This window comes from Camarhynchus parvulus, chromosome 7 (assembly GCF_901933205.1).
Source record: "Camarhynchus parvulus chromosome 7, STF_HiC, whole genome shotgun sequence".
In the NCBI taxonomy this organism is placed as follows: domain Eukaryota; kingdom Metazoa; phylum Chordata; class Aves; order Passeriformes; family Thraupidae; genus Camarhynchus; species Camarhynchus parvulus.
The window spans coordinates 36,896,688-36,967,773 of NC_044577.1; the positions used below are offsets into that span (position 1 = coordinate 36,896,688).

The following is a 71,086-nucleotide window of genomic DNA, read 5'->3' on the forward strand; positions in this document are numbered from 1 at the left end:
GGGAGTGTCGCTGCGCGGGGCGGTGCGCGGCGCGGTGCGGAGGGTGTCGCTGCGCGGGGCGGTGCGCGGGGCGGTGCGCGGGGCGGTGCGGGGGAGTGTCGTTGCGCGGGGCGGTGCGCGGGGCGGTGCGGAGGGAGTGTCGCGCACGGGGGGGTGGGCGGGGGTTTGGGGGGTCGGGGAGAGTCGCTGCGCGGGGCGGTGCCGCCCTGCCCGGGCCGCTGCCGGCGGCTCCGCGTGGGAGGCGGTGGCGCCTGGCGGAGGCTCCGCGGCCGCGGCGCGGCGGGGCCGGGCGGACTGCGCGGGGGATGCGGAGCTGAGCGGGGCTGCGCAGAGTGTTGGTGGCTGCACGGACTGTGCCGGTTCCGCGGGGCTGACGGGGTGTTGTGGCTGCGTGGATTTTGCCGGTTCTGCGGAGCTGCGCAGGGTGTCGGTGGCTGCGCGGATTTTGCCGGTTCCGCGGGTGTTGTGGCTGCGCGGGTTTTGCCGGCTGTCGGTGGCTGCGCGGGTGTTGTGGCTGCGCGGATTTTGCCGGTGGTCGGTGGCTGTCGGTGGCTGCGCGGGGTGTTGTGGCTGCGCGGGTTTTGCCGGCTGTCGGTGGCTGCGCGGACCGTGCCGGCTGCGCGGCGCTGCGCGGGGCTGCGCGGAGCATGTCGGCGCTGCGGCGCAAGCTGGGCGATGAGTACCAGGTGGTGAGCACCTCGGCCAGCGGCGGCGGCCTCCCGCCCCCGCGCAGCGCCCCGCGCGGGAAGCGCCAGCGCTTCGTGGACAAGAACGGGCGCTGCAACGTGCAGCACGGCAACCTGGGCGGCGAGACCAGCCGCTACCTGTCCGACCTCTTCACCACGCTGGTGGACCTCAAGTGGCGCTGGAACCTGTTCATCTTCATCCTCACCTACACCGTGGCCTGGCTCTTCATGGCCTCCATGTGGTGGGTGATCGCCTACATGCGCGGGGACCTCAACAAGGCGCACGACGACAGCTACACCCCGTGCGTGGCCAACGTGTACAACTTCCCCTCCGCCTTCCTCTTCTTCATCGAGACCGAGGCCACCATCGGCTACGGCTACCGCTACATCACCGACAAGTGCCCCGAGGGCATCATCCTCTTCCTCTTCCAGTCCATCCTGGGCTCCATTGTGGACGCCTTCCTGATCGGCTGCATGTTCATCAAGATGTCTCAGCCCAAGAAGAGGGCGGAGACGCTGATGTTCAGCGAGCACGCCGCCATCTCCATGCGCGACGGAAAGCTCACGCTCATGTTCCGCGTGGGCAACCTCCGCAACAGCCACATGGTGTCGGCCCAGATCCGCTGCAAGCTGCTCAAGGTGGGTGCTCCGGGGGGTGTTGTGAGGAAATTCCCTCCTGGAAAGGTGCCCAGGGCAGTGGGGAGTCCCCATCCCATGTGGAGGTGGTACTTGGGGACGTGGGGGTCTTGGCAGTGCTGGGAATGGTTGGATTCCATCGCCTTGGGGGCTTTTCCAACCCCAGTAATTCCCTGGGGGCCCCAGCAGTGCTGGGAATGGTTGGATTCCATGGCCTTGGTGGGCTTCTCTAACCTCAGTAATTCTGTGAGGGTCTTGGTAGAGCCAGGAATGGTTGGATTCTGTGGTCCTGGGTGGCTTTTCCAACCTTAGTAATTTCATGGGGGCCCTAGCAGTGCTGGGAATTGTTGGGATGGTTGGACTCCATGGTCTTAGGGGGCTTTTCCAACCTCAGTAATTCCATAAAGGCCTTGGCAGTGCTGGGAATTGTTGGGATGATTGGACTCCATGGTCTTGTGGGGCTTTTCCAGCCTCAGTAATTCCATGGGGCCTTGGCAGTGCTGGGAATGGTTGAATTCCATGGTCCTGGGTGGCTTTTCCAACCTCAGTAATTCTTTGAGGGCCCCGTCAGTGCTGGGAATGGTTGGATTCCATGGTCTTGGAGGGCTTTTCTGGCCTCAGTAATTCCCTGGGGACCCAGCAGTGCTGGGAATTGTAATTCCATGGTCTTGAGGGGCTTTTCCAACCTCAGTAATTCCATGAAGGCCCTGGCAGTGCTGGGAATGGTTGGGATGGTTGGACTCCGTGGTCTTGGGGGGCTTTTCCAACCTAAATTCCGTGGTTCTGTGACAGAACCGTGGCCCCACTGCCGCTCCCCTGGGAACACCCCAACCCCTCTCTGTGTCCCTTGGGGGTCCCTCGCTCCTGCCCTTGGCTGTCCCCACATCCCTGGGGCTCGGAGCAGCCCGGTCCATGGAAGGTGGCCCTGCCCGTGGCCAGGGGTCGGACTGGATGATCCCAGATCGTGTTTTGGGTCCTGCTGCTGTCCCAGCATCCCTGCCCTGTTTTCCTGGCGCAGGGAACACATCCCGGAGCCTCGGGCTGCGGGCTCAGCCATCAGCAGCGCATTCCCAACCTCCTTGGAGATAATTCCTACATTCAGCGCAGGATTGGGATGGATATTTATAGATTCCTATAGAATGCTCCATTTCCCTGACAAGGAAATCAAATCCTTTGTAGCTCCGAGCTTTCCGTGAGCCGGGAAGGAGAAAGCTCCGGGCATAATCCAGAGCTTTTTGGGCAGGCTGAACTTTATTGACGTGAGCTCCAAGGAAAGCGGAGTGCCAGGGTTAGAGCTGGAACATCCCTGACCCTGGAACATCCCTGGCCCTGGAACATCCCTGGCCCTGGAACATCCCTGCCCCGGAGGGCTGGGGAGAGCCGGCGCTGCTCTGGGGCTCGCCCGGCGGCCGCGGATCCAGAGGGGATCGGGGATGGGGATGGGGATGGAGCAGGTGGGAGGAAGGAGCCGGCTCGGGGGGCGTTTGCTGCACGCAGAGCATCCCACAGGGACCCCCGGGAATGGGGATACCTGCAGGGGGGTGTGGGCAGGGAATGGGGCGTCCTGTCCTTGGGATGGGTGTCCTGCAGGGAATGGGGTGTCCTGTCCTTGGGATTGGAGTGTCCTGTCCTTGGAGGGAATGTCCTGCAGGGAATGGGGTGTCCTGTCCTTGGGATTGGAGTGCCCTTGGGATGGGGTGTCCTGTCCTTGGGATTTAGGATGTCCTGCAGGGATTTAGGGTATCCTGTAGGGAATGGGGGTGTTCTGCAGTGATTTAGGATGTCCTGCAGGGATTTAGGGTATCCTGTAGGGATTGGGGGTGTCCTGCAGGGATTTAGGATATCCTACAAGGACTAGGGGTGTCCTGGTGGGATTGAGGGCGTCCTGCAGGAATTGGTGGTGTCCTGGTGGCATTTGCGGTATCCTGTAGGGAATGGGGATGTCCTGTCCTTGGGATGGGTGTCCTGGTGGGATTGGTGGCATCCTGCAGGGATTGGGGATGCTGTTTCCATTGGAAGGCTGTCCTGCAGGGATTTAGGATATCCTGCAGGGATTTAGGATATCCTGCAGGGCCCGGGGGTGCCCTTCCCTCAGGATGTGGGCACTGTGCCGGGCAGGGTCCCTATTCCCAGGACAATCCCCTTGGGATTCTCCCCAGTTTTCCTCCCTGCTCCCCCACAGCCCCAGGGATGGAACTCAGCCCATGGGAGGCTTCTGAGGTTGTCCTGTGCTCCCAAATCCCTGTGTCCTGCTCTCCCAAATCCCTGTGTCCTGTGCTCCCAAATCCCTGTGTCCTGCTCTCCCAAATCCCTGTGTCCTGTGCTCCCAAATCCCTGTGTCCTGTGCTCCCAAATCCCTGTGTCCCACTCTCCCAAATCCCTGTGTCCCACTCTCCCAAATCCCTGTGTCCTGTGCTCCCAGATCCCTGTGTCCTGTGCTCCCAGATCCCTGTGTCCCACTCTCCCAAATCCCTGTGTCCTGCTCTCCCAAATCCCTGTGTCCTGTGCTCCCAGATCCCTGTGTCCCACTCTCCCAAATCCCTGTGTCCTGTGCTCCCAAATCCCTGTGTCCTGCTCTCCCAAATCCCTGTGTCCTGTTCTCCCAAATCCCTGGTTCCCATGGGATTTCAGGATCAGGACCGGCCCAGTGTTGGGGTCCCCTAAACCTTGGGTAGTCTGTGCCTAAAAGGGAAAGAATTCCTAAAAAATCTCCCAAAATAACCCTTTAATAGCTTTAAAATGATGGAATTTAATTTATAAATATTATAACTCTTGTTTAGAAATATTATAACTATTATTTGTAAATATTATGTATAAGGATAAATATATAAAATAGCATTAAAGCATAATACCATGGATTTATGTAATATGCAATCATAAATATTTATATTTAACAATATATAATTTATACAGTTTGTTTTAAAGTATTTAATAACGTGAAAATATATATTTGCATACTTTATCGATATATTTAAATAATTTCATTTATTTCAAGCTATAAAAGATCAAAAATGAGTAATTTCCAGTACAGCATTTGAAAATTGCTCTTTTTTTTTTTTTGGCTCTGGAAGTCCCAGAGGAGGAATTTTAAAAGATGGAGCTTCAAACTTAGTGTGGCTCCAAAAGAATTGCCTGGATCTGAATTGTAGGAAAAGAAAGGTTTGTGCTTGGAAGGAAAGCAGTGCCAGACCAGGCCACCTGGGGAAAAAAGGGAAGGGGGAAAAAAACTGGAAAAAAGGATAATTAGAAGGAAAAAATGGGGGAAGAGCAAAATAAAAGGGAAAAGTAAAATGAAAAAAGCCAGGGAAAGGAAAATGGAAGGGAAAATAAGAGGAAAAATAAAATTAAAAAGGAGAAAAAGGAAAATAAAAGGAAAGGGAAAATAAAAGGGGGAAAGGGTAAAAAAAGACCAAAAAGGAATAAAAGGAAAAGGGAGGAAAAGGAGAAAGGGAAAAAAGAAAGGAGAAAGGAAAATGAAAGAAGGAAAAAAGATAAAAGGAAGGAGGGAAAATACAAAGGACCCACGAGGGGAGGATAAGAGGAAAACTAAAAGAAAATGGGAAGAATGGACAATAAAAGGAAGAAATGAAAAGGAAATAAAAGGAAAAAAGGGGAAAAGAAAACAAAAAAGAGGGGGAAGGGGAGAAAAGGAAAAAGGAGGGAAAGGAAACCAATAAATGGGAAAATGAAGAGGAACAAAGAGGAACCAGGGACTGCAGCAGGGAGAGCTGTCCCTGTTCCCAGGGCCCTGCCAGGCCTGGCTGGTGTTCCCAGCTTTGGGGCCCTGGGATGTGGAGCAGGAATTGGGGAATTCCTCCCCAGAGCTCCTGCCAGGCTGGCTCTCACCTGTGCCAGGTGAGCTGCAGCCCCAGGGGGCTCAGCTTTCCTTCGGGAAGGATTTTTGTTATGGAAAAGGTTCTTTTCCTGCAGAGCTGGGTGCAACTGGCAATCCCAGTCCATGGGGGAAATATTCCTTTGTTTTTCCTGCCGAGCTCAGGCCAGGAGCAAAACCAACCCCAAAGCCTTAAAGTGGGAAATCTGTGCCAAGCCTCTTTGGCTGTAATGGGAATTTTGGGATGGATTTTTGGGATTGGATGGAGCTTGGATGTCACTCAGAATTCCTGAGTTTTTCCCGCCTCATCACTTGGAGCAAAGGAGTCACTCAGGGTTCATTCCTTAGCAAAATGTTCCCCCTGTAATTGCCTGGGGTTGGATTCTTCCCAGGACTTGGGGAGGTGTAAAATCAAATTTATTTTCTCTGGATTTGAACTCTGGAATTCCATCTGAAGTCCCTGGGAGCAGCTGGGAGTGTGTGACATCCCAGCTGGATCTGGGAACACCTGGATCCCTGCAGGTGTCCCACAGCAGGGCTGGGAGGGATGTGCTGGATCCCTGGGAATTCCAGGGACAGGGAGGGCAGCGATTGTGCTGTGGGAATTTAACCTGCAGCTGGGAAAGAGATTTTCTAACATTCCTCATATTTCCTGATATTGGACATTAGGAAAGATTTATCCATGGGCAGGGAAAGGGAGGTCAGGCATTGGCACAGCTGCCCAGGGCAGGGGTGGGGTCCCATTCCTGGAGGGATTGCAAATCCTGGGATGGAGCCCCATTCCTGGAGGGATTGTAAATCCTGGGATGGAGCCCCATTCCTGGAGGGATTGCAGAAGCTGGGATGGAGCCCCATTCCTGGAGGGATTTTAAATCCTGGGATGGAGCCCCATTCCTGGAGGGATTGCAGAAGCTGGGATGGAGCCCCATTCCTGGAGGGATTGTAAATCCTGGGATGGAACCCCATTCCTGGAGGGATTGCAAAGCCATGGATGTGGCACTTGAGGACCTGGGGCAGTGCTGGGGATGGTTGGGAATCGATCTTGGAGGGCTTTTCCAACCCAAAATTTCTGGGATTCCATGATTTCCTTCCCTCCTCCTGAAGCTCACCCTGTTTCCCTGGTTTGGCCGTGTCCCCAAACTCCCGGTTCCACCTGGTGAAATCCCAGAATCCTGGAATGTTCGGGCAGGAAGAGCTCTCAATCCCATCCCTTGGGCAGGGATTCTGCTGTCCCAGGCTGCTCCAAGCCCTGTCCAAGCTCCCCTGGGCATTCCCAGGGACCAGGAGCTCCAATGTCCCCTCCTTGTCGCCCGCAGTCCCGGCAGACCCCAGAGGGAGAATTCCTGCCCCTGGACCAGCTGGAGCTGGACGTGGGCTTCAGCACGGGGGCTGACCAGCTCTTCCTGGTGTCCCCCCTGACCATCTGCCACGTCATCGACTCCAAGAGCCCCTTCTACGACCTGTCCCAGCGCAGCATGCACACGGAGCAGTTCGAGATCGTCGTCATCCTCGAGGGCATCGTGGAGACCACGGGTGAGTGGGGCTGGGCTGGTGGAATTCCCTGCTGGACCTGCAGAACTCGGGGTTCCCGTGGCTCTTGGCATGGCTGGAGAGCTGGGGGCAGCCAGAGCTGGGGTTTGCTGCAGAGGGGTTTTGGGGCTGGGCTCTCTCCAGGGCATGGATTTTGGGGCTGGGGCTCTCTCCAGGGGATGGATTTTGGTGTTCTCTCCAAGGAGATGGATTTTGGTGCTCCTTCCAAGGAGATGGATTTTGGCTCTGGTGCTCTCTCCAGAGGGATGGATTTTGGTGCTCTCTCCAAGGAGATGGATTTTTGGGGCTCTCTCCAAGGAGATGGATTTTGAGGCTCTCTCCAGGGGGATGGATTCTGGGGCTCTCCAAGGAGATGGATTTTGGCTCTGGTGCTCTCTCCAGGGGATGGATTTTGGTGCTCTCTCCAAGGGGATGGATTTTGGGGCTCTCCAAGGAGATGGATTTTGGTGCTCCCAGGATATGGGGTTGGGGATGTGGAGCTCCTGGCTGGGATGTGGTGCTGCTGCATATCCCAGCTGCTGCCAGGCACAGGGAATGTCCAGAGTACCTTTGATCCATTCTGGGGCCATGTTGTGGAGTCCCAATATTCCCACCCTGCTTCCCAAGGCAGGAGAGCACAGCCCAGAGAGAGGAAGGTGAATCCTGTGTATACTTCCCTAAAAACTCCTTGATATTCCTCTAAAAACTCCCTGATGTTTCCCTAAAACCCCTCTGATACTTACCTGAAAACGCCTTGATATTCCTCTAAAAACTCCTTGATATTCCTCTAAAAACTCCCTGGGATTTCCATAAAACCCCACAGATACTTCCCTAAAAAAACCTGGATCTTTACCTACCAACCCCCTGATAGTTCCCTAAAATCTCCTTGATATGCCTCTAAAAACTCCTTGGTATTGTCATAAAGACTCCCTGATGTCTCCATGAAAATTCCTGATATTTCTCTAAAAAATTCCTGATTTTTTGGTAAAACTCCCCTGACACTTCCCTAAAAACTCCCTGATATTTCCCCTGAACCTCCCTAATATTTCCCTAAAATTTTCCTGATGCTTCCTTAAAAACCTCCTGGAGTTTCCCTAAAAACTCCTTGATACTTCCCTAAAAAAACCCTGATATTTTCATAAAGACTTCCTGATATTTCCCCAGTACTCCTGGATAGCTTCCTAAAAACTCCCTGATATTTCCCTATAAACTCCCTGACATTTCCCTAAATCCCCCTTGCACTTCCCTAAAATCTCCTTGATATTTCCCTATAAACTCCCTGATATGTCTCTAAAAATTGTGATATTTCCATAAAAAATTCCCTGGAAAAGCTCATGGAAAACTTCCAGGTCTGACCTGCAGATCCGACCTTGCAGTTTTCTTGTTTTTATTCCTCAAAAAATCAATTCCAAACAAAATGAGGGAAGAAAAGCTCTTTTGTAAATAACTCTCGGAGTTTTAAACCCTGGCTTTGTTTTGGGAAATATTATTAACCTGGAAATTATACAGGGAATGGGCAAAAAAAAAAAAAAAAGGAAATTTCTGGGTCTTTAAAGCCTAACTAGGATAAGGTTCCAAATGTTGTGACCTACTTTTGGGAGCTGAGCTGAAAATTGGGCAAAATAGAGCAAAATGTGCTGGATCTGGATAACACAGGAGGGAATGAAGGGGTCGGGAAAATCTTCCAGTGGGAGCAAAGGGAAGAGCAGGAGAGGGCAGGGCTGGATTTAAAGGATGGGAGAGCTCACCCAGGGATGCTGTGGTTTTTAGGGAAGAGGGGACATCTCTGTGGGTTTAAACCCTGAAGAAATTCGAGATTCTCCTCTCAGTTCCAGGCTTTTCCCAGCAAATGTTGCATTTCTCCTCCCATCCTTGCCCTGGCAGCCCAAAGCTCTGGAAAAGCAGAGGTTTTCCTGTGGGAATGAGCAGTGGTCCATGAGCAAACACTGCCATGCCTGGATATAAATGGGCATTAAATATTGGGAATAATGGGATGCATTTCCTATGGAAAAATGGGATTCATTCAGGGGTGTGGAGAGGTTGAGTGTGGTACTGGGAATATGACCCTGGAACTGGGATGAAGGCCTGGAAGGATCAGCCTCAGCTTTGACAGGACCTGTAAAAAGTTAAAAAATTTACAAATCCCAGGTTTTTTTTTTTCTCTTTGTGGAATAATTTGGAGGGAATTGAGCTGCACCACCTTGTCCAGACCCTGCTGTGGGTAGGAAAGGTTGGAGCAGATGATCCATGAGGTCACCCTGGCCTTGGTCACTTCAGGGATGGGATAAGAGAGGAGAATTAAAAGGAATTAAAGGTACTGATGAGATCAGCATTCAGGGATGTGTTTCTCCCTCTCTATTTTTACATTATTTATAATAATCAAGGATTTAGGAATCCAAATATCCATGGTTGGAGTTGGCTTTGCTGTGGATTTGGGGCATCCAGGTGGGCTCCAGCAGGTGCTTGTAAGGAATTTTTTCCTGTTAACTTTCCTTCCTCTAATCATTGAAAGATCCTCTTTCCTTCCCATTTCCCAGGTTATTCCCATTCCATTCCTCCTTTAATCATGGAAGGATCCTGTTTCCTTCCCATTTCCCAGGTTATTCCCATTCCATTCCTCTCCCATCTCCCTGTGCTGCAAATCCCTCCCAGATTACAGCCAGGATCAGAAGTGTTGGGTGTTTCTCCCTGCAATATTTACCACAAACAGGGATTTAGGAATGTGAGTATCCATGGTTTGAAGCACCTCTCTCTCTTCCTGTGGATTTGCAGCCTCCTGGTTGGCTCCACCTTGGGAGGGATTTTCTCCTTTCCCTGTTTTAATCCTTGCCTTTGATCAGCTCCAGCCCTGGGGGGTTTCGCTAATGGGGAAATATTCCCAATAAATCTGGCTGTGCCTGGTGCAGAGGCACTGGAGGAGTTTTGGGAGATTCCTGGTGAGTGAAGTGGGATCTTCCTGCTGCTCAGTCCCACCTGGCTGATGGGAATTCCCATTTCTGACACAGGATCCTGCCTGGATGGAGCTCGTGTGCTGCTCCCCAGTGCAACTGGAATTTTGGGAAACATCCACATCCCTTCCTGCTGTCCTCACCCTCCCCTGTCCCAGGCTTTGGGATGTTTGGAGGAAAAGGTGTGGGAAGTGGATCCAGCCAATTCCTGCAGGGAGAAGGGAAGCTGGGAGCTCCTGATCCTTCCTGGAATTCCCTGAGAGCTCCTGATCCTTCCTGAATTCCCTGAGAGCTCCTGATCCTTCCTGGAATTCCTCCCTGGTTTAGGGAAGTGTCTCCTCTGGGATTTTTTAGGAGTCACAGGAGGGGTCCCGGCCCAGGATGGTGGAGGTGATTCCTTGGGATGGTTTTTAACTAAAGGAGGGAATATCTAGATGGATATTGGGAAGGAATTCCTGGCTGGGAGGGTGGGGAGGGCTGGGCTGGGATTCCCAGAGCAGCTGTGGGATCCAGGGAAAAGGAAAGAAAAAAGGGAAAGGGAAAAGGAAAAAAGGGAAAGGGAAAAGGAAAAAGGGAAAGGGAAAAGGAAAAAAGGGAAAAGGAAAGAAAAAAAAGGAAAGGGAAAAGGAAAAAGGGAAGAGGAAAAAGGGAAAAGGAACTCGCTGGGATTACCCACAGGGAAAGGGAGAAGGGACCCCTGGATCCCTGGAAGTGCCCAGGGCCAGGCTGGAGCAGCCTGGGATGGTGGAAGGTGTTGGGGGTGGGATGGGATTTAAGGGATTTAAGGTCTCTTTCAACCCAAACCATTCCATGGTTCCGTGACATAAACTTCCTGCCTGGGGAGTGCTCTGAGTTCCTCCCTGTCCCAGCCCCCAGGAGCTGGAGGAGCCCCAGTCTGGCACTGGGATTGTTCCCAGTTTTTGGAGCCTTCCCCAGTGGAGATGCTCCAATGGAGCTGGTGGCGATTCCTGAAGGTCAGTGCTGATCATTCCAGGTTTTTTTTTGATCTCTCTTCCACCCTACATTTTGGGTATTTGGATATCTCTTCCACCCCCCATTATTAGGATAACCTGGAATTGGGAAGAACATCCCAAGGGTTTGTTTCCCAAACCTTTTGTCCTCATTTCCCATTGTTGGGATGGAGAATTGGAAGCTCCTTTGTCAGCAGAGCTTCCTGGTGCCGTTCCTGTGCAGGATTTGACTTTCATCCTGGATTTTCCTGCTGGGATTTGCCTCTGGATGTGTTTGGGATTATGTAACTCTTTATAATTTTGTGTTATCCTGCAATTTATTGATAAGCTGCTAAAATTCCTGAAAAAAATGAGCCATTAAGAGGAATCTGAAGCAGACAAAACCCTGCAGGAATGGTTTGTGCATCCATTTTCCAAACTCATTAAATTTATTTTGGAAACCTCTTCCCGTGATTTGCTGATTAAAGAACTCCAGAGCCTGCCAGGCTTTTTAATTAAAGAAATAGGGATGGCATCAAAGGCCTTATCCTCTGGTTTTGCTTTTAAAAACATGAAAAACCTGGAATTCTGGAGCCACAGGAAGGGTTCTCTGAGATCCATGGGGGTGAGCTCGGAATGCAGCAACTTGGGGGAACAAAGAGCTGGGACAGATCTGAAAATTACCAGGATTCTGATGATTCCATTGAAAATGGGATTTTTTTGGACATCTGTTCTGAGGGTCAGTGAGAAACCTCAATACAAATTCAGCTTTAAAGGTGGAACATAAAATATGGGAATTCTGGAATGGTTTGGGTTGGAAGGGACCCGTAAAGGTCAAATTATTTGGGGTTTTTTTTTATGTTTCCATTCAGATTTTGAGATTTTTTTTGTGTGTTGGATGGGAGGGCGACAGGAAAAGAGGACTCAGCACTTCACATATTGGCAGCAGCTTTGAAATTGCATTTTATTTTATTTTAAACATTTTTAAGCACAGCCTGAGCATGGTAAAATATGCCTTTAAAACTCTCAGGGCCGAACATCCTGCAGATCCTTTCCCTGTGCTGCCCTTATAGGAAATCTGTCAGTGGAAAATCCAATATTTTTTGGTCATGTGGACAAACACGTTTGGCCCTGGCAGAGCTGGGATTTTCTGGGACTGGGACCTTCAGCTCCAGCTTCCATCTGCCCCCTGGAGCTGCTGGGCTGGAAAGGGGGAAGAAGGGATTTTTGAAGCTGAGGAAAATGTGGAATGTGCTGGGAAATGCAGGGATGTGTCTGGTGGGAGAGGAGAGTTTGGAACAACAAATCCCTGGAGGTGTCCCGGGCCAGGCTGGAGCCCCGGGACAGTGGGAGGTGTCCTTGCCATGGCAGGGCTGGGATGGGGTGGGATTTAGGGTCTGTCCCAAGCCAGAGCAGCCTGGGAGCCTGGGATCCATCCTTACATAACTTTTATCTTGGATAACGCTCCCTCCTCCTGCCTGAGGCAGCAGTTCCCCAAATCCCCCATTTCCCTGCATCAGGCCTTCCTGCCCCCTCCTCTTCTCCCTGAGGTCTCTTTGGAGGCCCAGGAGAGAAAACTGGGAGTGATTTTCACCTGAAGCCAGGCAGGAGCTTCCTTTTCTCTTTTTTCCCTTTTCTCTTTTTTTCCCTTTTCTCTTTTTTTCCCTTTTCCCTTTTTTTCCCTTTTCCCTTTTCCATTTTCCATTTTCCCTTTTCCCTTTCCCTTTTCCATTCCCTTTTTCCTTTTCCCTTTTTCCCTTTTTCCCTTTTCCCCTTTTCCCTTTTTTCCTTTTCCCATTTTCCCTTTTCCCTTTTTTCCTTTTCCCATTTTCCCATTTTCCCTTTTCCCTTTTCCCTTTTCCCTTTTCCCTTTTCCATTTTTTTCCCTTTTTTTTCCCTTTTTTTTCCCTTTTTTCCCTTTTCCCTTTTTCCCTTTTCCTTTTTTTTTTTTTTTCCCTTTTTTCCCTTTTTTTTCCCCTTTTCCCTTTTCCCTTTTCCTTTTTTTTTTTTTTTTCCCTTTTTCCCTTTCCCTTTTCCTTTCCTTTTCCCTTTTCCCTTTTCCCTTTTCCTTTTCCCTTTTCTTTTTCCCTTTTCCCTTTTTCCCTTTTTTTCTCCCTTTTTCCCTTTTTCCTTTTTCCTTTTCCCTTTTTTCCCCTTTTCCCTTTTTTCCCTTTTTCCCTTTCCTTTTCCCCTTTCCCCTTTTTTTTTTTTTCCCCCTTTCCCTTTTTTCCCCTTTTCCCTTTTCCCCCCTTTCCCTTTTTCCCTTCCCTTTCCCCCTTTCCCTTTTTCCTTTTCCCTTTTTTCCCTCTCCCTCTCCCCGTGGATGATCCCGCGAGCAGGGACTGAGCTGAAATCGCGGCAATCTCTGCCAAAACTCCCTGCTCACGCCTGATCAAGCAGGATTCCTTCTGCTTGAGCAGCCTCGCTGTGCTGAGCTGCTGCTCCCACAGCCTCTGGAGCAGCAGGCTCCCCGTGGAGCCCCGTTTTTCCAGGGATTGCTGTGGGAGGCTGAGCTGGAACGATGATTTTGGGAGCACCAAAACTCCGTCTCTGCAGCGGCTCTGCACCTGCTGCCAGGAGCTGGGGGGCAGAGCAAGGAAAGGGGAAGGAATATTCCAGCTCCTGCTGCAGCTGGAACAGGGGGTTGGGAATGGTGGGGTGGGAAAGGGGGAAGGCAGAGGGCTGGAATTTTTCCTGGAGTGCTGGGATGTGGGGATGCTGCTGGCTAAATATAGCCCCAGACTGCTCGTCCTGGAGAAATTGATGGACAGATAAAACCCTCGCTGCTCGAGTGGTGCTGATTCACAGGATCCTGGAATGGTTTGGGATGGAAGGATCTCAAATCCCATCCCATTCCGTGGGCAGGGACACCTCCCACTATTCCAGATCATCCAGCCTGGCCTTGGGCACTTCCAGGGGCAGCCACAGCTGCTCTGGGAATTCCATCCCAACCCCTCCCCACCCTCCCAGCCAGGAATTCCTTCCCAATCTCCCACCTAAATCAACCTCAATCCTTCCATTTAAAGCCATTCCCTCCTGTCCCTGTCCTTGAATCCTTCATTGTATTGCAATCCAAGCCATTTTTTCTCTGTAGCAACTCCTTCCCACTCCTTATTTACCTCCCGGATCCTCTGGCAGCGCAGCTTTCCCTGGATATTTGCCCTCAGTGAGTTATGGATGCTGCTGCCAGAGGTTTTTGTCAGCAGCCCCCAGATCCCTCCTCAGTGTTGTTTATTTATTGTTTCAATAATCTGCAGCAGGTCCAGGCCTCGGGCAGGTGTGCTGCTCCAGGAAGGCCCAGCTGCCTTTTCCATGGATACCTGTTCCTTGGCCTGGATATTCTGGTGTTTGTTATTCTTTATTTCCAGCTCTGCACAGCGGGGGCGTGTTAAATATTAAATATCCCAGCTCCCTCCCACCTCTTCCTTACAGGCTTGCTCTCCTGAGAGATCCTTGGGAATGGCCTTAAGCTGCCCCAGGGGAGGTTTGGGTTGGATATTTGGGAACATTTATCATGGGTAGGGCTGTCCAGGCCTGGCACACAATCCCCATTCCTGAGGGGGCTTCACAGCTCCCTGGATGCGGCACTGAGGGCACTGGGCAGTGCTGGGGCTGGTTGGACCTGATGCTCTGAGAGGCTTTTCCAGCCTAAACCCTTCTGGAATTCCACAATTCCAGCTGAACTGGCCTTCCCAGGGCAGTGGTTGCAATCCCTGAGCAGCCACGCTCAATGTCTCCTTTTGGAAAGGCACAAACCCCTGAGCTCTCCTCGAGGTTAACTCTGGGTTTCTTCTGCCTTTTGAGGGTTTGGAACCCCTGGAATTCTCTGGGGAGCGGGATGTGCTGCGGGGTGAGGGGCACAGAAAAATCTCTGCAGGGATGGGGGCTCCACCTGAGCACCTTTTTCTGAAAGAATTGCCCCAAAATCCACCCTGAGCTGCCCTGGGCCAGCCTGAGGCCGTTCCCTCTGCTCCTGCCCCTGTTCCATGGGATGATCCCAAATCCCCCTGGCTGTGCCCTCCTGGCAGGGAATTCCAGAGAGGGAAAAGATCCCTGGGGATCCTCCTTTGCTCCAGGTGAGCCCCTGCCCGGTTCCCTCAGGGATTCTCCAGCCCCTGCCTGGCTCCCTCAGGGATTCTCCAGCCCCTTCCCGGCTCCCTCAGGGATTCTCCAGCCCCTTCCCGGCTCCCTCCAGGGATTCTCCATTCCCTGCCCGGCTCCCTCAGGGATTCTCCAGTCCCTTCCCGGCTCCCTCAGGGATTCTCCAGCCCCTGCCCGGCTCCCTCAGGGATTCTCCAGCCCCTTCCCGGCTCCCTCAGGGATTCTCCATTCCCTGCCCGGCTCCCTCAGGGATTCTCCATTCCCTTCCCGGCTCCCTCAGGGATTCTCCATTCCCTGCCCGGCTCCCTCAGGGATTCTCCAGCCCCTGCCCGGCTCCCTCAGGGATTCTCCGGCCTCGTTGTTTTCCCAGTCTGACACTTTGCAGCCGGGTTTATCCCAGCTGGGCACTCCCGGTTTGCAGGTGACATAAACCAGTTGTAGTTCAGGCCTTGCTTTGTGCCTGCTGTTGGTTCTTGGGGTGATTGGAAGGTGAGGTTTGAGAGGAAAGTGCTGGTTTAGCTCCTGGTGTGTTACACAATCCAGGCTGCACCGAGGCTGCTGTGAGCTCAGTGATGATAAAAGTGGTTGGCAGGAGAAGGGGGAGAGGCCTAGCGTGGGTAAAAGGCTGGGACATTCCAGGAGAGTCATCAAAAATGTCAGGAGGGATTGGGAATTCATGGAGGGGAAAGCTGTGCTGGGGCTGGAGAGAGCCTGGAGGGCTGGGGGCTGCTCCTGCCTCCCTTCCCTGTGCTCCAGGCTGGGTTTGGGGGTTCTGGGGGGGTTTTGGTTTTTTTTTGGGTGTTTGTGGGGTTTGGAAAGCAGGGGCAGGAGGAAGGGGTGAGGGGCTGCAGCCCTGCCCACTCCTGGCTGATCCTTCCTGCGGAATGGAGACAGAGCTGGCCTGTCACAGACATCTTTTATGAACAATCCTTTTCCTAGGATTTTTCCTCCTGAGAAGCTGAGAGGCCTCAGGAACAAAATGTAACCAATGGTTATCTGCTGCTGTGGGATGCAACAGGTGCATCTGTGATTGGTCTCATGTGGTTGTTTCTAATTAATGGCTAATCACAGTCAGCTGGCTCGGACAGAAACCGAGCCACAAACCTTTGTTATCATTCTTTTTCTATTCTTAGCCAGCTTTCTGATTAAATCCTTTCTTCTATTCTTTTAGTATAGTTTTAATGTAATATATATCATAAATAATCAATTAGCCTTCTGAAACATGAAGTCAACATTCTTGTCGCTTCGCTCATCCTAAGACCCCTGTGAACATGGTCACAGCTTCCCCTTTTTATACTGAGCACTGAGCTGCCCTTGGAGGCAGCCAGGGGAGATCATCATGTGCAGTGCTCTGAGGTAATCTGGGAGCCCAAACCAAGCCCATTAGTGACCTTAGTGACAGGGCTCAAAGGTTTGGAGCTGTCTGTGTGATTCCAGCAGCGGGAGAGGCTCTGGGGATGCTGGGAACAGCTCTGTCCTCTAATTGCAATATTTATTACAGGCTCCTTGTCCTTGTTTTCCAGCCTTAGTGACTCTCTGCAGCTCCTGAGCAAATCCCAGAGCTCCCAGCAGAGCAGGCTCAGCCCCTGTGCTGGGGATAAATCCCAGGATTTCACACCAAACCTGGGGTGGGGCTCCAGGAGCAGGGCACTGGATCAGGGTGTCCAGGTGCCTCTGCAGTCTGGGAAAGTGTGGGAACTCAAGGACAAGGACAAGAGGGAATGGCTTTTAACTGAAGGATTGGGGGGGGCTTTAGATGGGATATTGGGAAGGAATTCCTGCCTGGGAGGGTGGGGAGGCCCTGGCACACATTCCCAGAGCAGCTGTGGCTGCCCCTGGAAGTGTCCAAGGCCAGGTTGGAGCACCCTGGGACGATGGGAGGTGTCCAGGGGTGGATGGGATGGGATGGGATTTAGGGTTCCTTCCCAAGCCATTCCATGTTCTGGGATTGGTGGCTATGATGACTTTGGGATGCTGAGAGGTCCCACAGCTGCTGTGGGGTGAGTCAGGCACCCCAGTCCCCTCAGGAATCACCTCCTGCTCCATTGGGGAAGATAAGCCCGAGGTGCAGAGATGAATGGAGCCTGAGCCAGGCAGCCTTTAGAGCAGCAGCGTTCCTGCTGAGATTTCCTCTGCTCGTTAAGGTATTGATCTGTGGCTGCAGGCCATCCCCCGGGACACAGCTCCGCGATAAATAACCCGGGCCAGGCAGCACTGATTGTGATTTAGGAGCTGGGCTGGCTCCGTGGCCCGGGGAGGGGGCTCTCCATCCTCCTGCTCTCTGTGCCCCGGGCTTGGCTCCCCAGGGGCTGGAACTGGGCACGTGTGGGGCTGGCTGTGGCTTCTGGGTGGTTTTGGGATGGGTGTAACCAAGAACAGGAGTGTTTAGATTGGTAGAAATAGAATGTATAAATTGAAAATATGTTGTGAGTGCAAGGGCAGTAAAGATCAGGGAATAATGGAATGGGTTGGGTTGAAAGGGACCTTAAATCCCACCCAGTGCCACCCTGCCATGGCAGGGACACCTCCCACTGTCCCAGGCTGCTCCAGCCCCAATGTCCAGCCTGGCCTTGGGCATTCCCAGGGATCCACAAGGGGCAGCCACAGTTGCTCTGGGAATTCCAGCCCAGGATCCCTGTGAATGATCCATCCCTTCTCCCTTTTTATCCCACAGCATTACTCTTCCCATCTTTTCTCCCGTGGTGCTGAGCACATTCCCAGTGTCCCTCTGGAGCCTTTCCTGCTCCTCCCTGTGCTGCAGACACTTTAAATTCCCGGGGCAGGGAGCTGGGGGTGGGATTTCCCCCGGTGGAACATTGCTGACTCCGTGTTCAGGGCTCTGTGTGATGGACGAGCTGGGATTTACATTCAATATTGCCCACGATTTCCCTGCTCGTGGCTGCTGCTCAGCAGCCAGACCCGGGCAGGGCTGGGAAACTCCGAAAAATTCATGGAAAACTCAGAAAAATTCAAGGAGAACTCCGAAAAAATCATAGAGTGCTTTATGCCAAGGACCTCAGCCAGAATAAAAGGGGATTTTCCCTTTTTTTTTTAGCTGGAAGAGGTTAAGAATTTAAAAGCTGCATGAAAAACATGCCTGGAGTTGTGGCCTGGTCCATGATGCCTGTGGAAGCATCCCAGATTTGCACTGTAGATGGGATATTGGGAAGGAATTCCTGGCTCTGAGGATGCTGAAGCCCTGGAATAGAATTCCCAGGGAAGCTGTGGCTGCCCCTGGGTCCTCTGGAAGTGTCCAGGGCTGGGCTGGAGCAGCCTGGGAGGGTGGGAGGTGTCCCTGCCATGGCAGGGGTGGCTTGGGATGGGATTTGGGGTTGATGTTGGTGTGTCCGTGCTCCCACAGGAAGGTGCCTGCAGGAGCAGTGCTTGGGGAATGCCATTCCCTGGCTGCTGGGGCTCTGAGGCAGCAGCTGAGCTCACCTGGTAATTAATTCATCGGCAGAACTGCCTGGAATTAGAGCCCTGCTCCGAGAGAGGCTCCTAATTGGGAGTTAATGGCTCATTAGCGCTGAGCAGATCAGCCTGAGCACCCCGACAACACAAACAAAGCAATTAATGATGTTCAGGGAGTGGGCTCCAGCCTGCCAGCGCTGCTGCTGGCCCTGGGAGCGCCGAGGTGGGGCTGGGCCAGGTGTGCTTGGGGTCTGGGGGTGCTGCTGCCAAGGCAATTCCCTTCGGAATGCCCTTTGGGGGCGTGGAAGGGCTGGGATGGTGCGGTGGCTGTGGCTTCCTGCTCTGGGGCCTCCTCCCTGTTCATCCCAAACTGGGCACCTGGGAACGGTGGGGTTGGAAGAAGATGGTGGAATGAGCAGCAGTGGCTCCTACTCAGAAAGCTTTAAGAGTGTGAATCACAGAATTTCAAGCTGGGTTGGGTGGGAAGGGATCTTAGAGCCCATCCCAGCCCACCCCTGACCCTTTCCCATATCCCAGGGTGCTCCAAGTGCTGTCCAGCCTGGCCTTGGACACTTCCAGAGAGGAAAAGGCGCTCCAGGAGAGCTGGAGAGGGACCTGGGACAAGAAGGGACAGGATACAGGGAATGGCTCCCACTGCCAGAGGGCAGGGATGGATGGGACATTGGGAATTGGGAATTCCTGCCTGGGAGGTGGGGATGCCCTGGCACAGGTGATTCCATGGATGGCCCTGGATCCCTGGCAGTGCCCAAGGCCAGGCTGGAGCAGCCTGGGACAGTGGGAGGTGTCCCTGCCACGGCAGGGCTGGAATTGGATGGGATTTAAGGTCCCTTCCCACCCAAACCAGGCTGGGACCCCGTGAAGGTGTGGCAGCGCCTCTGCAGCCCACCAGGATTTTTCCTGGAAGCAAAGCAGAGCTCTGACATCTGGGATGGGAAAAGGCAAAGAGCCCTAGCCAGAACTGCCAGTGTCATAAACACCAAACGCTTCTGAAACCTGCAGGAAATAAAAGGCATCGTTTTCCCTAAAATGGCAAAAATGCTCCAGACTTGGAGGCTTTTAAGCCAGCCTGGGGAGAGCTAAATCAGCACGATGGGGATGGCAGGCAAGGCTTGGATGTAAAATTAGAAACCCCTGGCAGGCATGTGGGTATTTGTGCAGCTCGGGCTGGGATGTGGCAGATTGATCCTCCTGGGAATAACGATCCTGCTGGATGGTATCACATCCCGGGAATGGGGGCCCTAATTAACTGGGATCAGATTGATCCTCCTGGGAATAATGAGCCTGCTGGATGGTATCACATCCAGGGAATGGGGGCCCTAATTAACTGGGATCAGATTGATCCTCCTGGGAATAATGAGCCTGCTGCATGACATCACATCCAGGGAATGGGGGCCCTAATTAACTGGGATCAGATTGATCCTCCTGGGAATAACGAGCCTGCTGGATGACATCACATCCCGGGATGGGGGCCCTAATTAACCCCCTGACTGCGGGCTGGGGTTGGGATCGCCTCCCTCTCTCCCTCCCTCCTGCAGGAAACGATTTCCCTGTGCCACCCTTGGATCTGAACCACAGGGAGGGAGCAGCATCCAGCCCCTCTGAGCAGGAGGTGTGGGGCCTTTGGGATTTGGGGATGTGGGGATCCTTGTCCCGGGTGTTCTGGGATGTGGGCTCTCCTCGGGGGAGGTGTGAGGATGCTGAGGATGGAGGAGCAGCTGGGAGATGTTGAGCACCTGGATCACCTGGGGGGTCAGGAAAATGTGTCACCAAAGGGGAGAAACCAACATGGAATTGCTGAGGGTGTGGAGGTGCTGTTTGGGATTTTTTTCCTAGGGGAAAAGGTTTTCCAGGTTTTCCAAGTGGGGGAGATCTCAGTGAGATCTCTGCTCACTGCAGGGGAAGGGGGAACTGCCCCATCCCTGGGAGTGCTCCAGGCCAGGCTGGAGCAGCCTGGGATAAAGGGAGGTGTCCTTGCCCATGGCAGGGGGTGGGATGGGATGGGATTTACTGTCCTCCCACCCTGGGAGCCTGTCATTCCATGGTATTTGCATGTATTTGTATATCTATGGCCCAGCAAGCAGTGTGTGGATTCCTGAGGAGCCCCTTGCAGCCCCAAATCCCAGCTGCCAGGACTGACAGCGCAGATCCTCCCTTCCCAGGGAGTCTGTGTGCTCCTGGTGTCAGGCAGGGAATGTTTGCCAGCCCCTCCTGCCAGCTGAGTGCCACAATCCGTGTTTAGCTCACAGATGTGGTGTTCCAGCTGTGCACGGCTCTGAGGTGCAGGACAGGAGCTGTTCCAGCTGTGCACAGTGCTGAGGTGCAGGACAGGAGCTGTTCCAGCTGTGCACAGCGCTGAGGTGCAGGACAGGAGCTGTTCCAGCTGTGCACAGCGCTGAGGTGCAGGACAGGAGCTGTTCCAGCTGTGCACGGCTCTGAGGTGCAGGACAGGAGCAGTTCCAGCTGTGCACAGCGCTGAGGTGCAGGACAGGAGCGGTTCCAGCTGTGCACGGCTCTGAGGTGCAGGACAGGAGCAGTTCCAGCTGTGCACAGCTCTGAGGTGCAGGACAGGAGCAGTTCCAGCTGTGCACAGCGCTGAGGTGCAGGACAGGAGCGGTTCTGTTCCAGCTTGGTGCCGGACAGGTGCTGAGCGTGCAGGACAGGGCCGGCAGGGGTTCCAGCTGTGCACGGCGCTGAGGTGCAGGACAGGAGCTGTTCCAGCTGTGCACAGTGCTGAGGTGCAGGACAGGAGCTGTTCCAGCTGTGATGCCGAGCATTCAGCTGTGCACAGTGCTGAGGTGCAGGACAGGAGCTGTTCCAGCTGTGCACAGCTCTGAGGTGCGGACAGGAGCTGTTCCAGCTGTGCACAGCGCTGAGGTGCAGGACAGGAGCTGTTCCAGCCTGGGAGGTGCTGGGAAGGGTGACTGGGATGTTCCCAGTGCCAGACAGATGGATGGAGGTGAGGAGCTGGGAGAGCTGCTCAGACACAGCCTCAGCAGCTGTGTGGGCACAGAGGAGCAGAGGGATCCCTCAGAACAGGAGTTTGGGATTGGCAGGGCTGCTGATCCCCTTTGGCAGGCTCTGGATGGGGTTATCCCCTGCATCCAGCCCTGGGAACACGGGAGTGCAGCCCGTGTTCTCCAGGAGTTTTGAGTATTGGGGGATATTGATTTATAATTACTGGTTTTAAATAGGAGGGGATGCTGAGTGAGGTTTGCATGGAATTGTGGAGTATCAGAGCTGGGAGGGAGCCACAGGATCATGGATCCAGCCCCTGTCCCTGCACAGACACCCCAAAATCCCACCCTGGCATCCCTGGAGTGCTGTCCAAACCCTCCTGGAGCTGTTGGGAATGTGCCCATTCCCTGGGGAGCCTGGGCAGTGCCAGCACCCTCTGGGGGAAGAGCCTTGCCCTGATCTCCATCCCACCCCCTCTGGCTGTTTTCCCTCTCCCATGATGGATCTGGGGGGGGTCTCCCCTAGAATTCCTTGGCCTAGGTGAGGCTGCAGGAGAAGAGCAGGAATCACAGAGCAGCTGTGTTGGAAGCAGTTCTGGGCATGAATTGATGGCCTCAAAATGCTCAGTGTTTTAAGAGACTCAGCAAATCCATCCCCGTGTTAAACCAGCAGCACTAAATCCTGGGAGGTTATTCCCAAACACAGCTCCATGCTGCCTCCTGTCAATCATGGAATCTCAGACTGGTTTGGGTGGAAAGGGACCCTAAACTCACCCTGCAAGGACACCTTCCCCAGTCCCAGGGTGCTCCAAGCCCCATCAACCTTGGACACTGCCAGGGATGGGGATTCCACACCTTCTCTGGACAATCAGAGGCAGATGATCCCCCTCTGTACCAACCCTGACATTGATACAGATTATTTTCAGCTCAGAAAGTGGCTGCTGGCTTTGTGTTCTATTTCAATCAGTCTCCCAGCCATCCTTTTTCCATGGGGTGGCTGCAGGCAGGGATGCTGGCGTGGAGCAGGCCTCCCTCTGGCAGCATTCAGGGATCATCCCCAGATCCTGGAGCTCAGGAATGCTCTGCCTGTGTGGCCCCGTGTCCACCCCAGTAAACTGTCCCTTTGCACGTGGGGAGAGCTGGATTTTCCATCCAGGAAGGCGTCTCTGGATCCCTCGGGGTGTTTTTGGGGCTGCAGAGGGAAGCTCTATTTTGGTGCTGAGCCCATATGGCCGGGTGGGTGTTTGGAGGAGTGGCTGTGAGAGGGGAGGGCTGGGCTCAGCCTCACAATGAAAATGTTCTCGTCTGGAGAGCACAAATTATTGTAAATATCTTTTATTTTTTTACCCTTCTTTTCTCACTGCTCCCCAGACTTCCCTCAGGTGTTGTTCTGACCTCCACCAGTCTCCTGGGATTTAACAGAACATTCCTTTCTCCCTATGTGGCTCTTTCCCAACATCGAGCTACAAATGAATCCCCTCATTTCCAGCTGCACTTTGGAGTTCAAATTCCATGAAAAGCAGAACCAGCTCTTTTTTTTTCAGGAAAATCCCTGTGAGACCATGGAGTCCAACCATTCCCAGACTGCCCAGGCTACCAGTGCCCCACGTCCCCACATCCACAGGGCTTTGGAATTCCTCCAGGGATGGGGACTGCCAGGCTGGACAGCCCTTTCCATGAAGGAGTTTTTTCCTGGCACAGGTGCCCAGAGAAGCTGTGGCTGCCCTGGATCCCTGGAATTGTGCCAGCCAGGTTGGATGGGGCTTGGAGCAGCCTGAGATATTGGAAGGTGTTCCCTGCTCCTGGCAGGGGTGGATTGGGATGATCCTTATTTTCTTCCAACCCAAAGTGGTCTGGATTCTCTGTTCAGCAGAAGGAATGTTTCCATGCTGTCAGGAAAAATCTGGGAATATTTGGGGCTGATGGGAGCTCAGGAGAGCACCCACTGCGTTTTTCCAGGGCATGGATTGGCAATTCCAGCTTTTATCCAAACCCCACTTTACCCACGTCCCCAGCTGCCTGGGAATATCCCCACCCCAGGAGAGGGGATCCGTTCCCATCCCATTCCCATCCCATTCCCATCCTTTTCCCCTGCCCTTGCTGGCGCTCCCTGGCAGGAGCTGCGTGGGGCAGGCAGTGAAGCGCTGCCCTTCTGGTGCTGCTGAGTCAGTCCCAGGCAGGTGGGAGGCAGTGATGCAGGCCTGGGAGGGTGGCAGATGGCTCTGGGAAAGGAGCCTGCTCCGAGGCAGGAGCTGCAGGGGCTGCGATGGGCCCTGACGCATTCCGGCCGCAGGGAACGGGAGCGGAGCCTGGGGTTGGGATTAAAAAAAATAAAAAATAATATCAGGAGAGGCTAAAAATAGCAGCGCAGATTTCTCAGCCAGGATTAATTATTGCGTGGAATATGTGTTATTGCAGGGAATGTCTGATCCAGATAACTGCTCCTGCCTCTGCTTTTCCAAAGGGATGGACAGCCCTGCTCCAGGCCTGGAAGGGCAGCCGCCAAACTTTCATTTTCCCCTCTTTTTTTGGTACAAAAAACCAGAGGTTCCTGACCTGCCAGCAGCCCGTTGCATCCCTGGATGTGGGAGCAGGAGCAGGACGTGCTTTCCTGTGCTGCTTCCATGGGATTTTGGAAACCTGCCGTGATTTGGGCTAAGGATGGTCCTGGCAAACACCAGGATGAGCTGCTGAGGGTGCCAGGGAAATCTGGGGGTGAGAGGATCAAAAAGTGCCCCCGGAAGAGGCCTGGTTGATAAGGAGAATGCCTTTGGTGTCATGGCTCTGTTTAAATGTCAGGAATGCTCCGTGAGGACAGTGGGAATAACACAGGAGGTATTTATGGAATGGAGATAAACAACGTGGCTGAACCGAGGAGCAGGGCAGGAGCCTGGATTGCTCCCCAGGGTGAGGAGAAATAAAGTGTTCGGGATAAAACCATGTCTGACTGACAGGAGTGTGGTCTGGAGCCACGGGAGCATGGAATGATGGAATGGTTTGGGTTGGAAGGGATCTTCAGGATCATCTTAGCTCCCTTTTGCACACAGACTTTGTGTGTTGAATCTGTGTGTGTTGGAATTCCCAGGGATTCTAATTCCCAGAGCAGCTGGGGCTGCCCCTGGATCCCTGCAAGTGTCCAAGGCCAGGCTGGACAGGGCTTGGGATAATGGAAGGTGTCCCCACCCGTGGGTTGGAATTAGATGGGCTTTAATAATCTTCCAACCCAGATAATCCTGGGGTTCTGTGGTATTTTCATGGATTCATAAAGGGTTTTTGTGATTGGTACCTTTAGGACACATTTTGTGTCTTCCATTTCAGGAAATTCTGGGGTTTTTTTTTCTCTCTAACTAAAATGGGTTTTTATGAAAAAATTACCTCAGCATCCTCCCAGGGAACAATTCCCAGTTCCCAATGTCCCATCCATCCCTGCCCTCTGGCAGTGGGAGCCATTCCCTGGCTCCTGTCCCTCCATCCCTTGTCCCCAGTCCCTCTGCAGCTCTCCTGGAGCCCCTTCAGGCCCTGCCAGGGGCTCTGAGCTCTGCCTGGAGCCTTCCCTTCTCCAGGGGAACATTCCCAGCTCCCTGGCCACGACTGCCAGAACATTCTGGAGCACTCCAAGCCATCACCACTTTAATCAGGGACCAGCCTTGTGCCGGTGCTGGGGAAATGTTAGTGCCAGAAATAGCTGCTGCTGCTGCTGCTGTTCCCAGGGAGCTGGAGGTGCTGGAGCTGCAGCCCCACGCAGTCTGTGCTGCTCTGGAGCCCTCCCAACGGGCTGTGCACTTCCCAGTCTGCCAGCTGAACTGCCATGGAGAGTGTAGGGGGACAGGGAGAGCCTGGGAGCTGAAACCCCCCTGGGTTTGGGGGCTGAGCCCCGTTGGTGTCCCCATTTTCTGGCTGATTGCAGATCTCAGCCATCTGTTGTGGTGTTGTGAGAGGGTCCCCAGGATGAGGTGAGAGATGAGAATTTGACTCCATGTTCTCAGAAGGCTGATATGATATGATATTATATGATATATATAATTTACATTATATATTATATTATATTATATTATATTATATTATATTATATTATATTATATTATATTATATTATATTATATTATATTATATTATATTATATTATATTATATTATATTATATTATATTATATTATATTATATTATATTATATTATATTATATTATATATTACATTATATTATATTATATTACATTATATTACATCATATCATATCATATTATATTATATTACATTATATTATATTACATTATATTACATTATATTACATTACATTACATTGTATTATAATCATATGCTATACTAAAACTATACTAAACTATAGAGAAAGGATACATCAGAAAGCTAGAAAAGAATGAATAATAAAAACCCGTGACTGACCAGAGTCCTGCCACAGCTGGACTGGGATTGGTCATTAATTAATGACAATTCACATGGAACCAATCAAAAATGGACCTGTTGGTGAGCAACCTCCAGATCACGTTCCAAAAGCAATCAGGTAATTATTGTTTGCATTTATTTTTTGAGGCTTCTCAGCTTTCTCAGGAGAAAAATCCTGGGCAAAGAAGATTTTTCAGAAAATATCATGGTAACAATCTGTCACCGTTGCAGATGTGAACATCAGAATATCCCATTTAGCAGTTATCCTATTTATCCCATTTATGCCATTTATCAGTTTCTCTTAGCTAAATGGGATGAACCAGCTGATATCCCTGTGTTTGGGGTGAAGCTGTGGCTGCCCCTGCATCCCTGGAATCATCCCAGGCCAGGCTGCATGGGGCTTGGAGCAGCCTGGGATGGTGTCCCTGCCCATGGCAGGGGTGGGATGAATCCTGATTTCTGATCCTTGATTTATCCTCTGACCCAGACCATCCCAAGATTCCATCATTTCTCCTGCACTCCTGGGAGAGGAGAGGTTGCTGTGGGAATCCTTTATCCTGCAGCAGCAAATCCTCCCTCAGTCCTACAAGAGCAGAGGGCGAGAGTTGTTTGTCTCTACATCAAGTCCTAATCAGGCTTTAGCCTTCCCTTTGTGGGCCTTAAATTGCAGTTCTGAATTAGCTCAGTTATCAGAAATTCATCAGACTTTGCTGATTTTAAGTGGTATTTTGGAGGTTTTACAGGTAAACTGCAGGTTTAAGCAAATTATCCCCTCAAGTGCACAGGGAGGAGGCCCTGGCTCAGCTCTGAGGGTTTTAACCTGCAGGGCAGGAGCTCTTCCTAAGGAAAAAGGTAAAAACCTGACAAAAAGAAGGATATTTGTGCCTTTTGGCCAGGAATTCCTGCTGGAGGTGCCTCTTCCTCCCAATGCCAGGACACAGAGATGCCCTTTTCGTGGCTGTTGGGACCCCGTGCTGTGAGTTGCTGTAATTCCCCATTAATTCCCTCTTTCCCCAGTGATGAGGATGAACTTTTCCCCATTGGGAAGGATAGCCAGTGTGTCCCTGTGTCCAGCTAACTGCATTCCAACGGCTGAAGGTGACATTTCTGGCATTCCTTTGGAGAGGGAAAGAGCCAGGGAGCCTTTGGGTGCCAGAATTGCTTCTGAGGCCTCTCCCAGGGCAGGGGGAAGCTGTTGAAAGCTGATTAATGATCCGTGATTTCCCAGGCAGCGGCCAACCTCGGGGATCAAATGGGATAAATAACAGGGCTGGGATTCTTTTCAAGGCAATTTATGATGAGCTCTAGAAAACAGCCAGCTCCATCTGGGCCCTTTGGAAATTTGGAAGTAATTGGAGGATTATTAGAGGGTGGAATTAGTCGAAGCATTTATTTACGGCTTCTTTTTTTTTTTGGCCTCCATCTGCCCCCTCATTAATCTGGGAATGCAGCAATGAGCTGGGTTGACAGCGAGTCACAGAATCGTGGAATGGCTTGGATTGGAAGGGAAATTAAGGATCATCCTTAATTGGATGGTTGGGACACCTTCCACCATCCCAGGTTGCTCCAAGTGGCCTTGGGCACTTTTAGGGATGGGGCAGCCACAGCTCCTCTGGGTTCCCCACATGCACAAAAAGTATTCCCTGGTTTTGAAGCGATGGAGAATTGGTTTATTGGATATTTTGGGGTATTGATACTGGAACTGCTCAGGTGGTATTTGTGTGCAGACAGAGCTTTGCTGGCTCCCAGAGCCCTTGGTGAGGGGGGCTGAGCGGGGAGCAGGGAACAAAACGCTCCAAAGCCTTTTCCTTTGACAAACACTGCCTAATTCCATAATAAATAATTCCACTGCAGGCAGCCTGTGTGCCCCCAAGCTGGAGCTGGGAATTTATCCTGCAAATGGATATGAATTGTGGGGAGAACTTGGGAAGATGGAGCAGGCCTGTGGTCGGGGTGGAGGCCTCAGAGCAGCGCAGGCCGCGGGTCCTGCTGAGGGGAAACTCCTGAGGGGGAAAAACTCAAAAAATGAAAACCCTTCCAGGCCAACAGCAGGAATGGAAAACTGGGAGCCAGGAGGCAGGGATATCCATAAGCAAAATTCATGGAAAATAATCCTGGGGTGGTTATCAGAAGGGCTGGCAGAGGTGGGGAACATGCAACTGATCCTGCTCTGTCTGTGGGAAAATGTGGAAATGCTCATGGATTTGGGGTTGGATGGAGCCCCTCTGCTCTGGGAGAGCTGGGAATGTTCCCCTGGAGAAGGGAAGGCTCCAGGCAGAGCTCAGAGCCCCTGGCAGGGCCTGAAGGGGCTCCAGGAGAGCTGCAGAGGGACTGGGGACAAGGCATGGAGGGACAGGAGCCAGGGAATGGCTCCCAGTGCCAGAGGGCAGGCATGGATGGGACATTGGGAATTGGGAATTCCTGGCTGGGCTGGGATTCCCAGAGCAGCTGTGGCTGCCCCTGGATCCCTGGCAGTGCCCAAGGCCAGGCTGGAGCAGCCTGGGACAGTGGGAGGTGTCCCTGCCATAGCAGGGATGGGATGAGATGGGGTGGGATAGGATGGGATGGGATGGTTTTGTTTTTACGATCCCTTCCCACCCAAACAATTGTGGAGTTCTGTTGTTGCTGGAATACAAGTGTGGAACAGCAGAGCAACAGTGAGAGCTCAGAGCTGGGGCTGAGACGTTGCTGAGAGAACAGAACACAAAGGAAAAGCTGGAAAACGCAGCAGAGCTGGAAGAAAAGCTGGGAATTGATTTCTCATCCTGGCCATGGTAGCACCTCTCAGCACTGTCTGCTGGCTGACACGTATTCTCAAGAACGTTGGGAATGTTGGCTGCTGCTCTTCACCCTGAGAGGCTCTTAAATAATTTGTGCCCTTGGGTTTGTTGGGAAGGAGATAAATGGATCTGAAACACAAATGGTATTCCTGCAGATATTTTCCCCTCCAGTGAGCTGGTGTGGGAATGAGACAGAATCTGTGGCTGATTTTCCTGAGTTTCTGCTGATGAATTTATCCATGGGTACAGAATGGATGATAGTGGGTACAGAATTCCTTCTTGGAAAGCTTGTTGGGAGAGGCAGGACCATGGGGCAGGAGGTGGAAATAGCCCTTGGGACATTGCCATGGGATTGCCTGGGGTGGGAATGGGGATGCACATGGGACAGGGGGTGGGAATGCCAGTGCAGATGAGAATGGGGTTTGGGATTGGAATGGGAATTTGGATGGGGATGGGAATGGGAATGTGGATGGATCTGGGTCTGGAGATGTGGGTGCAGAAGGGGATGGGAATGTGGATGCTGACAGGGGTGTCAGTGCAGATTGGGATGGGAATTTGGATGGGAATTTGGATGGGAATGTGAGTGTGGATGGATCTCTGTCTGGAGATGTAGATGCAGTAGGGGATGAGGATGTGGATGGGATGAGAATGCTGACAGGGATGGGAATGCAGATGGGACTGGAGATGTGGATACAGACAGGGATGGGGATGGGAATGCAGATGCTGATAGGGGTGTGGATGCAGATTGGGATGGGAATTTGGATGGGGATGGGAATTTGGATGGATATGTGTCTGGAGATGTGGATGGTATGGGAATGCTGACAGGGATGGGAATGCAGATGTGGATATGGAAATAGGTGTGAATGGGAATTGAGATGGGGATGGGAATGCAGATGGGACTGGAGATGTGGATGCAGATTGGGATGGGAATGCAGATGCTGATAGGGGTGTGGATGCAGATTGGGATGGGAATTTGGATGGGGATGGGGATGGATCTGTGTCTGGAGATGTGGATGCAGACAGGGATGAGGATGTGGATGCAGATGCAGAAGGGGATGAAAGCAGAAGTGCAGATGTGGATATGGATGCAGATGTGGATGGGGATACAGATGTGGATGCAGATTCAGATGCGGAATGCCACATTCAATCCCTAAGGAGGTCCCAGTCAGGGTCAGGGCTGAGGCTCAGGAGGGGAAGCTCTGGGATCTGCTGATGAAGCTGCTCCTGAGCAGCTGCAGAGCGAGGGGCACAGCTGGAAGAGGAACTCACTCAAATTGCCATTTCTCTCAGAATTGCAGGTTTTTCCTAAACCCTTCAGGAACAGGATTGCTTCCACTCCATAAGCAGGAGCACCTGGGGTCTGGGTGAAGATTCACTGGGAAGTGCCAAATATGTCCTGGGTGAGGCTGTGGGGTGGCTCTGGCTGTGCTCCTGCAGATGTGAGGCCTCCCTGGCAGGGAGAGCAGCATTCAGTGCTAAAACCCCTGGATTCATATATTCCTCCCGAGAGATAAAGTGAGAAACAGTTTTATCTCGTGATCAGCAGCAAGACCAGCACTGGTCTAATCAGCAGTAGCATGAGGTGGGATAAACTGGAATTTTCCGGGCCGTGTGTCACATTCCATCCCACTCCCCCCGCTGCAGCCCCGCTGTTGTTTTTCCTGTGCCTTCCCAAGTCCCCTTCCTTTTCTCCTGGCTCCTGGTGTGCCAGGCAGGGGATGTGTTTGCAGAGGTGGATGGAGCTTCCTGAAATCCAAATGTCACATTTCCTCTTGGCTGCGTGAGGAGCAAATGGCAGCGTAAATCTATTTGCAGATTTCTACAGAGAGTGGTTAAAAATAATAATAATAATGATAATGATGAAAAAAAGCTGGATTTCTTCCGGAAGCCTCCAGCAATCCATGAGAATCATGTCCCTCTGATTCCCAGGGGGCACCAGGGTGGCCATGTCTGGTGCTTGAGGGGACTTTTCTCCACGGTGGGAGGAAGAGGAAGGGCAGTGTTGTGCCTCTTAGTCATGGATTTCATTCCCTGTTAATCTGTTGGAGCTGGATCCCAGCCTGGCAGCGATGGGTGTGGGAGCAGATTGCTGGTGAGGCCTTTGAGGAGGAATAAATGTATTTTGTAGGACTTGCTGATGGGTTGGAATGGGCTGATGAGGGGCTGGTTTTGTGTGTGTTCATGGATATGAGGGAAATATGGAATGACTTAGGAATATTTCAGGGTCTGGCAAGTCCTATTTGCCCTTACAGCTCCTGCTGCTTCAGTCCCAGGTTTCTCAGGTAGCCCTGATGCCCCTTTGGCAGCAGCACCTTCAGAAAGGGTCTGTAAATGTAGGTGGGAATTCCTCAGTTCTGCCCCTTCTGCTGGTGTTGGCTCCTGTCCCCTTGGGAATGGTGATTTAACAGCTGTAGAATCCTAAAATCATGGAATCCTTAGGGTTGGAAAAGACCTTTAAAGCCATCAAGTCCAACCATCAGGCCACTGGCCCAGGTCCCCAGGTACCACATCAACAGGGCTTTGAAATCCCTCCTGGGGTGGGGACTCCATCTCTGCCTTGAACAACCCTTTCCATGAAGGAATTTTCCCTAATATCCAACTAAACCTCCCCTGGTACATCATTTCCTCCAAACAAGGGCAGCCCAATCCTTTTCTTTTTTTTTTTTAATACATTTAAACCCATAAAATCAATTTCATGGAACTGCTGAAGGATTTCTGTGCATCCCCAATTTCCCGGGACTGCTGGAAGCTTTTCCTCCCTTCTCCTTGCAGGGATGACGTGCCAAGCCAGGACATCCTACACCGAGGACGAGGTGCTCTGGGGCCACCGCTTCTTCCCAGTGATCTCCTTGGAGGAAGGGTTCTTCAAGGTGGATTATTCCCAGTTCCACGCCACCTTCGAGGTGCCCACCCCTCCCTACAGCGTGAAGGAGCAGGAGGAGATGCTCCTCATGTCCTCGCCCCTGATCCCGCCCGCCGTCAGCAACAGCAAGGAGAGGAACAACTCCGTGGAGTGCCTGGATGGGCTCGACGAGGTGGGCACAAAGCTGCCCTCAAAACTGCAGAAAATCACCGGGAGGGACGACTTCCCAAAAAAACTGCTCAGGATGAGCTCCACCACCTCGGAGAAGGCCTACAGCATGGGCGACCTGCCCATGAAACTCCAGCGCATCAGCTCGGTGCCCGGCAACTCCGAGGAGAAACTGGGCTCTAAGACCACGAAGATGATGTCGGATCCCATGAGCCAGTCGGTGGCAGAGCTGCCCCCCAAGCTGCAGAAGCTCTCGGGGGGTGGCGGCAGGATGGAGGGCAACCTCCCGCCCAAACTGCGCAAAATGAATTCCGACCGCTTCACATAACACGGCTGGGACTGCCAGGAGGGCAGCGGGGGCTGCCGGGGGCTCGGGGCCGCCCAGGGGCCGGGGTGGGCTCGGGGGAGCCGGGGTGGGCTCGGTGCTCCAGGAGCTGGGAGCGTCCCGTGGGGTTCCGAGCGAGGGCCGCGTCCTCGGCGCGTCCGGTCCCAGCGCATGCAATAACCGTGTGCAATCTCTGCATCTAGTCCGTGGCATGACCTCTCCTGTATTTATACTCTGTACCCCCAAAAACACCCAGAGGGGCCTCCCTGCCCCTGCATTCCCCAGGGAATAGGGACAACATGGAGTGGGGAACGTGCAGGGGAAGCTGAACTTGAGTTGAAAGCGTTTGGGGTTTGTTTTTTCCCTGCCGTGGGTCGTGATTTGCTCACCCAAGTTGTTTGCTGCATGTGGGTTTTTTTCCTCCAAGGAGGTGTTTTGGTTCACCTTTCACATCAAATCTGCTCGCCTTAAATCCACTGCTGGTTTCTAGTTTGCTTTCAGGTTGTTTTTTGTTTTGTTTTTTGGGGGTGTGTTCCCTGTGTCAAAGTCACCAGGAAAAATACTGGGGGGGAAAAAAATTAAAAATCTGTATTTCATCAGGCTTTGTTTAGAAAAGAAACTTGTGTTCTTAAGCCTGGGGCAAAATGATAAATAAATGACTCGGGTTCACACTTTAGGTATAATTAGTAACATTTTTATAAAATCTTTGTGATTTATATGTGGAAGAAAATCAGCAGGATGTTCTTGATTTCTCTGGTTGCTGAAACAGCCAACCGTGAAAAAGGCTGAATGTACCCGTGGTGCCAAGCAGGCTCTTCTCTTGGAAGAACTGCACCCTAAAAGCAGAGTCCCAATTCCCCCATTCCCTCTGGGCCTGGATTTCCCTGCCAGGCAGGGCAGGGTGCTCCCAAGCCTCGTTCCTCGCTGCTTTTTGTGGTGGAAGTGCTGTCTGACCTTGTTCTGAGCTGCAGGTCACCCTGGGGGCTCCAGAGTGAGCCAAACCTTGGATGAATGTTGAAGTGCTGGGGTTGATTCCTCTCTGGCTGTATTTGGGTTTCCTTTGCCCACGTGGATCAAGGCAGGGTGGGCTCTGTGATGAGGCCTGGAGGTGGTGGAGCACCTCCCCAAAATCCAGAGGGTTGAGGTGCCCGTGGACCCCTGGGCTGTGTTTGCGGCCTTCCTTCCCAGAGGCTGCTTGGGGGAGGTTTGGGATAGATGGAGGGATGGGTGGGACAGGCACCCCACCTGGAGCAGGGCTCTGAGTGCCATCCCGTGGGTGAAACCCTTGGAATCACATCCAGGTGCTCCAGGGTGGGGCAGAGGAACATCCCTGGATGGGCACCTCTGGCTCTCCCTGCAGCCATGCCAGCATTGCTGGATAATTAATGACAGAGCTGATGGGTTTTGAGGAAAAAATTGGGATTTTATAGATGCTGGCATGGAAGGAGGACTTGGAAGCTCAGCAATGCTGGAGCTGGCTCAGCCACCAGTGTCCCTGGAAGTGTCAATGTGTGACTGTCACTGTATTCCTGAGGATGCTGCACAATTCCCAGAGCTCCTTCCCATGGTGTATCCTGATCTTACTCTTATTCTTTTCTTCTTCTATTCTAATTCTATTGGTTTTCCTTATTCTAGTTTGTTTCTTCTTCTTCTTCTTCTTCTTCTTTTTCTTCTTCTTCTTCTTCTTTCTTCTTCTTCTTCTTCTTCTTCTTCTTCTTCTTCTTCTTCTTCTTCTTCTTCTTCCTTATTCTATTCTATTCTATTCTATTCTTCTATTCTATTCTATTCTATTCTATTCTATTCTATTCTATTCATTATTTTTCTTTATTCTATTATTATTCTTAACCCATTACTATTCCATCCTTTATTCTGTTCTTACTCTATTTTTTATTCCTATTCCATTCTAATTCTGTCCTTTTTTATTCTATTTTCTATCCTACTTTGTTTTATTCTAATCTCTTACTCTATTCTATTTCCTATTCTTATTTTTGATCTATTTTTATTCTTATTCTCTTCTTAATAGATTCTATTTCTTATTCTTATTCTTGAGCTAGTCTTGTTCTAGTCTATATTAACTCTAATTCTATTTTGATTTCTAATTCTAATTCTAATTCTGTTCTATTTTCTCTATTCTATTCTATTCTATTCTATTCTATTCTATTCTATTCTATTCTATTCTATTCTATTCTATTCATTTTCTCTTTTCCATATCCTATCCCATCCTATCCCATTTTATTCCATTGTATTTCCTGACTCTGGCACAGTAGCCCAGGTGCAATTTGGGGTCCCCCAGAGATTTCTCCACAAACTGAATGGAAAACATTCCAGGGAGAAGAGCTAGAGTTGGGAAAAACCCTCCAAAAACCCCCTGGAAGTGGGACAAAAACTGGAAAAGGAGCCTCTCTTAATGCAATAAAAACATCAAGTTGGGATCAACTGGAAAATTCTGATTTTTAAATGAAAATGTGCCAAAAAAAGCAAATATTAAGGGAATTAGTGCAGTGGTAAAACCCAGTCTGGGTGCTGGGGGGCCTGGGGTTGTTGGATTTTTAATGCATCGCTGCTGGATGCAGAATTCCCGAGGTTTGTGGCTGGGATTGAGGTACAAGCACAGCCACCTGTCCATATTTATTTATTTATTTTAGGAACTTCCTCGTGTTCATATTTCATTTTTATGGTGTGCTCACTTTATTTTAATTTATTTATGAACATCTGAACCCAGCCCTTGCTTCTGCTCATTAAAAAGAACTGTAATTAACAGTGATTGATTGATTGATTGATTGATTGATTGATTGATTGATTGATTGATTGCACAGCCGGTCTGTGTTCTCTCCTGCTGAATTCCCGCTTGGATTCTCCTGGAAATTGTAAATATTTCAATTAAAATTAAAGAAATAAAAGAAATAAAAGCGTTTTTGGGCATGCAGTGTCTCCCTGGATAAATGTTCAAGTCTGGTTTGAGTTCTACAGTAAAACCAAGTCTTGGATGAAGGCTGCAGAGCTCGGCTTTATCTCCAGCTTTGTTAAACTGGCCCAAACTGGGGTGGTTTTAAGGTGTTTGTCACTTGTCCCCCCCTTTTGTCACTTTAATAAAATTACAAATAATAATATCTTCCATTTCCTCCTCTCACCTTTGGGGCGGGTTAAAAATCAAAGTCTTTGCTCTAAAAAGCAGCAAAAATTAAAAATTGGGTTGGATTGAGCTGCGTTTTGAGGTCTTTAAATTCCTTTGGGAAAAGCCTTTCCCTGTCCATGGAAAAGTGGGAAATTTCCTTGGGATCTTCCACATCCAGCCCCAGGAGTCACCCGGAGCTGGCAGATCCCAACCAGAAATTCCTCTGGGCTTTTCAGGGAAATTCAGGGCCAAAGTTGGGGTTTGAGGGGAAATTTCAGTGCTGAGCACCAGCACTTGGGGAGCAAAATAATAATAATAAAAATAAAAAGATTAAAATATGAAATATAAATATAAATATAAAGCAATACTGTATAAATACAAATATATTTTGTTAATAATACTTAAATAATATAGCATATAATATCTATATATAGTAGTAATAAGACACTAATAAAAATTAACAACAAAACAACAACAACAATAATGATAATATATATTTAGGTATATTAGTAAATATAATAAATATCTAATAAAATAGATAAAAATATTAAATGAATAAATATATAATAAAAATATAAAGAAGATATACAAAATAATATATAATAGTATATAATAAATCTATAATATATTATAATAAATATGTAATAAAATATATTAGGAAAGTATTATTAATAGAATTTACTATCTATAATATATAGTATATATTATATATGAAATTATATCTTTATTATATTATGAAATTATTATTATTATTATTATTATTATTATTATTATTATTATTATTATTATTATTATTATTATTATTATTAAAATATATTTGTAAATTCATAATGAAACACATAAGGAAATATATAAGGAAATATAGAGAATACATAAAATATCTATAATAATATATATAATGAATAATAAGTAATAAATATATAGGAAAAATAAATTTATGAGCCCATATTAAAAAATAGGTATTAAAATATATTAGTGAATATATAACGAAATAAAATAATACATACATAACAAAATATAAATAAGAAAATATATTGAAGAATATATGAAGTAAAATGTATTACAAATATGAAAAATATAAAATAGACTGTATTAATAAATTAATTAAAATATATAATTAAATATATAATGAAACATAGTTAAATATTTAATAAAATATAGATAATGTATAAAATATCCATAATTATAGATATAATAAATGTATATGTAATAAATATACAGGAAAATATATAATATACTGTATAAATTAATATATAATAAAATATTTTAATGTGTAATAAAAGAAATAGAAAATATAAATAAAGATATGAAATAGCTTAATATATTTTTATTTTTAAATATATACTGATTAATACATTATATATAAAATATAAATACTATAAATATAGGTATATTTATATTTGGTATTATATATTCTTTATTATGTAATTTATGGAAATTTATATATAATATTATAATTATATATAATTGTAATTATAGTTGGAGCCTGGAGAAAAGGAGGATCTAGAAGGGAAGGATACCTTGGGAATCTTCTGAAAACTTCCCGCCCTTTTGTTTTCCCTTCACTTTTCCTCCCACTTGTTGATTTTCCCCTCAGAGCAAAAACACAGAACTCACAGGGATATTATTGACTTGGCAGGGAAAATGGAAACTGACTCTGCTGCCACGGAATTTCCCTGGGAATACTTGGGAAGAGATCAGGGGCTGGACCATGTCCAGAGAAGGGAACAGAGCCGGGCAGGGGCTGGAGAATCCCTGAGGGAGGCGGGAAGGGAATGGAGAATCCCTGAGGGAGCCGGGAAGGGAATGGAGAATCCCCGAGGGAGCCGGGCAGGGGCTGGAGAATCCCTGAGGGAGCCGGGCAGGGAATGGAGAATCCCCGAGGGAGCCGGGCAGGGAATGGAGAATCCCTGAGGGAGCCGGGCAGGGAATGGAGAATCCCTGAGGGAGCCGGGGCGGTAACCCTGAGGGAGCCGGGCAGGGAATGGAGAATCCCTGAGGGAGCCGGGCAGGGGCTGGAGAATCCCTGAGGGAGCCGGGCAGGGGCTGGAGAATCCCTGAGGGAGCTGGGAAGGGGCCGGAGAATCCCTGAGGGAGCCGGGCAGGGAATGGAGAATCCCTGAGGGAGCCGGGCACGGGCTGGAGAATCCCTGAGGGAGCCGGGCAGGGGCTCACCTGGAGCAGAGGGAACGGCCTCAGGCTGGCCCAGGGCAGCTCAGGGTGGATTTTGGGGCGATTCCTTCAGGAAAAGGTGCTCAGGTGGAGTCCGCATCCCTGCAGGGATTTCACAGCCCTGTGGATGTGGCACTGGGGACAGGGCAGTGCTGGGAATGTTGGACTCTGTGGTCTTGGAAGACTTCCAGTCTAAACCCTGTGGAATTCTCTCTGTGGGATCTCCTCAGGGATTTTCCTTGTCCTTAATTTATTAAAAATCTGGATATTGATCTAGTACCGATATCCAACTGTGACGGACAAAAACTCTCTAACAGTTCAGAGTTAGAAAGTGTATGTTTATTGTGGGACAGCTCCCAAATACACACTGCCATTTACAGGTGATTACAGAGTCCTTTTAGCTATACAAGTATTGAATACCCAAAATACAAGTACATACTCATAACTTTGGTACATTCCATTCCCTGCTTCCCATGGTAATTAGTTCAAAAGCCATTAAGCATGCGTAGTTTGTTCCTTGAAATGGGTCTGTGGTCCCTTTTATGGGGAGGGGTCCCAAAATGAGGAAGTAAATGAAGTCTTCCTCGTTCTGACCTTTCTGCCTTTCCAATGCAAATATGACAAATGAACCCATTGGTAGAACTCCCATCCCCATCATCAATTGGTTTCAGAACAGAGGAAGCCCTACAATTGTCTTATGTTCCTAAAATCTATTTATCAGTTTCTATATTCTTCATTATAAACCCAGCTAACCAAACATTGTGCTGACAAGCAATCAATTATTAGTTAACTACTAACTCTTAACTTCATCAAGGCCTATCCCTTTATTTTAATTAACTCCAATACAGCTTATCTCTAACTAAAATCTTAGCTCCTCTAAAATCTCTAAATTCCTTAAAGTTTACGTCTCATCTTTGCCCTCCCCTGATGGACAATAAAATCCTCCTGCTCCATCCCACAGCTCAGCTGCATCACCCACCAAGAATGCTGGGGTGAGCTGCAGATGGAAACACATTTCCCCACCTTTTTCCACTTTTCCCCCACCTTTTCCCAGCTTTCCCCTCGGCGCTGCTCACAGGAGCTGTTCCAAAGCCACCGCTGAAATCTGCCCGGCATCCATGGCCCGTGTGTGGATCTCTGTTTCCATGGTGATGGAGCACAGGAACTGCTCAGGTCTCCCTCATCCACGCTAAAATTCCAACACCCAATTCCCCACCTGTCACTCTAGGGCACGAAACAACACGATGCGGACTCGCTGCTCTTTCTAAGGTAAAAAGGGCTTTTTGTTTTTTGACTCTATAGATTTCCAAAAGTGGCAGTGGATTGGAGGGTGACAGTGCCACCTCTCCAATGACGCTGGACAAACCAACAGTCCATCAAATTTCTCCTCCTGCATAAAAGAATGCAAAACAATGAGTTATTTACATGAAGTGTGTGAGAAAGTTCATTGCAAGAATGGAAACATAAGAAGGCTTAGAAAATCCTAAAAAATCAGGGTGACATCCACGGATCACCTGCAGAGATCCATGGAGGAAACCATGGATGCATCCATGAAAAATCCCTCTGGTAGCACCTCATGAGGAATTCCGAGCTGTGCCAGCACAGAGGACAATTCCCCAGTCCTGGTGGCAGGAATTCCTGTTAGGAATAGGGAATAAAGGAAATCCAAGGTGTTTTCCAGTGTTAGCCCTGTGGAACCAGAATGATCCCATTGCTATGGACAAATTGGGGGCTGGAAAATCCAGAGGTGCCCTACACAGCCAGGAAAGGTGGCCAAGGAGGCAGGAGGCTCCAAAGCTAGAATATTATTTAGGAGGGAATTTAATTTTAAAAATGATGTATTTCCAAAATATTCTCCTTTTGTCCTTAGCTCTGGAATCCCCCAGTTCTGGTTTGGCTGCCGCATCCATGGGAGAGCCCAGTGGGAGCCCTGCACTCACCAGGAGAGCTCTGGAGTCAGGACATGGTGAAATGGGAATATTATCAAACACTTCCACCTGGAAACACTGCTGGGAGCTGAAGTCATTCCCAGCATCCAAAATCCTGGAATAGAAATTTTTGTAGAATAAAATCCGGATTATCGTCCTCTTATCCTGCCGTGATTCACATCCCAGCTGACAGGGCCTCATCACCCCTCTCCTAAACCTTTAACATCCCAAACTCCTGTTTGGATGCCTCTTTCCCCATGGGGATTTTGGGATGAGCCACTTCCAGGGGCTGGGAATTGTGAGGGATGAGGGGATCCCACCCCAGCGCTGCCCACGGTTCCTCCCAGCTCCGTTTGCTTTTAAAGTCTTCAAACAGCAGCACCTGATCCCCACGGATCTGGGAGGGCCAAAGCTGAGGACAAACTGCTTTATCCCAGGAATTCTGAAATGTTCCTGCTCCCATGGGATATTCTGGATGGGACCTGCCCCATCCTGAAGATTCCAGAGCATCATTCCAAATAAAACAGACCACAAAGAACGATTTAAGTTGGGATTCCTCCCCAGAGCGACCTTTAGCTGAACATCTGAAACATTTATCCTGCTTTACTTGAGGCATTCTTGCCAAATCCTGAAAATCTGATGGAAAATCCTGCTTCCAGCAGGAGACAATGCTTGGGAATGGTGTTTTGGTTTTTTTTTTTTTTTTTTTTAATTAGTCATTTCCAGCAGTACAAACCTCCTGGGTTTTATTCCTCTTCCCCACCCCATTCAGGAGTGGCTCTGTTTCTGTACAACACTTCCCACACAGCCCTGCTCCTGGCAGAGCTGGGATGCTGCATTGCATTCCAGGCTTTTTCCGGCATATTTTGGAAGTGGAGGCTGCACGAGCACGGAGGAGAATTTCCAGCACTTGCTAAATCACGCACTAAAAAAAGATGAATCCAGCCCAAAGTCACCCTTTGGAATGAGATCCTTGGAATTTCAACCAGAGGAATGGACATTCGCATGGAATCTGCTCCCAAAGGAGGAAGAAATGAGGGAACAGTCCTGTGTTACCCTGGGAGCTCTATGGAATTGTGATCCAATTCCCTATGGAATGCAGCCCTTGCTGGGAATGGGGCAGGAATTCTGTCATGGGTGGGTCTCCAAAAACCCATGGGATAATAAACCTTAAATAATAGCAAATACATCAAAAATCAAGGATTTCACCAAAGAAACCTTTGGGTTTTGTCTTCAGAGAGGGGAAAACTCCAACAGCAGGGAGGTCAATCTGCCTGGGATTGATACTCCTAAATAAATACATGAAATTATTGATTTATTTATTGGGATTGATACTCCTAAATAAACAAACCCAGCTCTGGTTATCTGACCCATTTTTGGGTCAAAAAGCAATTTAAATACTCCCATTCCTCCACATATATTAAATGTCAATTTAATCTATACAACCCATCATATTTTTCCTCCTTTCCCCTCCCTCTTAGGGCAAAACAACCCCCAATTTGTACATTTGAGCTCTTCCCAACTGCTCCTTCCCTATCCCTCATTTTCTCCTCCTCCTGCCGTTAATTTTCCGAGCGTTTCTGCGATGGAGCCCTGGAGAAGCGGCTGCAGCAGAGCCCAGGTCCCGTTTCTATAGAGACAGAGCTGCCTGCATCCCGAAAAGCCTTGGGAAAACAGGGAAAGCAGCAGGACAACGGCAGCGCCACCGAAAGGTCCTCCAGGGCCACTCCAGCCCACGGCTCCATTGTTCCTTGATTAAACCCGCTGGGTAATTGGAATCCACGGCCATTTGGGGCTTGGAGCCGGCTCTAATTAGGGAATGAGGGTTTGGAAAGGGGATTTGCTGCTGGACTCCCACTTCTCCCAGCACAGAGGCACCGTGTCCCAGCTTTCCCCTCCTCCTGCTTCCCTGGCCCCTGTCCCAGGTTTTCTGTCCTGCTGTTCCCTCCATCCCCTATCCCAGGTTTTCCTCCTGCTGTTCTCTCCATCCCTTATCCCAGGTTTTCCTCCTGCTGTCCTGCTGTTCTCTCCATCCCTTATCCCAGGTTTCCCTCCTGCTGTTCCCCCTGTTCCCTATGCCAGGTTTTCTGTCCTGCTGTCCCCTCTATCCTGTATCCCAGGTTTTCTGTCCTGCTGTCCCCTCTATCCTGCATCCCAGGTTTTCTGTCCTGCTGTTCCCCATGTTCCCTATCCCAGGTTTTCTGTCCTGCTGTTCCCTCTGTCCCACAGGGCAGGTGTAGCCATGAGATTTTCTGAAAAATCCTTTCTTTAGGATTTTTCCTCCTGAGAAGCTGAGAGGCCTCAGGAACAAAATGTAACCAATGGTTATCTGCTGCTGTGGAATGCAACAGGTGCATCTGTGATTGGTCTCGTGTGGTTGTTTCTAATTAATGGCCAATCACAGCCCAGCTGGCTCACACTCTGTCCAAGACACAAGCCTTTGTTATCATTCCTTCTTTTTCTATTCTTAGCCAGACTTCTGATGAAATCCTTTCTTCTATTCTTTTAGTATAGTTTTAATGTAATATATATAATAAAATAATCAATCAGCCTTCTGAACCATGGAGTCAAATCCTCGTCTCTTCCCTCATCCTGGGACCCCTGTGAGCACGGTCACAGGCAGGGATTGCTGGGTTTGGGCTCAGCAGGATCCCAAATCCAGGCTGGCTCTTGCATCCCAAGCCAGGGTTTCCATCCACAGTTTCATGGACACACCAGGACAAAGGAATTCCCAGGGATGGTTCAGCAGCACAGCCTCAGGAAAGGGAACATGGGATGCAGCTGGAACAGGAGACTCCCCTGGGACTCACTGGAATTAGAGCCTGGGGATGGAGAGTAGCACTGGCTGTGACCACCACCAAAAATGCATTTACCCAAAAACCCCTAAAATATCATCAAAAAACCTGTGTGTGGAATCCCAGACTGGTTTGGGTTGAAAAGAGCCTTAAATCTCTACCCATTCCAACCCCAGCACCTCCTACTGTCCCAGGCTGCCCCAGCCTGGCCTTGGGCACTGCCAGGGATCCAAGGACAGCCCCAGCTGCTCTGGGAATTCCAGCCCAGCCAGGAATTCCCAATTCCCATTGAGAGGAATAGTGGATTTGTCTTTCCAAACCAGCTGTGGGGCTGCTGGTAGATAAAACCAGCTTTGGGAGATGAAAGAAACAATGGGAAGGATTACACTGATTGATGAATGGAAAAAGATATTTGCCTTTACAAATAAACTTTGGGTTTGCTGGTAAACGAAATTAGACACTGAGAGATGAAAGAAACAACGGGGAAGAAAACCCTCTAAATTCTATAAGAATTAAAAATTTAAAGGGAGGGTTGTACATTAGAGGGGAATCTTTGGTATGAGGTGTTCTGGGAAGTCTGAACCTCTCAGGTACCTCAGAAATGGGGAAAGAGAGAGGGAAATGTGGCTGGGAAACTGGGATAAAAAGGAGGCTGTGTCCTCCAAAACTGGAGAGACCCCAGGGGATGCCCCACGGCCTCTCTCTTTATTGGAATAGAGTTCCAGAACTCCTCTGTCCCCTTTTTGACACAAACCTCTGGTGTTTGTGGATTCATTTTCCTGACACCAATCTCCCACCCAACCCCACCTGGCAGTTCAAGGCCATTGCTTCTGGAACGGGAGAGGAAAACCACCCCAAGACAAACAAATCCATCTTTGTCAAACTCACCTGCAATTCCCACAAACAATTTGAGCCCACACTGGCACAGAATGGAATTTGGATGAAGAGCCTTGAACTGTGAGAGCTCCTGGAGACCCCTAAATCCTGCTCTTTGGGAAAGATTTACTTCCCGAGGCTCTGCAGAGCCCGGCCGAGGCTCGGCAGGGATTTGCGGGTGATTCATCTCCTTTTCAGGGCCATGAAGTCACCCCTGGGGAGATGCAGTCACACCCGTGCAGCTCCCTTGCAGAGCAGCCGTTTATCAGGGAAAGGCTCCGCATCCCAATTCCCCGGCAGGGATGGGATGTGGTTTGCAGCAGCACTTCAGCAGTCCCGGCTCGAGCATATTTCAAAAGCCACGGGCAGCAGGGAAGTGTTTTTTCCACGGCCAAGGAGCTGCTGTGGCCATAATTCAGATTATTGTTTAAAAAACAACAGAGGAGGCAGCGCTGGGGTCACCGTGGCACTGCCACAGCCCCAAACCATCATTAAAACCCTTCTGTGAGGGACAATGAATGCCAGAGCTGTGTGCGGGCTGCCCACATGGATACAGCTCCCACTAATTAGCTGCGACCAATCAGCAGCACGTGCCCTTTAATGAGTGCCTGCCCTTCCCCTGCACTTCCAGCGCCCACCTGCAGCCAGCAGAGCTTGGCCACACGTTTGGGGAACAAAACCACAAAACTACCCCGAAAGGAGGTGGGAATTGGCAGGGAGGGTGCAGGAATGCCCAGGGATGGTGCAGGAATCCCCAGGGATGTTACAGGAATCCCAGGGGATATTGCAGGAATTCAGGGGATGTTGCAGGCTCTGGTTAAACGGCCCCAGGGTGTCCTGAAGGCTGGAATGGGCAGGAACAACCACAGCGGTTGAGATTTGCAGCTGGAGGGAGCAGGGATTTCTGGCACTGGGAAAAATGGATGAATTCATGAATGGGTTGGGTTGGGTTGGGGGAACTTAAATCCCATCCCACACCTCCCACTGTCCCAGGCTGCTCCAACATGACCTGGGACACTTCCAGGGATCCAGGGGCATCCACGGAATCACCCGTGCCAGGGTCTGCCCACTCTCCCAGCCAGGAATTCCCAATTCCCAATGTCCCATCCATCCCTGCCCTCTGGCAGTGGGAGCCATTCCCTGGCTCCTGTCCCTCCATCCCTTGTCCCCAGTCCCTCTGCAGCTCTCCTGGAGCCCCTTCAGGCCCTGCCAGGGGCTCTCAGGTGTCCCTGGAGCCTTCCCTTCTCCAGGGGAACATTCCCAGCTCTCCCAGGCTATTCCATAGCAATCCCACGGCAAGCTGCAGCAGACACTCCAAGCCCGGGATGGGGCCGCAGCTTTTCCATCCAAAATTCCTGCAATTCTCTCCCGGGCCAGCGGCCAGGGCATGCGGGAGGAAAGTTCTGGAGCTGCGGGGTTATTCCCAGCCCTGCTGTTCTCGGGGAAAGGAGCAGAGCAGAACTCCCGGCGCTGGCAGCGGAGCCGTTCCCGGCCCCGGAGATCCCGTCCGGTTGCCATGGAAACAACCTTGCCTAGAAAGGGCATCTCCGCGTTCCCGGGGCGGCTGCGGCTCCCGGAGCCATTGCCGAGGGCTTGGAAAGCGCTTCTGCCACCCCGCAGCCCGGCACAGCAGCATTCCCAACCCCTTCCCCCAAAATCTCCCTCTAAATCCTCTGCTGTCACCCATCGCTGTCACACCTCGTGCCTCTGTCCCTTCCCAGCATCCCAAATCCCCGCCAGAGCAGGGCTGGCTGTGCCTCTGTCCCTTCCCAGGATCCCAAATCCCCACCAGAGCAGGGCTGGCAGTGCCTCTGTCCCTTCCCAGGTGCCCAAATCCCCACCAGAGCAGGGCTGGCAGTGCCTCTGTCCCTTCCCAGGTGCCCAAATCCCCAAAATCCCTCCCAGAGCAGGGCTGGCAGTGCCTCTGTCCCTTCCCAGGATCCCAAATCCCCCCAGAGCAGGGCTGGCAGTGCCTCTGTCCCTTCCCAGGTGCCCAAATCCCCACCAGAGCAGGGCTGGCAGTGCCTCTGTCCCTTCCCAGGATCCCAAATCCCCAAAATCCCTCCCAGAGCAGGGCTGGCAGTGCCTCTGTCCCTTCCCAGGTGCCCAAATCCCCAAAATCCCCACCAGAGCAGGGCTGGCAGTGCCTCTGTCCCTTCCCAGGATCCCAAATCCCTCCCAGAGCAGGGCTGGCAGTGCCTCTGTCCCTTCCCAGGTGCCCAAATCCCCAAAATCCCCACCAGAGCAGGGCTGGCAGTGCCTCTGTCCCTTCCCAGGTGCCCAAATCCCCAAAATCCCCACCAGAGCAGGGCTGGCAGTGCCTCTGTCCCTTCCCAGGTGCCCAAATCCCTCCCGGAGCAGGAAGCCCGGCTCCATCTGGCACAGGTGGGAATGTTTAATTAAGGAGCTTTTTTTAGCCCATCCTCACCTTGGAGCAGGTGGGCAGGGGTGGGCACCTGCCCTGCAGGACAGGCTGGATGCCATGGTACCTTCTGGAAAAGGGCAGCAAGGGTTTGCACCCAGCATTCCCAGGCTCCCTGCCAGGTTTCATCCCAAACATCCCCACTTATCTATATTGTCAGGAAAATTAATGCACAAACATCAGAGTTTTATGTCCAAAAAGGAGACTGAGGAGTCCTTTGGCTTTATTCCAATAAAGGGAGAGGCCATGGGGCATTTCCCTGGGGTCTCTCCAATTTTTGGAGGATGCAGCCTCCCTTTTTATCCCAATTTCCCTCTCTTTTTCCCCATTTCTGAGGTACTTGAGAGGTTCAGACTTCCCAGAACACCTGATCCCAAAGATTCCCCTCTAATGTACAACCCTCCCTTTTAATTTTTAATTCTTATGGAATTTAGGGTTTCCCCCATTGTTTCTTTCATCTTTCAATACCCAATTCCATTTATCAGCCAACCTACAGTTTATTTGTAAAAGCAAAGGTCTTTTCCCTTTCATCAATCAGTGGAATCCTTCCCATTGTTTCTTTTATCTCCCAGAGCTGGTTTTACCTACCAGCAGACCCAGGGCTGGTTTGGCAGGATCATTAGGGCAAGGTGTTAAAAAACAAACCAGGAAGCAGAAAAACACGCAGCAGTCCTTAAATGAAAGTGCCTTAATTAAGCAAAGAAAGTGATTATTATTAGAAGCTTGTTTCTTATTTATAAGCAGCAGCAAATGTTAATAAGGGGAAAGTCAGCAGTTGCTTAATGAAACCCAGAGCAGCTGGGTCAAAGCACAGAGTGCAAGGAAAAATAAAACTGCAGCAGCTCCTGAACAGCAGGGATTTCAAATTTGGCTTGGAACGAGGAGGAGGCAAAGCTGCAGAGCTCAGAAGGGTGAGATGTCCACCCCAGGAAGGGCTGGGATCTGCTGGGAGAGCAGGCTGGAGCCACTGCTGGGCTCACACCCGGCAGCCCTGGCACCACCAAATTCCAGAACCCCTGAGGCTGGAAAAGCCCTCCAGGATATCAAACCCATCCTGTGCCCCCTCCAGGGTCACCAAACCCATCCTGTGCCCCTCCAGGATAACCAAACCCATCCTGTGCCCCCTCCAGGATATCAAACCCATCCTGTGCCCCTCCAGGATCACCAAACCCATCCTGTGCCCCTCCAGGATCACCAAACCCATCCTGTGCCCCCTCCAGGATATCAAACCCATCCTGTGCCCCCTCCAGGATATCAAACCCATCCTGTGCCCCCCTCCAGGATATCAAACCCATCCTGTGCCCCTCCAGGATATCAAACCCATCCTGTGCCCCCTCCAGGGTCACCAAACCCATCCTGTGCCCCTCCAGGATATCAAACCCATCCTGTGCCCCCTCCAGGATATCAAACCCATCCTGTGCCCCTCCAGGATAACCAAACCCATCCTGTGCCCCCCCAGGATAACCAAACCCATCCTGTGCCCCCTCCCAGCCCAGAGCAACAAGTGATTCCATTCCCAGATTCCACTCTCAGTTTTTTGCCGGTTTTCTATTTCCAGTTGTCAAATCTTTTAGGGAGAAGTGTTTTTAGAAATTACCAAAGCTAAGGGTTGTTTCCCCCCTAAAATCGAAATACCTGGATCAGCTGAGGGAGCCAGGCAGGGGCCGGAGAATCCCTGAGGGAGCCGGGCAGGGAATGGAGAATCCCTGAGGGAGCCGGGAAGGGAATGGAGAATCCCTGAGGGAGCCGGGCAGGGGCTGGAGAATCCCCGAGGGAGCCGGGCAGGGAATGGAGAATCCCTGAGGGAGCCGGGCAGGGAATGGAGAATCCCTGAGGGAGCCGGGTAGGGAATGGAGAATCCCTGAGGGAGCCGGGCAGGGAATGGAGAATCCCTGAGGGAGCCGGGAAGGGAATGGAGAATCCCTGAGGGAACCGGGCAGGGAATGGAGAATCCCTGAGGGAGCCGGGCAGGGGCCGGAGAATCCCTGAGGGAGCCGGGCAGGGAATGGAGAATCCCTGAGGGAGCCGGGCAGGGAATGGAGAATCCCTGAGGGAGCCGGGCAGGGGCCGGAGAATCCCTGAGGGAGCCGGGCAGGGAATGGAGAATCCCTGAGGGAGCCGGGCAGGGAATGGAGAATCCCCGAGGGAGCCGGGCAGGGAATGGAGAATCCCTGAGGGAGCCGGGCAGGGGCTCAGGGTCTGCCCAGCACTGAGCGTCACCCCCAGAGCGTCCCCCGAGCCTCCAGGGCTGGAGCAGGGATGGGGAGAGGCCTCTGCCCCCAGAGCTGATTTCCAGCAAGACAGATTTTCCCTGCTCTGTGCAGGGCTGGCAATTATCTGCTTGACCACGAAATTACAGGCTGTTAGGAATCATTTCATTCATCTGATAATTACGAGATTAACCAAAGCTCTCTATCTAGCAAGAGTTCATCTTGCACACGGGGTGGGCTGGAGCTCATTAGCTGGGACTGGCTGGTGTTAATTTAAAGGATAATAACCTTGTACACCCTGAAAAAGACCCCAATTTCCTCTCCAGCACCCATTACCTGCGTTTTTCCACGGCAAAGTGGCTCTGCCCGGGGTAAATAGCAGCTCAGGGTTTGAGCTGAGCTCTGTGCAGCCCCTGCAGGCTGTTGGGAGCCTCCCAGCCCCTCTGGTTTGTCCCCAGCCCCTGGTGGTGCCACCCCCGGGAAGGTGGGAGTGAGGAGGGGCAGAAGGGAGGGATGGGCCGGGCTGGGAGCAGTGTTTGGTGCAGCCTGGGGAGATGTTTGATGTGGGAACCCAGGAGATCCCTCTGGCTGTCCTGGATGGCCAGGACCCCTGCCAGAAGGCTCAGAGCCCAGAACACCTCTGGGTTTGATTATGACCCGTGGAGCAAGTTACCAACCTTGTATGAAGATCTGCAAGGCACAACAGTTTAAGTAGAATAATAGTGAAGTTATCACGGGGTGAAAAAGTAGATTTTGGGGTTTTTAGAATGGAAGTTCAGGGGGCAAGATGGAGGAATCTGGGCATGTCCAGCCTTTCTCCTTCTTCTCCTTCTTGGCCTCCATCTCCTGCTGCGCTGGTGGCACTGTTGGATTGGTTCAGAGTAGGAGCTCACTGTCTAACACAGGTGATGGGCATTGGGCAGTAATTGTAAATATTGCACACGTAGTTTTTAGTATAAAAAGATAACACCACCTGGGGCAGGCAGAGTGCCTCTGTCTGTCCTGCTGAGCACACCTGGGCTGGACAGGAGAAAGAATTTTATAGATAAGGAACAACAAACAGCCTTGAGACCGAGAACTGAGGAGCTCTGACTCCTTCTTTGAGCGCCGGGCTGGGAAAGGAGAATTTCTGACACATCTCGGGGTCACTGTGAGCAGCTGAGGTCCCGACAGTTTGCAGCAGGGTTTGGCACAGGGCAGCACTTTGGGGCTCCAAGGTTCTGCTGTCACAGCCCCAGCTCTGCACTCTGAGCATTCCCAAAATCCCAGAAGGGTCCGGATGGGGAGGGACCTTAAACTCACCCGGGTTAAACATCACAAAACGTTGAGGATGAGAGGAATGGTGGATTTGTCTTTCCAAACCAGCCGTGGGGCTGCTGGCAGGTAAAACCAGCACTGGGAGATAAAAGAAACAATGGGAAGGATTCCACTGATTGATGAAAGGGAAAAGACCTTTGCTTTTACAAATAAACTCTAGGTTGGCTGATAAATGGAATTGGATATTGAAAGATGAAAGAAACATTGGGGGAAACCCTAAATTCCATAAGAACTAAAAATGAAAAGGGAGGGTTGTATATTAGAGGGGAATCTCTGGTATCAGGTGTTCTGGGAAGTCTGAACCTCTCAAGTACCTCAGAAATGGGGAGAGGGAAATTGGCATAAAAAGGGAGGCTGAATCCTCCAAAAATCCTCCAAAATTCCCTCAGGGGAATGCCCCATGGCCTCTCCCTTTATTGGAATAGAGTTCCAGGACTCCTCTGTCTCCTTTTTGGATGCAAACCTCTGGTGTCTGTGGGTTAATTTTCCTGACAAGGGCAAAGGTGATAAAGCAGCAAATCCTGCAGTGGAAATGGCATTTCATCTCGCATCCCACAGGGAGCCCACACATCCCTGCCCCCCACAGGCATCCCATAGATACCCCACACATCCCTGCACCCCACAGGCATCCCATTGATACCCCACACATCCCTGCACCCCACAGGCATCCCATAGATACCCCACACATCCCTGCACCCCACAGGCATCCCATTGATACCCCACACATCCCTGCACCCCACAGGCATCCCATTGATACCCCACACATCCCTGCCCCCCACAGGCATCCCATTGATACCCCACACATCCCTGCCCCCCACAGGCATCCCATTGATACCCCACACATCCCTGCCCCCCACAGGCATCCCATTGATACCCCACACATCCCTGCCCCCCACAGGCATCCCATTGATACCCCACACATCCCTGCACCCCACAGGCATCCCATAGATACCCCACACATCCCTGCACCCCACAGGCATCCCATTGATACCCCACACATCCCTGCACCCCACAGGCATCCCATAGATACCCCACACATCCCTGCACCCCACAGGCATCCCATTGATACCCCACACATCCCTGCACCCCACAGGCATCCCATTGATACCCCACACATCCCTACACCCCACAGGCATCCCATTGATACCCCACACATCCCTGCACCCCACAGGCATCCCATTGATACCCCACAGATCCCTGCACCCCACAGGCATCCCATTGATACCCCACACATTCCTACATCCCACAGGCATCCCATTGATACCCCACAGATCCCTGCACCCCACAGGCATCCCATAGATACCCCACACATTCCTACATCCCACAGGCATCCCATAGATACCCCACACATCCCTGCACCCCACAGGGACCCCACAGATCCCTGCCCCCCACGCCCACCTCCATCCCAGGCCAGCAGCAGGGACAATTCCCAAAAGGAGCTGGGGCCATCCCAAACTTCCCTTCCAGGGCAGCTCCCCCTGGGCCTCCTAATGAGGAGCAGGGTGCCCCTAATTAGCACTCCAGCTAATTAGCACATGAGCTGTAAGCCTTTCCTGGCCTCGCAGGAGGAGCTTGGGTATTGGGGCACACAAAGCAGAGAGGACTTTGGGACCATAAGAGATTTGATAAACAAAGTGCCTTGGCAAGAGCAAGGAGGACTTGGAGGATTAAATCAGGATTCAAAAAAGATTCAATCACATGGATTTACCTGAAAAAGAAAATTGCATCAAACTCTGCAAGCAGAGATGTTGTAAAATGCATAAGTTTGTTTATGTGATTTTAACCCCATCATTACCGGCCTTCCTAGAATGCCACATAAGCATTTGTATCCCACAATAAATTGGGATTCTTTGACTCTCTCAGCGAGTCCTGGTCTCTCTCATCACCAGCACTTGGGGTGGTGCTGTCACTGCAGCCCTGCCCTCTCTTCCCCCGGGCAGGTTTTGCAATATCCCAAACTGTGTCCCTGGCCCTGCTCTCCTTGTGTCCCCAGAGCAGCTGGATGTGCCAGCCCAGCCCCAGGGGAAGGGTGCCAGGAGCCTGGCACACACACAGCCCACATCCCACATCCCACCCCAGGGGATGGAAACAGCCCAGATGGGGCTGGGAGGAGGAGGAAGGTGGGAGGAGGAAAGAGGTGGAAGGAGATGGAGGGAGATGGAAGGAGATGGAAGGTGGAAGGATATGGAAGGAGGAAGGAGGTGGAAGGAGGTGGAAGGAGATGGAAGGAGAGGGAAGGAGGAAGGAGGTGGAAGGAGATGGAAGGAGGTGGAAGGAGGAAGGAGGTGGAAGGAGGTGGAAGGAGGTGGAAGGAGATGGAAGGAGATGGAAGGAGATGGAAGGAGATGGAAGGAGGTGGAAGGAGATGGAAGGAGGTGGAAGGAGATGGAGATGGAGGTGGAAGGAGGAGGGAGATGCTCAGTGTTCTCTGGCTGATGGTGGGCAGGGCCTGACCCCTCCCTGGTGCCAGGGACTGTGCCCACCCTGCAGGGCCTCCTGAGCCACACGCACTGTGGCATCTGGGGCCATGGAGAGCAGGGATCCAAGGTCTGGGCACACCTCTGCGCTCAGAGTGTTCTGGAACATTCCAGCCCCACTGGATCCATCACTGACACTCAGCCTGGGAGCCCGGGCATGGCTGGGGCTGGGGACAACCTGAAGGATGCCATCCCTGCTTTGTTGTCTCCACCTCGTGCTGTGAGAAGCTGATTTATGAATTGCACCTCGGGGCTCAGGCAGGGGAGGGGTGTCACAGACATCCTTCATGGAAAATCCTTTCTTTAGGATTTTTCCTCCTGAGAAGCTGAGAGGCCTCAGGAACAAAATGCAAACAATGGTTATCTGCTGCTGTGGGATGCAACAGGTGTATCTGTGATTGGTCTCATGTGGTTGTTTCTAATTAATGGCCAATCACAGCCCAGCTGTCTGGACGGTCTGGTCAGTCACAAACCTTTGTTATCATTCTTTTTCTATTCTTAGCCAGCCTTCTGATGAAATCCTTTCTTCTATTCTTTTAGTATAGTTTTAATGTAATATATATCATAAAATAATCATTCAGCCTTCTGAAACACGGGGTCCGATCCTCATCTCTTCCCTCATCCTGGGACCCCTGTGAGCACCTGTGAGGGGTGTGCAGTGTTCCTGGCATCCTGTTCCTGCCGGGCCACCACTCCATTCTGCTCCATGGAACAGCCCTGAGTGACTCAGCTGTTCAGGCCTCTGCTGCCAGCCAGCCCCTCCATGTGCACACACCAATTAAACAGCCCTCTGAGCGCTCCTTTGGAGCTGACAAGTTATTAATGAAACACTTTCCTGTCTCCAAGTGTTCTCTCCAGGGAGAGCAGGCTGGGGTAGGGCTGGCGGGGGAAAATTCAAGCCCTGAGAAGAGCTGAACCACGAACTTGTGAAAGATCTAAACACCATCAGGTATTTATAACTCTGTCCCTCATTACCTATGGATGAGCATAAAAGGTTTTTACCTCCAGAGAGGGGCTTTGCATATGGATGAAGCACGGAGAAAGGAGCCAAGCCCTGTTCCCTCAGGAGAGCAGCACTGCGAGTGCCTTTCCGTGTTAGGGCTGCTGTGACGTGCGCCCTCATCCATAATGCACATCATTCCCACCCCAAATATAGCCCTGCTCCTCGGGAGCTGCCGCGGGATTGGGATCCACGGGGTGCCACGGTGGGCTCTCCTCGAGCTGCAGCCCCCTGAGCTGGGCTGGGCTGGGGGTCCTGGGGACTGGGATGTGGAGCTGCAGCCCCCTGAGCTGGGCTGGGGGTCCTGGGGATCCTGGGGACTGGGATGTGGAGCTGCAGCCCCCTGAGCTGGGCTGGGGGTCCTGGGGACTGGGATGTGGAGCTGCAGCCCCCCTAGAACAGCCCTGCCTGGGGTGGAGATCCCAGAACTGCAGGGGCTGGGGCACTGAGGCTCCCACTGGACACTGAGGGTCCCACTGGACCCCCTTCACTGGAGGCACAGGGTAGCAAGGAGCTGAGGGACAACCTGGGGGTCCCATCCCATCCCATCCCATCCCATCCCATCCCATCCCATCCCATCCCATCCCATCCCATCCCATCCCATCCCATCCCATCCCATCCCATCCCATCCCATCCCATCCCATCCCTGCTGCTGTATTCCCATCCCTGCCACCCCAGGGATGCAGCTCTGGGGTTTAAGGACCCTTTTTGCCCTCTATCCCAGACTGGATTGGGTTGGAAGGGGCGTTAAACCCATCTCCTTCCACCCCCTCCATGGGCAGGGAAGGGAACCTTCCAGCTATGCTTGAGGGCACCTTTAACTGGGCTTTTTGTGCCCCTTAAATCCGGCTTTTTGTGAGAGACCTTCCAGTGCCCCCTAAATTGGGCTTTCTGTGCCCCTTAAATTGGGCTGTTTGTGCCCCTTAAATCGCGCTTTCTGTGCCCCTAAAATCGGGCTTTCTCTGTCCCTTTAATTGGGCTTTCTCTGTCCCTTAAACCGGGCTTTTTGTGCCTCCTTAATTGGGCTTTCTGTGCCCCTCAAATTGGGCTTTCTGTGCCCCTCAAACTGGGCTTTCTCTACCCCAAATGGGTACCAGGACCCAGAGCAAAGCGTGCCTTCTGAGAGCTGCCAGCCCTGGGAATTGTGCCCCGCTGGAGCACCCTGGGCTCTGCTCTGGCTGAACCCCAAGGCTCTGGCACGGCTTCCAGGTGCTCTTTGCCAGGAGCAGCAGCCGTGCTGGGCCCCATTTCCCTCTCCAGCAGCTCCCCCGAGGAGTCACAGCCCAGATGCTGGAGATTCATCAGCCTGGGGGAGCCTCCAGCTCCGAGCCCTGCACAGGAGCGACACAGAGCCCAGGGAAATGCTGGATTTTCATCTGTGCCATGGAAGGGTTTGTTCTTCCTCTCTGCACTGGGAAGAGATTATTTAATTATTTAAATGTTTAAGTATTTAAATGAAATTAAATTGATTATCCAATTAATTAAATTTTATTAATAATTCTTTAATATGTGAAAATCTTCCTGCTCGGAAACAGCTCTTGGGGTTGGTTTGGGAAAAGCTCCTCTTGTGCTGAGGGAGCTGAGAAGATCCCAACCCCATTTCACCCTGCTAACTCCTTGCTCCTGTTTATCACCAGCCCTGGCATTAACCAGGTGATGGATGAGCACACTCGGCTTTTCCGTGGGAATACGTGCAGGGAATGCTTGGATAATTACCTGTGAGAAGAGAAGAGAAGAGCCTCCTGAGCTGGGCTTTAAACGAGCTCAGGGACCGGAATGGTTCTCTCTTTAATTAAACTCCTGACAGATCCCATATTTCACCTCTCTGTTAGCCTTGGCCCTCCCCAAGGCTTGTCAGGAACCCCTGATTCCAAGGGCTGAGGAAGAGGAACATCCTGGGTGGAGCTGTGGCCTTGTGACACTCTGACTTTCCTCCCAAAATCTGGGAATTGCAGAGCCCAGCTTCCCCAGGGAGCTGTGGGCGTGATCCCTCCCAACCTGACCAAGGATCCCCCCCAGCAGGGAAATGATTCCCCACTTTCCAAGGCCGGGGAACGCTGGTTTTCCCAGGGAATGGATCCCCAGGGCATTGGGATTTCCTTCACTCCGTTTTCTCCAACCTCACCTTCTCTCTCCTCCTCATCCTCTTCCAGGGGAAGGAAACCAGCTGCTGCTGGTTTGCTCCTCCTCCTCTTAAAAGGTCTCCTGAGGTTCCCAGATATTTGGGAGACAACATGACTAAAAATGGAAGTGAGATTGTTCCAGGTGTTGTTCTCAGTCCCACCAAAATCTTAAATAAGCAGAGGAATATTTATCCATACACATTCCATAGAATCCTAAAACCTCAGGATGTTTGGGTTGGAAAGGACCTTAAATCCCATCCAGTGCCGCTCCTGCTATGGGCAGGGACAACTTCCACTGTCCCAGGGTGCTCCGAGCCCTGTCCAGCCTGCCCTGGGACACTGCCAGGGAATGGGGAACCCTCCAAAAGCTCTCCCAAATCCTATCAAAAGAGATTTTCCATAATGTAAATATTAAAGTGATTTTCCATAATGTAAATATTAAAGTGATTTTCCATAATTTAAATATTAAAGGAGTTTTCCATAATTAAAATATTAAAGGGATTTTCCATAATTTAATTATTTAAGTGCCCTCTTCAGCCTCATGGTGGCTGCATCAGTAGAACACCTCCCACTGTCCCGGGCTGCTCCAAGCCCTGCTCTGGGACACTGCCAGGGAATGGGGAACCCTCCCAAAACTCTTCCAAGTCCTATCAAAAGTGATTTTCCATAATTAAAATATTAAAGGGATTTTCCATAACTTAATTATTAAAGGGATTTCCCATAATTTAGATATTAAAGGAGTTTTCCATAATGAAATATTAAAGCGATTTCCCGTAATTTAAATATTAAAATGATTTTCCATAATTTAAATATTAAAATGTCCTCTTCAGCCTCATGGTGGCTGCATCAGTAGGACATCAGCAGGTCTGGTCCTGACTCCCTTTGCTGAGCAGGGTGATGGACGGCACAGCAAACACGTTTTCCTTGGCTGGGAGAATCCCTGCTTTCCCTGCAGTCAGTGGGATCTGTTTAAGGAACAGGACCATCCCTGATGATCCCCTTACCTTGCTTGGGGTGTCATCAATGTCAGAGCCACAGAGCCAAGGCCAGACCTAAACCATCCCTGGCCTGTGCTAAACCCAGCTCAGCCATTACTGGGCAGCAATTAGAGCCTTGTTTTCTAGGGAAAAACCAGCTCCAGGTTTTTCTGCTTTCCTTTAACCAAAACAGCCCAGCCTGGAGCTCTGCCAGGCAGAGGGACCCGGTGCCAGCAGTGAGAGCCAGGCTCAGGGTGGGGCTGTGCCTCCCAGTCTGGAGAGCACCAATTAGCACTCCAAACACGCTAATGAGGCAATTCATGGAGGAAAAGCAATAATCAATCAAATCCCAGTCACGGAGAGATTGCTCTGCTGGATATCCAGATGGAAAAACTTTGGTGCCCTTGCTGATGGGAGCCTCTGGGAGAGCTGGGAATGTTCCCCTGGAGAAGGGAAGGATCCAGGGAAACCTCAGAGACCTTCCAGGACCCAAAGGGGCTCCAGGAGAGCCTGAGAGGGACTGGGGACAAGGGATGGAGGGACAGCACGCAGGGGATGACACAGGCAGGAGGAGCAGGACCCAAGCCTGTGATGTTCCTGGGATCTCCTCCCACCTTCCTGCTCTGCCCCATCCCCAGGTTTGGAATTTCTTCTCCCAGAGAAGAAGCAGTTTTCTTGTAGTGAGGAATATTGACGGATCTCATCTGACTGTGCCCAAAATAACCTCTCCAATGTGCTGAGCGTGGATTTTCTGTCAGTAGCTTCCACACAGAGCAGGGACAAGCAAATTTAATCTTTAATGGGTTTCATTGTGAATGGTGAATAGTCTCAGAAAAATCGTTACATCTATTCTCTAACTGAAGATGGTGCCAAGTTTCATATGTTAAGTGGACTATTAGATTGTACAAACATGTTCGTTTATGGGATTTTTTAATGTCTAATTATTTGAACTTGCAGCCTTTTAAAAGACACATGTATGTACATGACTAAATGCATAATATGCAGTTATAGTTTAGTGAGGGAGCAGGGATTTCACTGAGCAGCCCCACTTTGGGTACAGGGAACTCAAAGCTCACCCCAATCCCATGGGCAGGGCCTCCTCCCAGGGTCCCAGCTGGCTCCAGACCACCCAGCCCAGGGTGGAACCCCCAGGGCAGGCACAGGCACAGCCTGGGGCCAGGAGAGCTCCAGAAACCCCTTTGAATCCCGGGTGAAATCCACATTTCCCCATGGCAGGGAGTGTGGGGAAGCTCTCGGTTAGGATTGCTCTCCAAAGCCGGGCTCCAGGCTGCAGCTTTCACTGCCAAAGCCAAGCTTTGGGTGCTGCATCCATTGGAATGAGGCCTCACGGGCTCAGGGAAGAAGGGGAGATCCCGTTTCTTATGGGGTGCAGGCAGAGTGTCACAGACATCTTTTATGAAAAATCCTTTCCTTAGGATTTTTCCTCCTGAGAAGCTGAGAGGCCTCAGGAACAAAATGTAACCAATGGTTATCTGCTGCCGTGGGATGCAACAGGTGCATCTGTGATTGGTCTCATGTGGTTGTTTCTAATTAATGGCCAATCACAGTCCAGCTGGCTCGGACTCTGTCCAAGACACAAGCCTTTGTTATCATTCCTTTTCTATTCTTAGCCAGCCTTGTGATGAAATCCTTTCTTCTATTCTTTTAGTATAGTTTTAATATAATATATATCATAAAATAATCAATCAGCCTTCTGAAACATGGAGTCAGATCCTCGTCTCTTCCCTCATCCTGGGACCCCTGTGAGCACGGTCACAGCAGAGCAAGAGGTGTTTGATGGCTGGGTTTATTACATCCACCTGCTCTCCTTTTCCACAAGGACTGTTTCCAGGGAAGGGCCAGGGATGCACAGGCCCAACCATTGTTTCCTCAAACCAGAATTCTGGAATGGTTGGGGTGGAAGGGACCTTGAATCCCATCCCATTCCATGGGAAGGACACCTCCCGCTGTCCCAGGCTGCTCCAAACCACGGCCTTGGACACTGCCAGGCAGGGATGTGACAGAAAATCTGGAATTTTTCTGTGTAACAAACACTCCTGATAGGGAACAGCCCTTCCAGCACCACTGAATCCCTCAGGTGGCTGGAGAAAACCAGGGTAAAACACAAACCCGACAGAGCCCACCCTCTGAGAGGCTCTACCACCATTCCATGGGGTTTTTTTCCTGGAGAACACCAGGGTAAAACACAAAGGTGACAGAACCCACCCTCTGAAAGGCTCTACCACCATTCATGGGTTTTTTTCCTGGAGAAAACCAGGGTAAAACACAAACCTGACAGAACCCACACTCTGAAAGGCTCTACCACCATTCCAGGTTTTTTTTTCTGGAGAAAACCAGGGTAAAACACAAACCTGACAGAACACAGACTCTGAAAGGCTCTGCCACCATTCCAGGTTTTTTTCTGGAGAAAACCAGGGTAAAACACAAACCTGACAGAACCCACCCTCTGAAAGGCTCTGCCACCATTCCAGGGTTTTTTTCCTGGAGAAAACCAGGGTAAAACACAAACCTGACGGAGCCCCCTCTTTGAGAGGCCTCTGCCACCATCCCTGGGGTTTTTTCCTGCAGGGAAGGGGGAACAAAAGTCTGGTTTTGTTCTCCCTGGCTGTCCCACGTGCTGGAGGAGCAGCTGACCCTAAGTCACGGAGGCAGCTATTTCTGGGCTGTAATTAAACATTGGCAGAGGGGGAGGCACAAAAGCAGCACCATCTGCCGCCCTCGTGGCACGGAAATAGAGCTGGAGCTGCCACCCCTTTTGTCCTTCCCACGGGATTTTGTCCTTCCCACGGGATTTTGTCCTTCCCCAGGTTCCAAAGAGTTTCTGGAGCACTCCTGTGTTAGTGTTATATTTCTTGGAAAAATCTCTTTGCTAAGATTTCTTCTTTTGGGAAGCTGTGAAACTTCAGAGAAAAAGGAAAACGATATTATTTCATTTATTTTGTTTTACTGCTTTAAAATGTGGTTTAGAGATTGTTTGTTTTCAGTTTAAAATGGTTATTCAATAGAGAATTGTTTCATTAGTTCCATGTGAATTGTTTTTACTTATTGGTCAACAATGGCCAAGCTGTGTCAGACTCAAAAAAAAGTCACAGGTTTTTCATTAGTATCTTTATAACCTTCTGTCTGTATCCTTTCTGTATTCTTTAGTACAGTTTAGTTTGGTATTCTTTAATATAATATAAATAATATTTAAAAAATATTTTAAATAATATTTACTAAATAATTATTATTTAATTAATAAATTAATTAAATAATTAATACTTTAAATTTATAAATAAATTTGTTATATAATTTTAAATAATTTCATTTATAATAATTTAAATAAATAAACAATCAATTAAATAAACAATAGATTATTAATTATTTAATAAATAAATAATATTTAATGAAAATTATATTTAAATATAATAATTATTATGAAAATAAATATTAAAATTATATTTAAAATAACATTTTAAAATAATACATTAAATTTATAAATTTAATATAATAGTATATTATTATTTATATGTATATAAATAATATATATGATATATAATTAGGCATATTATCAATATATAAATAATGGATATAATTATATAATCATATAATTATATGTTATTTATATATAATTTAAATAATATATAATTATATCTATTATTTATATATGTATAATTTAAATAATTATATATTAATATTTATTTAAATGATTAAATTAGCCTTCTAAGAACATAAAGTCAAATTGACCGTTTCCTTCCTAGCACGAGGCACCTCACAAAACCACACTCCTGGCCCCAGGCTGTGCCTGTGCCTGCCCTGGGGTGAGCTTTGAGTTCCCTGTACCCAAAGTGGGGCTGCTCAGTGAAATCCCTGCTCCAGTTGCTGACAGAAAATCCACGCTCAGCACATTGGAGAGGTTATTTTGGGCACAGTCAGATGAGATCCATCGATATTCCTCACTACAGGAAAGCTATATTTGGCCAACTACAACACTGCAGAACAGACTCAAATCCCAGCATTTTGGGGTATGTTTTTGGGGTTGAGGTGCTGGCTCTGCTTCCCCCCCTGCCAGGCAGAGGGAGGGCTGTGGGTCCTTGTTCCAGGTGGGACAGGACTGAGCAGCCCCATCCCTGGGCTGTCCCACTGGGTGCCTCTGGCATTGTCTTTTCCATTTCCCCATCCTGGATTGCCCTGCATTCCAGCAGGATGGGGCCGTGCCCTGGGACAAGGGAGCTGGGATGGGATTGTGCCACAAACTGGGCGCTGCTCTCCAAGATTTCTGCTCTCCGGGTGGAAATAAGATAAAACCACGTTAAAGTGGTTTCCAGCAAAGGATCCACCTGAAAATGCCCTCTGGGGCCAGAGCAGCTTCCAAGGGGAAACTCCTGATTTTGGGATAAAGGGGCTGGAGAGGGGAGGGCACTGTGCCACCCCCAGCACCTGGGGATTGCCTCAGGGAAGAGTTTGGATTCAGAGAAGGGGCTGGGTTGCCCAGGGAAGGGGCTGGGTTGCCCAGAGAAGGGGCTGGGTTGCCCAGGGAAGGGGCTGGGTTGCCCAGAGAAGGGGCTGGATTCAGGGAAGGGTCTGAATTGATCAGAGAAAGGTTTGGATTCCTCAGGGAAGGACCTGGAAAGCAGAGCTGGGGTTCAGGTTCATCACCTGATGCATGATGTCCCTCCCATGGATATCCCCACACCAGGACACAGATCCCCCATGGAAGAAATGTCCCCAAATCCATGAAATGCCCCTGCTGGAGCCCCTGCCAGGCCCTGGGGGTGCTCCTGACTGCTCTGGCACCTCGGCTGTGCCCGTCCCTGCCACCCATCCGCTGCCACCCCGGAGCTGGGAGTGCTGGCCACGGATAAGGATCCAGAAATAGCCCAGGCCCAAGCATGTGATGGCCACAAGTCATTGCAGAGCTGCTCTGGAGCATCTCAGATAAGGGAGCTGCCAGGAAACACGGGACATGCAGAGCCTGCTGCAATCCCATCCAGTAACAAAGGGAAAATTAGCCTTGAACGTGGGCTAAGGCCAGTACCCCACAGCCAAGGCATGCCTTAGGTGCTTCCAGTGGGAGATGTGTCCTGGGGGATGTTTTTGCCACCCTGGGCTGTCAGCTGGGGCTCTGGGAATGGGGTGACATTCCCTGGGTTTGTTTTTCTGCTCTGGAGGAGCACAGCTATTTTCAAATGTCAAAGAAAATCTGAAAATGTAGAACTGAAAGGCAGGCCTAGAAGAAAGGAGTTACCTGGGGTTAAATGTGGCTCCCACCCTTCAGACAGGTCCTGGTGAGGCCAGAGGGCCTTGGTGAGGCCAAATCCACGTGGAGTCAACAGAAACTGGGTGGTTTGCAGAGAACAAGAACTGTTCTTGCTTTTTAGAAAGTCTGGAATCACAGATTGGTTTTGTTTGAGTGACCTTCAAAATCACCCCAATCCCACTCTGCCATGGCAGGGACACCTTCCCCATCCCAGGCTGCTCCAGCCTGGCCCTGGGCACTGCCAGGGATCCAGGGACAGCCACAGCTGCTCTGGGAATCCCAGCCCAGCCAGGAATTCCCAATTCCCAATGTCCCATCCATCCCTCCCTCTGGCAGTGGGAGCCATTCCCTGGCTCCTGTCCCTCCATCCCTTGTCCCCAGTCCCTCTGCAGCTCTCCTGGAGCCCCTTCAGGCCCTGCCAGGGGCTCTGAGCTCTGCCTGGAGAGGCCCTGTAGAACAAAAATCCCATTTTTGGGATCCCTAGGAGGAGGAATGTGCCATTTTAGGTTGTTCCGGCAGAACAAACCTAACTTTCAGCTACAGCCACCAAAACTATTTATTGTGCCAAGGAGTTCCCCACCAGGACCAGGTTCCCAAGGGGCTGGCGCAGAATTCCCAGCTCTGGTACCCCCTGGATACCTGACCCAGCCCAGGAGAATCCCAGCCCCATTCCCAGCCTGCACACCAAGGGCTGCTGGAGTTTGTTCTGTGGCTGCTGGAATTGAGGACGTCCGGCATTGTGTGCCAGGTTCCTCCAGCCAGGAATTCCATAATCGCTGTCACCAGGCACTCGTGGCAGTGAGGGGACACCAAGGGGACACCAAGGGGACAGGGTCCCTGTGAAGGCAGAGTGGATTGTTCTGTGAATTATTAATATAAATATTCTAAATATAAATATTTATATTTATAGAAATAATTATAATATAATATAATTAATATAATGTAATGTAATGTAATATAATATAATATAATGTAATATAATATAATATAATATAATATAATATAATATAATATAATATTATATATAGTATTATATCTTATAATATATAATAATATATTATATTATTGTAGTATTTATAATATTTACATTTATATAGATATAAATATTTATATATTTATATCTATATTTGATATATATTATATTTCTCTATTATATATCTTTCTATATTTATGTATCTTAGTATATTTTATATATAATATATAAAAATAATATCTATTAATTTTAAAATAACATAATATATGATGCATATAATATTTCTATTTATATTAATGGGCATAGTATAATTATATTTACATGTGTATTTATATTTATATTTATAGTTATAGTTATATATTTATATTTATATTTATATTTATATTTATATTTATATTTATATTTATATTTATATTTATATTTATATTTATATTTATATTTATATTTATATTTATATTTATATTTATATTTATATTTATATTTATATTTATCCTGGATGGAAAAACCCCAGAAACAATTCCATTTCTGCTAACAGGTAACCCTGAGGCCTCCAAGGACTGACAGAACAAAGCCAAGCACCAGAGATGTACAGGAATGACTGCTGGGCATAGAATGGCTTGGGTTGGAAGGGACATTGAGAATTATCCAGTGCCACCCTGGGGACACCTCCCACTGTCCCAGTGTCCAGCCTGGCCTTGGGCACTGCCAGGGATCCAGGGGCAGCCCCAGCTGCTCTGGCAATCCCAGCCCAGCCAGGAATTCCCAGTTCCCAAATCCCATCCATCCCTGCCCTCTGGCACTTTCAGACCCCGGTCCTGTTGCCCCAGGAAATAATAATAAAAATTATAAACAATGATAAAAATGATAAATAATTATAGAAGTGATACATGATGATAAAAGCGGTAAATAGCGAGCCCGGGCAGGCTGAGGGCTCATTGCTGGGATTAGAGCTCCCCTCAGTGGGATGCAGGGAGGGCACAGCCCGGCCTCGGGCACCTCCGGGGACGGCACAGCCTCCTCCAGCGCGTATTCCATGAAAATTCCTGTCGGGAATCACCTGGGGAATTCACCCCGAGCACACCCGTGCTGATTCCTGCTGGGAGACACAGGATTCAGGGGGACAAAAATGGTCAAACAGCCAATATTGCAGAGAAGGAGATGTGTCAGGGAGGCTGCAGCAGTGCCAGGAGCTGCTCCCAGCCTGGAGCTGAGCTGGAACCCCGGGAATGGAGCCGGGAATCCTGGAGCAGCCCCGAGCCACACAAAACAGCAGGCAAGGAAATCTGGGAAAAGCTTGATCAGGGCGATCTGGGTGCTCTGAGTGCAGTTCTCCAGCTCTGCGGGGATGTCACGCGGATTTTTTAAATTTTCCTAAGCCTTCTGATGTTTGCATTCTTGTAACCAACTTTGTCACACACTTTATGTAAATAACTTATTGTTCTGCATTCTTTTATGAAGGGAAAAAGATTTGATAAACTGTTGGTTTATCCAGTGTCATTGGAGAGGTGACACTGTCACCCTCCAATCCACTGCCACTTTTGGAAATCTATAAATGTTAAAGTCAGAAATTAAACCTCCCTTTTTACTTCAGGTTGGTTTGTCCAGCGTCATTGGAGAGGTGGCACTGTCACCCTCCAACCCACTGTCACTTTTGGAAATCTATAAATGTTACAGTCAGAAATTAAACTTCCCTTTTTACCTTAGAAACAGCAGCATGTCCACGTTGTGTTATTTCGTGTCCTGCAGTGCCAGGTGGATGTTGGCCTCCAGCTGTGCCCGGGGGTTCAGGTGGATATCAGGAAAGGAGTTTTCATGGGAAGGGTTGGAAAGCACTGGAAGGCAGAGGGGGAGCCCCCGTCCCTGGGAATATTCAGGGGATGTGTGGATGTGGCACCAGGGGACATGGCTCAGTGGTGAATGCTGTGGGTGATGGTTGCTCTTGATGACCTCAAAGGTCTCCAACCGGAGCAATTCCTTGATTTTATAAAGCAGCATTTTCCAAGCAAGCCTCAAACAAGGAACCTGTCCCAGCTGTGCTCATGATTCCTCCTCTCTTCTGAGCAGATCCATCCCCTCCCGGGCAGGAATATCCCCAGGCAGGAGCTTTTCCATAAACCAGGTGCAGGCAGGTGGCACAGGAGCAGAGCCAAGCCCAGGGCTGCCAGCAGGGCCCAGGCTGTGTGTCCTGGTGCCCTGTCCCAGCCACATTCCCATCAGGGACATTCCTGGGCTGCTGCCAGCAGGACAGAGCCAGTCCTGAGCTGGACAGAGCCAGTCCTGGGCTGGACAAGGTCAATCCTGAGCTGGACAAAGCCAGTCCTGGGCTGGACAAAGCCAATCCCAGAGCTGGACAAAGCCAATCCTGGGCTGGACAGAGCCAGTCCTGAGCTGGACAGAGCCAATCCTAGACCTGGACAAGGTCAATCCTGAGCTGGACAGAGCTGGACAGAGCCAGTCCTGAGCTGGACAAAGGCAATCCTGAGCTGGACAGAGCCAATCCTGAGCTTTGCCACATTTTTGGCCAAGGGCAGGCAATTCCCAGGCTGGGGTGCTGGCTGGGCTCAGCCCCAGGGCCCCTCCTTGCTGTTCCCCTGCCCTGCATCCATCACTGCTGGTTCTTGGTTGTTAATTACACAATAACACCCAAACCCATGGAGAAGAAGGTGAAGAAGAAGGTGAGGAAGGAAAATAAGAAGGGGAAGAAAAGAAGGTGAAGAAGGAGCAGCCTCCACCCCAAACCCTTCATCTTACTCTATATACATTACTGTATTCTAAAACCATAAACTCTAAGTTTCCACCCTGTGATGTCACACACTTCTATCCAAACTCCACACCCACAATCCCAGTTCTACTATTCCATTTTGGAAGCTTCTGCACAGCCTCAGGTCAGTGCAGTGTTCTCCTGGCAGCACAGAAAGGCTGAAATTCCCAGCAGCCAGAACTCCAGCACATCGCCCTCCATGGATCAGGAGCTCTCTGAGGCCTCTGGCAGGTGGCTCCTGCAGGTCTCATCCCAAGTTTGTGAATCCCTGGGCACACATTCCTCGTGATTTCCACCCAGGGCTGCCCCAGCCCCATCCCAGAGGGAATGTTGAGCTTCCTCACCTGCTTGTGCCAGCGCTCACCTGAGCTCTGGGCCTGTGTCACTGCAGCTGCAGCTCAGGGCTTGCCTTCCCATTCCAGCAGGGAGCTCAGCATGCCCAGCTGGCAGCCCCAGGCAGCCTTGGTGACACTTTTTTGGACCCATTTAATTCTGGCTGAACAGTTTCTTCTAAACGAGCAGATGCCTGAGAGTAAGCAGGGCAGGAGGAGGAGGAGGAGGAGGAGGAGGAGGAGGAAAAACGAGGAGTTAATTCAGGGCAGTAATGAGGCATACCTGGGCTAATCACAAATGTGGGGATGTCCCTGCCCCGTGTGCTGGGGTGGGATCACCTGTGGGATCACACCTGGAGTGTCCCTCACAGGTCACTTGGCTGCTTTCCCAGGGGCCTCTCCCTCCTGTGCCCCTCCCTGGGGCCTCCAAGGGTTCTTGTTGGGATTAAACAAATCCAAGGGTTTGTTTCCTTTGCCCAGGCTGTGCCAGGGCTGCTGCCCAGGCCGAGGGAAAGGAGAGGAGATGGGAGAGTGCTGGGAAATTGGGGTGATGGAATGGGCACAGAGTGCAGGGCAAGAGGAGCTGGGCTGGGAGAGCAAAGTCCCTGCACAGAGGGATGGAGGGGGGGGATCTGTGAGACCCCAGCTGCAAAACTGCCCCAGCCCTGGGGGAGCCAAGAGCAGGACAAGGACAGAGCCCAGAGGAGCCAGGAGCTGTTCCAGGGCTGGAGCCCCTCTGGAGCCAGGCTGGGAGAGCTGGGAATGCTCCCTGGAGAAGGGAAGGCTCCAGGCAGAGCTCAGAGCCCCTGGCAGGGCCTGAAGGGGCTCCAGGAGAGCTGCAGAGGGACTGGGGACAAGGGATGGAGGGACAGGAGCCAGGGAATGGTTCCCAGTGCCAGAGGGCAGGGATGGATGGGACATTGGGAATTGGGAATTCCTGGCTGGGCTGGGATTCCCAGAGCAGCTGGGGCTGCCCCTGGATCCCTGGCAGTGCCCAAGGCCAGCCTGGAACACTCTGGAACAGTGGGAGGTGTCCCTGCCATGGCAGGGGTGGATTGGGATTGGATTTAAGGTCCTTCCAACCCAAACCAATCTGAGAACCCGTGACTTCCTCCTGTAATTGATTTTTTTCTCTAAGGAAAACCCAACAAGCACCTCAGGAAGAATCCACGAGTGGCTGGACACAGCTGGAGCCATTCCCTCCTTTAAAACAATTTCCTGTTATCACATCCCCAACATTCCCAAAACTCCCCAGCAAGCTGCTGAATGAGAGCAAAAACTTTTCCAGACAATGCCTGTGAGATGATCAAATTAGAGCAGGAGAAAATATTTTCTCTGGCGAACAAATATTGAAATTTGTTTGAAATACACCATTTCCACAACGATGCCATTTGAGTTAATTACCTTACTGTAAATGTACCTCTTAAATAATTGCTAAACCTCAAGAAATGCTTTCAATAATTGACGGAGTTTTCCGAGGGAAAAATGGTGTTATTAAATCCAAATTAAATGCACATTTGAGACACTTCAGTAGAGTGCTGCCAGAGCAGAGCTTTTCATGCTGTATGAGGAATAACTTTGGGAATTAATGGCAGGAAACCTTCACTCTGCAGCCATCCATGAGCATCTCCTTCCCTGTTTTTCCCAATTCCCACACGAATTTCAGCATTTTGGGGAATACCCCAGAGGTTTGGGAGCAGTCCCAGGTGGGGATGCTCAGCACCACCTCAGGGGGGTCAGACCCAGCCCTGGGCTGGGTTTTTGGGGGTTGTTTCCATCCAGAACCGGGTGGAAATTCGGGAGAGCTCAGTGTCCCACCGAGGGGAGCCCTGGGTGGGCTCCACTCCCAGGGGCAGCAGGAGCCCCCAGCCCCTGGGCCAGCCCTGTGTCCCCTCCCTGCCGGGTCCCAAATGAGGCAGAGTGGAAATTCTCCAGAGCAGAAATCTATTTTGATTTAAGTGAAATGTACATCTTGGAGTTAAGGCTGTAGCATGGAGCCTGTAGTCTGTAGCTTGACTGCAGGGCCTAGGCTCAGGGATTCAATGAAGGACAGAGATAAGGGGGGGAGACAGAAGGTGATAGGCAGAGAGACTGCTGTGAGAACAGGTCAGCCTGGCCTAGGAGTTCTTTCTGATAAAGAAGAACTAGCGGCAAATGTCACGCGAAATTCGTAAAAATGGATATGTATGAACCTATTGTGAAACGGTGTGCATGTGTGTCTGAGAGGGGGAATAAAAAGGGACCTGAAGCTCCCAGAGGCACGGATGTCATTTTAGGGGAATGATTCCCACATGCGTCCAGCGCTGCAATAAACATACCGGCTTTACAACTTTCACAAAAGTTGGGGAGTTTTCATTATCTCCGCAAAAGGAGAAGCTCAGCTGTAACTGAGCTCATCGGGAGCAGAACAGCGATTTCCACAGCCCAGATTTGCCCTGCCCTGCCGGGCAGTTCATCCCGGGGAGTCTCCCTCGAGCATCCCTCGCTGCCCATCCCTGCAGGATGAGGGGTTCGCTCCAAGGAGCCCCAGCCCTCCCAGGCAATCCCCAGCTGATGGGACCTCGATCTTGGCCGTATCCCCGAGCGATGCAGGATAGCCTGGATACCTCAGTCCCTCTGGGAGACAGAGTGCCCGAATCCCCAGTCAGCTCGCAGCCGTGGCTACCCTTAGCAAGCTCAGTGATTTCAGCTCTTTGGTGATCATCAATTCTCCCAGGATTTCAGCTCTTTGGTGATCATCAATTCTCCCAGGATTTCAGCTCTTTAGTGATCATCAACTCTCCCAGGATTTCAGCTCTTTAGTGATCATCAATTCTCCCAGGATTTCAGCTCTTTGGTGATCATCAATTCTCCCAGGATTTCAGCTCTTTAGTGATCATCAATTCTCCCAGGATTTCAGCTCTTTAGTGATTCTCATCTCTCCCAGGATTTCAGCTCTTTAGTGATCATCAATTCTCCCAGGATTTCAGCTCTTTAGTGATCATCAGCTCTCCCAGGATTTCAGCTCTTTAGTGATCATCAGCTCTCCCAGCATTTCAGCTCTTTGGTGATCATCAGCTCTCCCAGGATTTCAGCTCTTTGCTCGCTAGGGCGCCCTTGGCTGGGGCAGAAGCAGATGTGAGGGAGAAGAAGGAGAGGTCCTGGTGGTTCCACAGCGATGGTTTATTGAGGGGTCTGTGAAGGGTTCCAGCAACAGCTCTTCTTCTGCCAAATGCGCTAAACCAGCCCCTTTTTATAGGGTACAGGGGGATCCAAACTTGTCCAATAGTAAGGGTCAGGGAAAAGTGGCCTATGGGGTTACAGAGATAAGCTGTGGGGTGAGGGGTAGAAGACAGGAGCTTATTTTGCTGTCTCATCATGACTCAGCAGCTCCTGCTGTTAAGCCTCAATCCTCCATGGAGCTCTCGTAAGCTCCATGGAGTCTGCTACACCCAACCCCACCCAGCACCCTCCAAATCACCCCAAATCGAGCCCTGTGCCTTGGCAAACTCAGAATGTTTAATTGCAGACGCAGCCCGGCCAGCAGCACTAGAGGGAAGCATTTCCCCACATTGCCGGAGCCAGCAAACCCCAGCAGCAGAAAGGTGCCCGTGCTATCGAACTCTGCTAATCAATGGCAATTAACGAGCGAGCTGCAATCAGCTGCCCCCGACAAAGGCACCGAGCAGATAACGAGCGGATATTTGGCTGGAATTCGGTGTGCAGAGGGCGGCAGCGCCTGCCGTGCTCATTCCAAGGGGGACAAGGAGCGCCGAGCTCGGCCGGGTCAGGCTGTCCTTCAGCACCCCAAAAATGCGGGGCTTTGTTATCCCCATAGATCCGCTGGGGATCCGCTCCAGCCGTTAATTACGGGCGTTAATTACATCACTAGAGAGAGCCAACATTTGACCCTTCTGATAGGGAGGAAAAAGGTTTTGAACGCCTCTTCCCGCAGGCGGGACAAAAATCCTTCCGAAATTCCTTAGCTAAGGTCCAGCGGCTTGGTCCTGCCCAGCACAGCCTGGTGCGCCAGAAAACGGGGATGGAGCTGGAAAAGAGCTAAAGGAAGGAGATCTCGGTTAATCCGAGGTGTTTGTGGTCACAGGGAGACGGGTGATGAGCTCTGCAGGGAGAGGGATGGAGGTGGAGGTGCGCTGGAGTGGCGAGGCTGTATCCCATATCCCGTATTCCATATCCCATATCCCATATTCCATATCCCATATCCCGCATTCCATATCCCGCATCCTGCATCTCACATCCCACATGCAACATCCCATATCCCATATTTCACATCCCATATCCTATAGCCCGCATCCCATATCCCACATCCCATATCTCATATCCCGCATTCCACATCCCTCATCCCATATCCTGTCACTCATCCCACATCTCCTATCCCACATCCCGCATCCTGCATCCCATATCCCATATCCCACATCCCATATCTCATAGCCCATATCCCGCATTCCACATCCCATATCCCATATAGCTCATCCCACATCTCATATCTCATATCTCTTATCCCATATCCCACATGCCACATCTCATATCCCGCATCCCGCATCCCATATCCCGCATTCCACATCCCATATCGCTCATCCCACATCCCACATCTCATATCCCTTATCCCATATCCCACATGCCGCATCTCATATCCCTCATCCCACATCCCTCATCCCACATCTCCTATCCCACATCCATATCCCATATCCCGTATCCTGCATCCCATATCCCACATGCCATACCTAATATCCCGTATCCTGCATCCCACATCCCATATCCCGCATTCCACATCCCACATCCCATATCTCATAGCCCATATCCCGCATTCCACATCCCATATCCCATATCGCTCATCCCACATCTCATATCTCATATGCCTTATCCCATATCCCACATCCTGCATCCCACATCCCTCATCCCACATCTCTTATCCCACATCCCATATCTCATATCCCATATCCCACATCCATATCCCATATCCCGCATCTCATATCTCATATCCCACATATTCCACATCCCACATCCCGCATCCCAGGCCGTTCCCGGAGCCGCTGGTAGATGGAGCTGCAGCCCCAGGAATGCGGGCTCGGGCTCAGCCCCGCTCCCTCCAGCCCGAGCGTCCTTCAGGATCGCTTTTATGGGAATTCATGGAGGCTGGGGAGAGATATCCCTGTAGGGAAAAGCGGGGCTGCTCCCCGGAGTTCAGTAACGCTTAGGGGCAGATATCCCGGGATAGGGGCAGATATCCCGGGATAGGGGCAGATATCCCATGGGAAGTGCCCACCCCAGTCCCACAGCAGCCCCTCCAGCACACCCTGACCAGTGCTGGGCATCACTCCCATCCCAAAGGAAGGAATTGCAGATCCGGCTCTCCCAGCACTGGGCACATGGAATTCATGGATCCCAGCAATCAGTGAATTCACATATCCCCAGGGATCAGTGAATCCATGGATCACCAGGAATCAATAAATTCATGGATCCCAGGAATCAACAAATTCACAAATCCCCAGGGATCAATAAATTCATGGATTCCAGGAATCAGTGAATTCACAAATCCCCAGGGATCAATAAATTCATGGGTTCCAGGAATCAGTGAATCCATGGATCCCCAGCAATCAGTGAATCCATGGATCCCAGGAATCGGTAAATTAATGGATCCCAGGAATCGGTAAATTAATGGATCCCGGGAATCACTGAATTCCCAGACCTGCAGGGATCAGTAAATTCACAGATCCACAGGGATGGATGGGATATCAGGATATTGGGAAGGAATCCTTCCCTGTGAGGGTGGGCAGCCCTGGCACAGATTCCCAGAGCAGCTGTGGCTGCCCCTGGATCCCTGGCAGTGCCCAAGGCCAGGCTGGCACACCCTGGGACAGTGGAGGTGTCCCTGCCATGGCAGGGGTGGGGTGGGATGATCCTTCGTGTCCCTTCCACCCCAAACCATTCCAGGATTTGATGATCCTTCCTCTATCCAGGCTCCCCCTCTCCGAGGAAGCAGCACCTCTGGATGTCTCCACGAATTAATAAAAAATAACAACACAAACCCAGATTCCTGGCTGTTCCCAGCTCCTCCAAGCTAAAGATTCTCCGGATCCCCCCAAACAGCCTGGGATGGATCCAGAGTGCCGGGATTCATTCCTGCCGGGAATATCCCTTTGAACACAGCGCCCCAGTTGTGAACAATTCCCAGTTTCCCCTGGGGGAGCTCGGCAGCAGCACACGGGCACACACGGGCAGCAGGAGCTCCGGGAGCTCGGGAACGGCTGCTCGTCACAGGGCTCGTCAGATTTTTAATTATTGTTTTTTAAACGGGTCCTTTTTGCCAACAGAAAACGCCAGCTGGGTGGGATGAAACCGCGCTGCAAGGACCTGCTGGTTTTTTGTTGCTCTTTCTGACAAAAGCCAGGCAGGTTTCCCAGGAAAACCCTCCAAGCCGCCCAGCTCTGCCCCCAAATCCTGGAGCATCCCTGGATTTGTGTCCCGGGCCCAAAACGCACAGGGAGAGGGAAACAGCACCAAAAAAATTCCCAAATAAATTTCCCTGTTTCCTCCATATGGAAAAGTGCTGGGGTGTTTAAACCCTTCCCGAGATCCATGATGTATTTATGATGGGTTATTTGCTTCATTTGCTTCAGATGCCACAGATTTAGGCAAAAAAAACCAAAAAAACCAAAACAAAAAATACAACAAAAAACAACAACAACAACCAACCAAAAAACACCAACCAAAAAAAAAACCCAACCAAAAAAACTCCCACTG

At 50.4% G+C, this 71,086-nt stretch overlaps 1 protein-coding gene across 1 annotated transcript; it reads left to right on the top strand.

Moving 5' to 3' along the window:
- The first annotated feature begins 271 nt into the window (after positions 1–271).
- On the top strand, positions 272–31,614 carry KCNJ3 (potassium inwardly rectifying channel subfamily J member 3). Its single transcript, XM_030952392.1, has 3 exons — positions 272–1,325; positions 6,471–6,687; positions 31,021–31,614. Exons 1-3 carry the CDS (start codon positions 648–650, stop codon positions 31,605–31,607), a joined length of 1,482 nt encoding a protein of 493 aa, XP_030808252.1. The 5' UTR covers positions 272–647; the 3' UTR covers positions 31,608–31,614.
- Positions 31,615–71,086: the final 39,472 nt, after the last annotated feature.

Coding starts and splice junctions, on each gene's coding strand:
- KCNJ3 (XM_030952392.1), top strand. CDS start 648: ATGTCGGCGCTGCGGCGCAAGCTGGGCGATGAGTACCAGGTGGTGAGC. Junction 1,326..6,470: donor TCCGCTGCAAGCTGCTCAAG/GTGGGTGCTCCG, acceptor TGTCGCCCGCAG/TCCCGGCAGACCCCAGAGGG. Junction 6,688..31,020: donor GGGCATCGTGGAGACCACGG/GTGAGTGGGGCT, acceptor TTCTCCTTGCAG/GGATGACGTGCCAAGCCAGG.